This window comes from Opisthorchis viverrini (genome assembly GCF_000715545.1).
Source record: "Opisthorchis viverrini unplaced genomic scaffold opera_v5_174, whole genome shotgun sequence".
Lineage (NCBI taxonomy): Eukaryota > Metazoa > Platyhelminthes > Trematoda > Opisthorchiida > Opisthorchiidae > Opisthorchis > Opisthorchis viverrini.
The window spans coordinates 946774-1018862 of record NW_008751832.1 but is presented as its reverse complement, the minus strand read 5'-3'; the positions used below and the strand labels follow the sequence as shown (position 1 = coordinate 1018862).

Sequence of the window (72089 nt, the reverse complement as noted above, 5' to 3'; positions counted from 1 at the left end):
CGTTCGGGTAACGTTTTTGGAGATATCTCCTGCGACATGAGACCATGAGATCAACGGGTAGAGTAATAAAAAATGGGTTTCGCAGGAATAGCTCATGTAAACTAAGTAGATTGAACCTTCAGCGCAATCATTGGCGTGTCTAACAGCTCCTAACATTCTTACAACAAGTAGAAAAGTTGCTTGGCTTTTATAGACCTAATGTTCTACTCATAAGGTTACTAAAAATTCTTCGACAGCCCACGACCGGTTTTGCCCTTCTGGAGGCTCATCAGGTGGACGCAGCCCCCGAGTTACCGTAAACCTCATGTTCTACATAAAGTATCATGAACAAGAGATTTAACTAGGTTCCAGGTTTATCTCCCATCAAAACTAAATTGGTGTGCAAATGAGTGTATTTTGATGAGCTTTTCTTTGCACAAGGGATTCAAGATGATGAAAGGACCACCCCGGTTCGAAACAAGTCAACCCAGGATAGAATACCGTGGTCCGAGCATCGTCAAACACCATGGGTTGCAAATTGAGGTGTCGAGCAAATCAGCCACAGCGCTCAAAATCGAACATGTTGGTCTGTTCAGAGGTGATAATTCAGAAACGTCCGACGTGCGCTGGATGAGCAGTGGTAACGCGCACTTATTGCGTTTCAGGTATCCAGAGTTCAAACCACAACACCGTCAAGGATACGCACAATCGACTTGCCCTAATGCGAATGCAGTGCTTCATACTCCTCTACTTGAAGTCACCAAAATAACTGTGCAAGGACAACAGGATGGCTGCTCAAACAGAGTGTTCTGAACGTGAATTTGGGATTAAGTTCGGAGGAATGATGGGCTACCGCCCACTTCCTGTTTTGCCCTTCTTGATGCCCATCAGGTAGGCACAGTCGCTGAGCTTCTGTCTTCCTCTGACCAAGCTTAGACAGAATTCGCCAAATACTCTAATTTGTGCGCCAATTTGGTTGACGTTAGCTTGAAGTCTGCGCCTGCCTGTAAGTTCCAAGATGAACGGAACCTGTCATGGGTTGTCGAAGGTCTTTCAGCAACTTCATGAGTAGTGTTACGTCTGGACAACTCCAAGGGAACTCGATCAGGGTCAGTTATTTTGATGTTCGGTAATTGTTGTAAACTTTGGTTGCTCCACGAATAGAAAACAGTAGTCCAAATAATATTGTACTTAATGCATGCCAAACAGTGTCAAGATACGAACCATCTAGACTTAGATGTACATCATCATTATCTGTTCCCATCTGCCATTATTGGCTGGCTTAAGCGGGGTTTATCCTGTCACTCGTAATGCGCCCATCTCATTTACTACCCGTAGTTTTCTCGGTTCCCATGACAATCGGGTGTCATTGCGTCAGACCTGATGGAGTCGCACTTCATCCACCCAGTCATGGTTGGGTTTTCGTTGCTAACGCTGTTGCATGCCTGAACAGGGGACGGATAATTTTGCATGTGAACGCCTTCACTGGAATTCGTGACAGGTGGTCTCATCTGCGCATGCGCCATGACAACGCCTTCTTATTATTAACCTAGATGTTCTTGTCCAGTGTTCCATATCTATTCGCGGTCCGCCTTCGGTCCACGTCATTCGTCATACCCGCTTGATGAAAATCCATGCCGCGTGTCCACTGACATTATTGCCTGTCACCAAGGTTACTAATTTTTCTTTCTGGCCCTACCTGTCTGAATTTGTTTGGTCTCTTAATTGGTCTTTTGTTGCCTAGCAATGACCAAGGCTTATATAACTATTTATGTACGCATTTTGGTTCCCGTGTCAACATACTCTCTCCTGTAGTGATTCATGTACGCAGTCCGGTCTCTCTTCACGCTTCGTACACAACAGCTCAGCACTGCTACCGACCGTAACAGCTGAACATGAGAAGGCTATTGTCAGCAGATGTTAAACCATGAAGAAAACATACCGCAGATCAGGGTTAAAGCTCATGGAATGAGGAAGGTTGGAAATGACACAACAGAGTCGGAGAGGGACAAGCAGAGATTTGGACTGAGATGTCACCTTCTGCTTCAAAAAAATTAGGGCGAATTTATCGTCGCCTATTAACTGGTTCTCAACTTAAATTTGAACATACAATGCAACCGTACATTGAGGTTAATCTGAATTCATGATAAACTCCAAATTGTATACTTTATAACTTCCACTCTCACAGAACGACCGTTTGTTAACTGGTTTCAGAAGAAATCAGTATAGAGTGGGCTTAGTGGAGAGCAGATGGGACAGAGCAGTCTCATATAAACAATTACCAAAAATTGATGTGGTGTATTTCCTGTGCATATAAGGTCGGGGTTTGTGGTAAATTAGCTTCAGTGTCTAGTCTGATCCATTATCCGTTGCACACAGCCGACATCCTCACCATGTGCACCTCGGGTACGGCAAACGGAATCTGACACCTAAGCGACTTCATGGCATGCACCTGTATGGCCTTCACTCCAATATTGCCTTTAAAACGTTGTAGGTTGATCAAAAGCAATAAGTGATTTCCGCTAGATTTAGTAGGCGATGAAAGTAAGTAAGCTGTCAGTCTACAACAGCTTGAGGCTGGTAGATATCCTATCTCAAATGTGGCCAACTGAGGTCGGGATTCTGTTAGTACTTTTCGTTTAGGCCGAACTTGATCACAGATATCGTTCAGGGCAGGCTTGGACTGGCAGCCTGGTGAGCACTTTTATCATCTTCACTCACCTGCAGTCGGGAAAGCAACCAGTCCCAGCCGGTGACCTATCATCACCACTACCAAGATTAACACCGGCCAGACCACACTTCGAACAGACAGCCTACCGATTCGTGTATAAGCTCAACGACTCACTCAGTCCCCAACACACCTCATCGGTGAACTAGGTTGTGAGTGGTAGTTGAGAATCAGTTTTCATGGTCGAACATGGATTGGCGTCGGAAGCTGAAACAGAGAGGCCGCATGTGGGCGATGGCAAGATGGCCAGGGTACCAAAGCTGGTTTAAATGAAGTCACCATACACCATTCTTCATTCTGGCGGTTAGTTGCTTAGTGCTCAGACACCGTTCAGAACAGTCTGTCGAAATATTGCTAGCTAGTATGTGTTTACCGGTGGTTGATCAGACGGCCATTGGTCTGTTAACTAAGTTTAGCAACAAGATTGCAAACGGTTCGCCCTCAGTAGAGGAGATATCGTCAGTGCGCAGTTGAGTGGGTTAGTTATGAACAGCTGCTTCCATAGAGCAACAAGATAACGGTTCGCCCTCAGTAGAGGAGATATCGTCAGTGCGCAGTTGAGTGGGTTAGTTATGAACAGCTGCTTCCATAGATACGGACATACCAAGTTGGCCTGATGAATAGTCCAGTCTTTCGCTTTTCGGTTCACCGAGGATCACCCTGTAAATGTCTTGTGTGACTCAGTACGGATTTGGGTACTCGTTACATCACAGGGTTTCGTTCATGTGGCCTATCTTCGCAGCTTATGGTTCACTCTGGTGGTCACTGCCTGCTCAGACTCCAGATTAAGGTGCCGCTCCACAGCTCCTGTTATCTGTTCTTTCGTTTGTACAAGTGTTGTAAACTACGCGGTCTTACTATTCAACTGCTATTGTAGAGAATGACAGCAGCTTTCATTGTGTGATGGATCCTGCAAAATCAAACACGTACTGATCGCGATCATTGCTCAGTTAATCGATACGGATTACCATGTCATCCCGATCGGATAGTTCACCGTGATTTATCAAATGCCACCCAGTCGCCCGAAAGTCATCCCTCAAGACTTGATCCCAATGGCCGAAATGATAGCTACTAAATCACGTCAGCCATCCTCGTGTCAACAGAAATGTCCTCTAAAAGCATTGGTAGACCAATCACTCCCCTATAACCAATCTCAACCAAGTGAATTAACTAGGTTCCTATCCCGACACATTCAGAGTGCATTTCCACAATTCACCGTATGTCTCCTCGTATTTTTAACTGCACTTGCTTGTATTTTTCTTATTAATTTGAATCTGCAATTTTTTTTCATCCCCGATACGATAGGACAACATTAAGGGAAAGATCTTCGCCGCTTACATCAACAAATACGGCGTTTGGTATGAACCAAACCCTGCTAAATGAATACTATATTCCATCTTGACATCGTTGCAAATCCTTGGATAAACCTTTGAACCTGTGTTTGTGTTCTTGTGCTCATGCGTTTCATGGCTCAGTCTATGACTTGTCCCACAGTATACATAGAGGTTTGTATGTTCAAGTTTCACTAGCCCTCTCTATTGACTGACTACAATGAGAACACTGGTTTAAATTCATCCAATTTCAAAAGACGCTTCAAACACCACTTTCGTTTCCAGTTCATAATTCCATTATCATACCGTCATTTTTCCCTTACTTCATCCTGCATAACTTTGGTCACATTTTCCGGGCCTGTTTGTTAAATTTCGCAGAGAATATAGTCTCAGATACTTCCACGCCCACCTGATAACAAGAGTAATGGGCATCGTAAAGTTGGTTTTCTCACGAACAAGTCTTTGTTACTTTGATAGCTATCTTGATGTTTTTTAAGATAATATAGTTATCTTAGTGGAAAATAAGAGCAAGAATCAAGCAAACTGAACTTTGTCGCTTAGAAAGTCAACCAATGGTGATGAAGGTTCGATAACGAAGGTGCTTCATCTAGGTTGAGCTGAACAGCATGTTGGGTAACTTATGGGCATTTCTGACAGTAAACCCCCCTGAAACATAATTGTCGAAGTTATGAGACAGCTAACTGAGCCTTAGAAACTGGTTGTGAAATCCTTCTTCATAGTAGTCCTTGAGCTACAGTAATTATCACTTAGTCGGTCCATCCGGTACCATTGGGTAGGGGTTAGTCAAGGTGGTGATGGTGAACGCCTTCTAAAACAGGTGGCTTTCAGTTAAGTGGTAAAATATGTATACGATCTTCTGCCATACGCAGCAGACCGGACCCCAATCTATTCAGATTCAAGCATTATCTTGACTCCCATGCATTTCATATCTTTGTCTGCAGAGAATTTTGGGCTTTTTTTAAACTGAAAATAGTCCTTATCCGTAGACTAAGAATAGTGAATGGAGGAAAGTAGCCGTTCAAATATTATCGGTGAGTCTGAGCATGACAACACATGCGAATAAATTATATTGCCACATTTGCTCACAATTATGTAAGATCGCGCGACTTCGTTGATTTTTAGGTTTACAGTACCGGTTACATGGAATAACTGACCACTTCGGCCTCAGTATCCCCAACAAAGGATTGCTAGGATCAAACGTCAGGCGGACATAGCTTTCTTCTTGCTTTCTCACTAAGTAAACGACCGCGTTGAGAGAGACCTCTGTTTGTTCCAAAGTGTAGATTCTATCGTACCGTAGGTTCTATCGATTAAAACCAACTCCATTAGCATAGTTCCTGGAGGCTGTCTTAGAAAATGCCCGATTCATCGTACTACCGTAGATAATTATTTGGACTATCGTTTAGTTGTGTTTTCACTTGTATTACCTCAAGTCGTGCACTGTGTCAGACATCCGCGGAAGAGTGGTTCGGTCGAGACTGCCCAATGGAGTTTTTTCAATATTTGACACGAGAAATTTTATAGCATATTGTTCTTTTTAGAAATCTCCAAATTTTTTCATGTGTAAGCTATTCTGACACATTCTGCGGTCCAATTAAATGTTTGAAAGGATTCCGTTCCATTCGAAAAAAGGCATCAAACAAAAATGTACTGACTAGGGAAAATAGGTACTTTGTAATGATTCTGATTTTAAAGATGGGATAACATCTTCGGTGTGAAAACATTTACCTTGTTTAAGAGCGAGTATATATATGACGAGAAGTTAGACTGTGAAAAAATCGATTTCTCTACTGGGAATTTGTAGGAAACTTCTTACAGTGCTCCGATTACAACAGTGCCGTCGTTCAGATAATTGTCACCTGGCTCATTCCATGGGCAGTAAAAGAGTACGACGGGACCGTGAGCACAAGGGGATAGCTAACGATGCTTTCTGCTAAAAGATTTCAAGGCCTTTCAGTGTGGAACCTATGGCTTCTCATATGCTTAATTTTGCTTTGGTTTTTCACAAAAAAGATTGAAATAAACAAGGACCATGCAGAAAGGTCCAGCACCGTGAAGTTCAGTTTAAAACTAAGTTCTGAGATGGAAATAAATTAATTTGCACTCTCCTCGGTCCTCCTATCAGTATGAATGTTTCGGCTTACGTCCGTGAATTTTGAGTAGAAGTAAATAAAATTCAGATCTCTGAGTGCTCAATCAGGTTACAGACTTCATACAGGGGAGACAGCTACTGACGTGATACTCCCTGGAACAAAACTGAGCCATTTTTCTAAAAAAAAAGACCGTATGAATTTGTATTTCTTAGTAGCAGAGCAAAGTCAGTTGTTACCTCCGAGTGAAATTTAAAAAAAGTTCGCTTCTAACTTACTTTAAAATGGCGAGAAAAAACTGTACTTTTTTATTTACTAGTCTGAAGTGGAACGGAACTGTTATGCATACATCAATTCCCGACTTAAATGCTCGAAAGAAAAGCTCTACTCAGTTTCATTGAAACAATGAAGATAATGGACTGCATGTGAAACTATAGCAGGTATGGAAAATTTCCGGTGGGAATATGTACACCAAAACACAGATGGCGTAGGAAACTAACAGCGACAAACCGGATCTCGAAAAAAGGAACCTAAGACGTAGGGTTCTTCTCTTAGCTCACATGAACAGCTGGTTTTCTTAGTTCCACAGATGTGAAATAGCAGGAGAGGGCGAACGCTCTTGTGAGCAGCCACTCAGCGAGAATTCTACTCAGAACAGATTTATCATCACAAGCTCGCAATACGGTTGGCATCCTTTATCAACCAGCTCTTAAAGGCGTGACCTGTTCTTCTGGTTGCTTGAAAAGCGACATCAAATGTTGAACCATGTAAAGCTTCTTTGTATCAGGCGGTGGGTGTTAGCGTAAGCCATCGAGCCCAATGGCTCCCAATCTGTTTGTCGTTAGCCTTAGGGGGGAAGAGTTTAATTCCTGAACTACTTTCCGGAGTATCTTCTTGCGAAGTACACAATGCATTCTCGTATCAGCGGACCAACCATTCTATATGTGGTTTGTTTTCTCGAAGTACCATTATGCCCACCAACATCACTGTTCCACATTTGTCTTCAGCCTGCGTTTGTGTATTTGCGTGAGGTGAAATTTTCAGGTGTCAGTAACTTCCTGAACAAAAGTGTGACAGGAAATCATTTAACCCGAGATTTCGAAACTGATATCCAAAATGCATGTAGAATTATAAGAGTAAAACGCAATTATTTGCAAAACGAGTACGCCTTACCATTGCTCGTTGCCACAATCAACTGGGTGATTCGATTTGACGAAATTTGTGGGTTTTGCTGCATTCTTCTATCAAGTTCATCCGTGAGAAAACAGCTCTAAATTATTCGCCAGCCAAAATGGCATTTGTATGCTCAGGTCACACTGCGGTCTTAATTGCTGTCACCGAAATATGCTGATTTGGTCAGTTGGTGGAAACAGTAGTCTTTGTTGGATCGTATCTACTCTAACTCGTTAATCCCGTTCGGTAAAGACAGGACATCACGACCTTCCTGTTAGTAAGTAGTGCACTTGCTGCATAGCAGTTAAGTATCGGTGTCAAGACGGGTGTCGCTGATTCAAAGTGGAGAGATTGCGAGACAAGGTTACTCAACCGAGAACTATTCAGTTTTTTTTCGTTTGTCGGGAAGGCACTGCACTCCCGGCACACACAAGTTATGGGATTCTCTTGGGGTTCCGTGGTCAATCCAACGTCAGTTTGCGGTGCTGGACTACTTTTGATGTGCTTCGTATGTGGAGCCCCAGTGGTGGGCCGTATCAGAATGCACCTTAGAGGAACGAATCCGAACCAGCCGTTGTGCAGTCGTCGGGCATATCCGTGGACTTTGTCAGTCATTGTGCGTCCCTCTTCTCTTACCTAAAGCCGATGGCACCAGTTTGGTTCGTTTGCTTCTTCATTCATGTGGCTGCTACGTACAACATTGATAAGTACTCAGATGGTTGGGAAGGCCAATCATTGATTTTTTGCCTCTGCTATCCGGACCTCATTAAACGGTTAAGTCCGGCTACTGGGAATTACCAGAGGACAAAAAGCTAAAGACGTGAGGGTCTCAACCACTCCGCCACTGGAAATGAGGATCATGATAACCATTTCACAAGATGGTATTGTCAGGAGGTTTCCAGACTCACGCGGCTAACTACGAATTTTTTGAGGAGTTATCATGACCATTACCAGTCATCAGCACTTGCAGTTCCAGACGCTATTTGGCTGCCCCACAACCTTGAGTTGGGCCGAAGAAAAGTCGTTCCCTCATTGCTGTAGCTGGTACTCACATTGTCATCATGTGACAACTCGCAGCATGAAACGATTTGCCTGTTGAGAACTTTCCAGTAAAGTGAATCCTTCAGATTAACTGTTCTTTCTTCCCCTCAACAAGTAGGGCGAATAAAGTCATATATCCGTGTGGATAGGTGATTCTGCTCAAACTGAACAATGTGGTTTGTACTCTCTTACCAGGCTTTTCTATCTTCCCTTTACGACGAATGAGATATATCCTTGCGTGCTCGAACTTGAAGTTCAGTTCTGACCCATTGGAGAAGGTGGAGGACTGAACCTGTTATCTACGGTTTCTTAGAACAATGTGTGAAGACCATGATCACATGATGTCACTTAGTACGGGCGCCTCATTCTACATTATCTTTGTTTTCCATCTTATAGAAGTTCAAAAAAGGCGATCCATTAGGCTTATTCTAATGGTCGTGGTAAAAGTGAAGTGTTTTATACTTTACGTTAGACGGCATCTAGTCGACAAATGATATAATCATCAGTTGGTGCAGAAAAAAGGAAGACCCTGTCCGTTCCCGTCGGCCTATCAAATTGGCGATGTCAAGGAAATTAGGTATTTGTGACTGTAACGTCTATATAAGCGAATCAGAACGAACGTTCTTCAAAGAGGTTGTTACGATGCGTGTACGGCTAACATTGTGATGTTGCAACGTTCCATCAACCATTTAATCATTTGCAGCTTGAAAATGAATCTCTACTACGTCATTCTGTTTTTGGTGTCACCTGAGCTCCGCTCATGTACAGAAGTCCTTAAAGTCGGTAAGTATCGTAGTTGCCCGTAATGTTAAACAATTGTGTATTTTATGCTTATCGGATATGTGAGGATTCAACCAAATTTGTGGAAAACTAAATTTAGGAAAACTAAATTGGTCTGAATTCGTTCATGACCTCCCGGCGAAGTATGATAGCATTTGATAGGACAAACCTCAGTTTTAGAAATAGTCCGACTTCTCCGCTTCAGAGTTTATTCTCATCAACATGGCAGGCTTTGTTTGCAATAAGAACAACTTATTTGTTGTGAGGTCAACTTCGTGACCAAGTCATGCTCCGGTTTGTAAATCTTAGACTTAACGACTATCCTACAAAACTGTCAGTCCCACCGGTCCTTGTGGATCAGCCGCTTCGATGAAAGCGGCTTTGAGCATATCCGCAAACTAAGGTATGTTTCGGGAATCATCTGGCAGGCATGGTTGTACAAGTAAATTGTAGGTATTATATAGAGGAAAATGTTGGTGGCTCAGGTAGCGTAGATGGTTGTTGGTTTGTTTGCTGAGATGGTTAATTTGATTGCAAACTTTTCATCGCCAATCGAAGTGATATCACCAGTGCGTTGTTGGAGGGAGTAGCGTGCGTAGCGATGAGTTGATGGTTGTAATAGCCTACAATGAGAAGGCTAAAGAGTAAACATTTGTGGCGCTTAGAAAACCAGCAGCATTGGTGTGTGTCCAAATGTTAGGTAATTTTCTCAGCAATATACCACACATTTGCGCAATCTGAAAAAATTTGCCTTCTAAAAGTTTCAGAATCACTTATTATATCTCGCTGCATATCCAAATTGAGATTTCACATATCGAGTTTGCTTCATATGAAAAATTTTGGAACCACTCTTGTTTTTAAACAGACATCAAATTCTTATTACGATCCAGAGCGATCTCCAGTCAGTGAATATCAGGTGCGGATAAATTAAACAAGATGGAAAATATCAAAACTCCATATGTAACGGTTGCATTTTGAAATATCTACTTTGCTGCGAGTAAAAACAAAAATTTATTGGTTTTCGCTGTAATAAGGTTGGAAAATAGAAACCATCATATTTTGAAGTCTGTTCTTACTTTTAATTTGCCGAGACCATCTATGAAGTTCAACTCCTGACAAAGATTATTTTTGCAGTAAAATGCAGTAAAATCTAGAACGAAGTGGGTATACATTGGCACTCCGAAACATCTATCACGACAGCACCATGAAAGAGGACCGTTTTGAATGTATTTCTGTCAATTTTAATACGCGTAGGAACGCATTTTTTTCAGAGCAGAAGACGAATTGTCTTTGCAAGTTCTCTTAAATATGGACGTAAATATGGACAAAGTGAAATCAGACGAAGGAGTAAAGTGCATTCAATGGTTTCAATTAAACACTCTTTACCTGAAGGCAGTATACTGACGAAGTAGAACTCTCCGAACATCTTCGTAGTCTGAAGAAATCTTCATACCAACCCTCATCTGTTTTCTTAAATGGTTACTGATATTTTTTTTACTAGAACAGCGAAAGTTCGTACCATTTGGAGAAAGCTGACTGACCGTTCGCTCCCTGCAGGAGTAGGAGCATTGGTCAGTGATGAAAAAACTCAACAGCATCCATGATAAGTTTATTCGGTTGAGACAGCCGTGTTTAGCGGCAAAAGAGAGCTTAATGACGCTGCGTGATTGATTGTGTAAGAGTTTAAAGTAAAACAGGTGAAACAGCACAATAAGTGGCGAGAGGTTTTCGTTCGGCTCTACTTTTTTTCTTAGTTGCGTCCTCCAGAAAAGTACATACAAAAGAATTTTCCGCCAGGACCTTTAGCCCCGTTTTATTTGCACTCCCAAACAGTTACAATTCCTCACTCTAAGAAGAAAGCACCTTCAAGGGTTTCGTCATATCCCAACTATGGCTGGTGCTTGCAGGGGTCTCCATGAATTCAACCACGTAGCACTTGAAATGAACACCACAGGTTCAGTGGTAAGCAAATCATACGAACATCATAAACGAGAGATTCAGGTGAGTTCCAGGTGCATCCCGTGTCAAAACCAAATTGGTAAGCAGATTAGTGTACAAGTCAATGTTCGTGCAATTATGGTTAGTTGCGCCAGAACAGGAACACGACCGTTCAAACGAGAATGGTGTGGCTATGAACAAAAATACCTATCCCGCAAAACCCCAAAATTATGGTTCAATTAGAACAAAAGTATACGGGAAACCTGAGGATCAGGCCTACTTGATGAGTCCCAGGAAGGGCAAAACTGGTCATGGGCTGTAGAGGAGTTTCCGACAACCTTATGAATAGTGTATTGATTTGAAGGGTATTTTGCCAGGTGTTGCTCAAGACACTAGCGTTTCCCAATAAAAAAGAGAGGTTTCATTCACATAAGAATGGTTTTCCTTGGAACAAATGAATATCAAATATCCTCTGTGAGCGGTAGTTTTTTTAAATTCTTTTGTTTTCTATCCAAATAGATACAGTAGTCGTATACAGCTCACGATCGAACCCATGTGTAAGACCATAAAAAGAGTAATTTACCTATTACAAAGGATTTTTTCACTGGGCCCGAGAAGTTAAGTTATTTTTCATCACTGAGCTTGATTTCTAAAAGCTGGCCCTAGCCCCCAGAATGGGCGGACTCGAATTGGGCCCTGGCTCTTGTCTTGAAAACTGTGGACACATATTTCATCAATGGAAATACGTAAAAAAATACGTTTTTCCCAAAGATACCTGAACCAGGCGTGAGTTAGATAAAGAACTTGGAACAAACTTGACGAAATTTGGAGCAGTGCTGTCTTTCATTGAACTTTCATTTTCCTGGGTTCACTATTTCTTGCGGGTATTATCTACGACCCTAGCCTCATCCTCAGTAAATGGAACATTGCAAAAGAACTTGAAGCAATCAAAAGCAAACTAACAGCCACTGTGTATGCCAGCCTGTTTTTTGAAGAATACACAGTCATTCCTAACTATCAGTTCTATACCATGGAGTTTTCTTTGGATGCAAGTAAGTCAGCTTCACTGTAACTATCAGTACTTGATAAAGGGGCTCCCTGCTGCATTCTAGTTACATGTATATGAATATTCGAAGGATTGTGAGTTACCACAAACAGCTGATAGCCAAAGTCAGTATAATCACTTTCAAGCAACCAAAAACTGTCTCATCAGACGGGTGAAAGCTTTGTAGGGCGCTGTCCTTCAGGGTGAGAGATATCCCCCAAAAAGAGGTCGTAGGAGTCTGTAGGGGGACGATAGTGCGTAGAGGGCGGCATCTGTCCGGTTGATGCGGGCAATCTATCCAACGCTGTCATACCCACAAAATTCAGGAAGTGGTCATCCAACAATCGCATTTGACAGCCTTTGTCGCTCAAAGTAATGAATCTGTGGATGTAGACAAACTGGGATGATTAAAACCTGTTGGTTGCTAACGTGCCTTTACTGTAATTAGGATACATCTGTTGTGAAGGCAGCCCTGACCCCCCAAAGGTTTTTGTCAGCTGAGTAGACTTGTGTATAGGCTGTAGGATCTGAGTTGATCACAATAATCTACATGAGTGGCGCCATGCAGCAGCAACTCAGAGATGTATTTATGCCAATAACACCAACAGTGCAGTTTATTCTTGTATGGAATGGTTTGGCCAATATAGATACGGGGACAGTTGTACAACGTGAATTAGCTCAGAACCATCGAGTCATCTTTGATATGATATNCAGAACCATCGAGTCATCTTTGATATATATATATATATATATATATTGCACATAATACAGCAAAGTCTAAAAGTATATACACAAAGGTGTTGCACTAAGTCGGTTGCTCTTCACATGAAGCCTTTGAGATTTAACATATCTGGGAATGTTATCCGCTGGCCTACTCAAGGACGCACGTGAGACGACAACCCGGTTTTATAGCAAGGTTTGAGGAATGCTTGCGCAAGTGTCAGAACATGTTCTGTTCTCACCAACTGACACCACAATGGGTCGACCAGTCTTCGGCTGACCATACTAATAATTTCAGTGCCAGTCGCCTGTTCCTTAATGAAGGCGATTCTTTGTGGCCGAACAATCGTAGGGTCTTACTCAATATATCCACTGTGTAGTCACCAGCATTTTCAACAAAATGTTCGTGGGCAACAATAAAATTGTAGCATAGGGTTGAAGCGACGTGATCAGTGATGGGGATAGTGGGGAAGAACTGAGGCTTACATCATTAGCAGAGGCAAAAGAGCAAGCAATGGTCAACGAGGTATGCTTATACGTATCGATAAAATAACTGTTTGAACTGAGCGAGAAATTCGTACAGAAGGACCGTTTTAGTCCGGAGAAGCGTAATGTACACTTCTGACTGAGAAGATACTACTCAAAAGTAGTTTATGAAAATTCGTGTTTTGCAGCTGCAGCATACGCCGATCCCAGTGTGGATCACAATGATTCCTAATAAGTCCGTTTTAATGGGACAGTGTCAGCAAGAGGAAGGCTAATTAACATTAGCTCTCCTATTTTGTGATGTGCTGGCAACACGTAACCGAAAGAAACAACCAAGTTAGGATTCCTGTTCAAAAATTATTTCGCTTGCAGAAATAGCTATGTGAACGCTATCCCAAGGTACGGAATAAAAGACGATTTTGTTCGCCGTGTCCCCAAGACCGCGTTCAGCGGAGAGACCTTTCAGTGTGACTAATATGTTTTGTCCTATATACTGACACAGAATACATGCTCTTGAACTTGGCTGGCTCTGAATTTCACTGAGTGTTCGTCAGCACGACACTAATAAGTTGGTATACATCCGTTATCGGGAGGGAGTTTTTCACTGAGCTGGGTAATTTAGTTAGACTTTTCGTTGCCAATCGATATGAGATCAGCAGTGCGTTTTTATGAAGCGGAAAGGAACCGTGCACTAGTGGCTGTGCGTTGAGTAGTGTAATGGAGATCACGAAATCACGAATGAACGAGATATGGTTGAACGAGATATATCCTATGCTAAGGCCGTGATCTCTAAGCAAGTATTTGGTTATTTGGTTATTTGGCCTAAACGCACGATCCAGGTATCCTATCTGACAGGTAACGTGTAGTCTAATTCACCGACGTATGGTCAGTAATAATTACGACGAAACCGAATTCTACGAACTTCACCTGCGTCTGTTCAGTAGTCACAATTGGGCGGTGAACAATATATTGAATTGGACGTGGGCAGACAGTATAGATAGGTAGACCGTGGTTCTATAAGAAATTAACAGTAAATCGTGAGGAGAATGAAAGGAAGGCCTACGGATAGATTGAACCCTGGGCAGTTAGCAACACAGTTTGGCACAGAAAGGGTAGTGTGCTATCGGACAAATTAAACGGGAAAAATATTGTTCAGTTCAAAGTGGGACAAATTTTCAACGACAAGCCCAGAAGTCAATGTGAACAAGTCGTCCATAGAAGAACGATTGATGTAGAGTCGACTTTGTATAAAACAGAACAGTTCAGTCTTGAAACTTGAGCAGTCACCGGAAGGGTAATGAATTAGCCTAAGGAATAAGGAAACAGATAATTACGTCACGTAATTAACATGATTAATGGGGGTTTGTTATGGGTGTTTTGTTAGCCTATTGTCCAGTTTTTTTGCAAAAGTGTTTGACGATGCTTTCTGTACTACTGACAGGTCAAATCAAGTCCCATCCATAAAAGATGGTTGTGTAAGTGGGTGAAGTGGAAAGTGCCAGAGACAAGCGCTATTCCTTTGTGACAGTCGAGTTGGGTACCTGGTACATTGTTGCAGTGATATTTTTCCACCGGGAGAATGCTTTCACAAATTCTGGGACCGGTTATTTACTTTGTTTTAAGACGTAATGTTACTCTACGAAAACATAACATTTTACGCAATGAGCTCATATCCGTTCTCGGTGGGTTTCATCCCGATCAAAATCATCTTTTCCATACAATAATCGACTATATTCTCACGTGTTTCTCAAACTTTATCCAACTTGCTCTACAGGAACAGGAGCATACCATCTCGGTTTATCTCATACTTAAACCGTCACACCTAGTGCAGCACTCGCTCTCTGAAAAACACTTGACCTTTTCGGAAAATTTCAAATGGCTGACTTGCGAAATTACATCTATGGATAAGTAAACAAAACAGATAGAAACATCAATTCTTCGCCCAAAAAGGTTACGCTGAGTGGTGCAAGTCCAATAAAACGTAAAAGGTCATAAAAACGCTGCAGAAACAGCAAAGATAAAGAAAAAGTTATTCAATTTGATATGATGGTAGAAGTATGCGCAGAAGCCGGTCAGCAGCCGGTGAGTGGATATGATTCCTCGAAAACTATGGTGTTTTTGGGGCTACCACTTTTTTTAGGTATAAATGTTAAAGCTTAGTGCTTTTCGTTCGGCTTTTTGATGTAAGCAATTTATTTAAATGAGCGATTTTTCAAGTGCAGTGTGTAATGAAATATCTCAACTTATTGGAAAATTAGATCAGCATAAAATAAGAATATGTTGTGCCAAAAAAGGTGTACAACTTGATATGGTATACAATAAAGTCGTCACAAAAGTTGCGGAAAACTTGCTCCTGTAAATAAATTTAGTGATCTTGCTTCTGCCTAAACAGACCGATGCTAAAGCATGTGTCCCTCTAATTCGGAGTAATTATCATTAACATCTGCCAATTTGTACGAAGTGTATGAATTTATCGGCTCCAGAATAAAAGTTTACTCCTAAGATTCCAAATAACTGGCAAGTGATCCGGACGTCGCCATAAATTGTACGTGACCTGATTCCGTAGGTCGAATTTTTTTCGGAAAACTGCTTGATATCGCCATAGAGGCTGTAAGCCTTAGTTCCTTGAAACAATGTCAGCGTTTACAAATGACATTAACCAGTAGGTATTTTCAGGTCAGTACCAAGAAGCTACCGACTGGAATGGTGTTACAGATGTATACAGTGTGCGTTCACTTATGAGGCACACCAGTGAACCCCACCGCGAATCGAGGTTAAATCTCATACTATAATTTCAGATTACTCAAGGTCACCTATGTTAGTTAAGCGCAGCTAGCTTCGATCATGCTATTCAGCTTAACTAATCCGGTTCACCTGCATGACTTATATGCGGTGATCGGCTCTTTGGTGCTCAGTCAACTTGCTCTTCCCACTCAATTAGGAAAGGTTAATAATGTAGCTGAAACAAAATGGGGCGTTTGCATCTTCTTCACGGTGATATAAGTGGATTAAATAGAAGAAGGAAGACAATGACAGTTTATCCGGAAATCACCAGGTGTGGCTGATACCTAACTGACTTCATTGCTTACTTTGCAATACAAGTAAGCATTTTGGGGGTGGGATTCTCATAAGACCGTGCATTTAATGCACTGCCTTGAAGTGGTAGTTCAGTCTCAATATAGTAAAGGACGACTGTGATGATCTTTACTGAGTATTGGGCTCTAAGCACTAGGAGACTCACTCCAAAATTAAAAGCGAAATCATGGCTACAAACTGCTGTACTTCAGACGATGGCGTTTCTCATTTAAAAAGAGCTTTACACGTGTCCCACTTTCCGTTTATCCATCGATTTACGTGCAGTCGGTTGTATAAAAATTTAGTCACTTTGTTGTTGTGAAGGTAGTAAGAGGTAACTGAAAAATAGTCTTAGTGCCTTCAAATGCTAAACCGGACTAGACAACCGGCCCTTCGTGTGTTGTCTATCACGCAGAAGTGCACTCAGCCTACTACTTCCGTCTACATGCATCAGTCTCGCTTGGTTTTGGGAGTAACCTGCGTGCAAAACAGCTATCATTCACATAGTTGTTTAATACCTTGAAGGCTGTGATGGGTGAAATCGCATAGCAACCAATCTCTTTGAAGTTGAAACAAAAGCTTGCTGAGTCATGATGGTAGACAAACAATTTACGATTTAAGTTGCACCAGAAATTAGGAATAAATACCAATTCAAACAAATTTAAACGAAAGTAAGGTAGATTGCGAACCTTTTTGCTTGAGCACGTATACACGAAAGTGCTGCAACACAAAATTTTTCTTCTTCGTACTACTGTTCGGCGGAAACTTCATAGACCCGACTGAGGTCGGCTTCACACGATACATGTTGACTTGGTTAAAAAGCACGCATGATCAATTAAAACATAGCTTATATCCCCGTTGACACCTGAAGCTTTTTTCCTGGAATGTGGTACACACGTCTAAGGGGTGGTGAGCCATATTTATTGGACAATTTAAGATTTTAGGTACGAAAACGTTAACGTGTGAACGAGAAAACTTCCCTTGTAAAGTAAACTGATCTGCACTGCCATTTGATGCACCAATAGCACCACTGACTAGCTGTCCGCAGACAATTGTCGCCCCCGACATACCCTTCTGAAGAAACCAAATCAACTGCCAAAAGCAAGGCTCCCGCTGTTTACCACCTTTGTCCACACCCACTGAAGATGCTTTGTAGCCACATAACGATCTGCTTGAAATTTGTTCGACAGTTTTCGTTGGAAATGTAGCACTTCTTCGTGAGGACGAGCTCACAGCTATTCATCTCCCCTACAACTTTCCGTATGGCGTCAGTGTCCTCAGAAACCATATTTTCTCCTGTCAGTATACTGTTACTGTAACCTTCAATTATGTTGTGGGTCCGCTGGAACTTCTTGTATAAGCTGTTCATGGCCTCTATCGAGCCATCGTCCTCTGATAGTAATATGCTGTCTTCTATAGCTGCCTCAGCCTGTGCAACAATGGGTTGAGTAAAATGGCCGCCGGATGTCATCCCTAACCCTGTTAGTAAATTTAATTCGAGAGCTTTTCATAAACTTTTAAAATTCATGTGAATTCCCGTCTAATTCACATATGTATCACAAAAGATACCCCATTATCTAAGTAGGTATTGTGCACCATTGTCTAAACGACCGTCAGTGCACACGTTCCCATGGTTATCCAACAAACTTGACAAGCGCCGTTCACACACAAACCTGCTTCTGCTCCAGGTGCATCCATACACAAGGAAGGGAAAAATCGCCTTCAACTAGCAGTCATGTGATCCACACTGGCCAGCGACGAATCCACAGTCGTTTTCGTACAACCTCATTGTGGGGTATTCTCACTCCTCTGTTCGTTTTACACTGACCTCGCGCAAACAGAACAGCGAAAGTGTATCAGCATGCTTTTGTGTAGGTGACGAGCGATAATGAACGTTTTTAGTTGTGTTTTGTGATCATGCGAAGTCACTTGACCCTAAGATCTCTATTCCAACTGCTTTCCAGCAAGGCATTACCTTCCGTTAACCTTTGCGCTGCTAGCATAAAAGTTGGTTTTCAAGCAAAGCATTGGATTTATTGGAACTGATGACTTTGTCTACTTGATCAGCCCCAGGAAGGGGAAAACAGGTAGCGAGCTGTTAAGTAGTTATGAACTCCTGTTTTCATACCAAAAACGATGTCACCCAGTTAGGCAAAGTCACTCACTTTTTCATCCCACTCAGTCATCTCTTCTGGCAGTTGACTCAGGCGTTGAAAAGACGAATTTCGCATCACTGTACCCAGAAAAAGGATGCAGAGCGCATCTCTTATTTGATCATGGTTACATTCGTCAACCGGCTTTTGTGAAGATAGCAGCCCAAGTGAACATTTCAGCTGTGTACAGGGACAACTGTGCACTCACTGAATGGCCTATCAAAACCCGCATCGTGCTCTGGCTCTGTCGTACTCTTCGAAAGTTGAGAGTTACTACCGCAAACAGTATTGTCTTAAAAGTTTCTCTTCGTCTATAGACGAACACAAAGTAGCCACTCGATGGGGTAGTCTGATGACCCAACCTAGAAATATTAGGAAATATCGTCTGTTACACAGAATGCGCCAAACGTCAGTCACACTTTTACCAGAGTAACATGCTGTAATCACTAGTGAAATGACATCGTCAAAGTAGACAAACTACCCTGTGTAACCCAGCTTTCCAGGTTAGTAATCTATCGCCCGAATCAGCAGCACCCGTATTCCACTAGCTTATTCTGGTTTTTGGTTTTGATATATTGCAATAGGAGACAGTCACCAAACGGGAAGCGGTAATGTTAAAAATCGTGAAGAAAGTGAACAAGAATACCAAGTGTGAACTTGCTTAGTCTGCATGGTACTGTATTCTCCATTTGCTTTACATAAAGAAACTAAGCCTTTTGTGGGGACTTTGATGTCAGTGAACTGACAAAAACCTGTCTGCCTGTGGTCTAATGTAATAAGCACTATGCATCTAGCTTTTTTCGAACGTGCAAGGTAGTTTAACGTGGCATTTCGGTCACAGGTCAGATGATCCGTACTGCACGTTAGACAAACTCCCATTGTCATACTGAGTTCCTGTGCATAGAAATTATGTATCCGGTCCATGTCCAAGGGCCTACGGATTGAGATCAATTTTGAATTAATGGTAATGTATGCGCTATCCAAATAAGTGCGGACAAATCAAAGTCAGGCTACCAAACAGGTGTGTGCCTCATTGAGACTGACTGTGAACTGAATTCGATTATGTTTGATGGGTCAGTGAAATTTGGAGTAAGAAGGAGAGTTGAGCGACTAACCGAGGCGGCTAGATTCGGATGAATTTTACTGAAGCGTTGAACAAGCTTCCCATATGGTGTCTTATCCTCGGAAATGCCCAGTATATCGTTGACGTAACGTTCCGTTGTAGGGTCACTCACCTGTCTCTCCATAGTGATCACGAACAGGCTTGTCGTCCTTTTCTGTAGGATGAATTCTGGAACTAAAGACTAAAAGCTCACAGAACACAGGATGAGCAGGCTTTTGATAACCTTCACTGGGATGACGTTATTACCAATTTTATAAAATGACAGACTTTTTCAAGTAAATGACTTTGGACTTTCCTAGTGACTGGGACGCATCTGAAAGTCCTGAACCTAATAGTCCTTGATTGAGGGTCCAATTTCTTAACTTGTGCCTGGTCGCCTGGCTCTGATCTAAATACATCAGTCATCCAAATTGTATGGGACCATTCCCACCAAGAGCAGCATCTATCATCCCCGGGTGTAGCTGGCGCAAGCTGAAAACACGTTAGCTGGCTATCATAACTGAGTACAAATGACTCTACCTCCCACTTTTATTGTTGTAATGCACCATTTTCAACGATTGCGCCACGTATCACACTTCTTATTGATATGTTGTTGCATACTCTCCTCTAGCCGACAAACAACTCAACTTGGGCGTCAAATTTATCATCAGCTTAACCGACTGCGTTGCAACCAACTTGATTGCCAAACAGACGGCGAAGTCCCTTGTTTCCTATGTCCCTATCGTCTTCTCCAATTGCCGGATTCAAACTACCTTGTTTGTGGCGCCTATCCATGTCAGTGTGGATCGAATGGCAAAAGCTGTCTATGAAGTGCTTTTGGAGGCCAACGCAGTTTATGCAGGTCTATTGTCCAACGGCCCTACTGGTATGCCAGGTCTTTTTACCTGAAGCAACACTTAACAATATTAAGTTGCATCAAATTTCTAATACTTTGGTTGATGAAAAGATTTACTGTTGATACTTATCGTATGGTGCCCTGCTTTCCTATAAAAACAGATTTGTAGCGCTGTCGCCTGTTTAAGAGTTTTGGTAGAAAACTCTATTCATACATCAAGTTCATAGCGAGTAAATCCATGTAAATAGCCACAGTGCTTGTACTGGCATGGGTGGTATTGTCCTATTTAATTTTTTTGTCGCTTGATGAAGACTTTCAGGTTACGACTATACCAATCGAATGATCAGCCTACCAGGCTTCCAAAACCTTCTCCGTTTGTTTCACCCCATTCAATCCATCGGCTAGCTGTCGGACAGTGACTCCGACCAGCCTCTCATGGTAGTTCATTTTCAATTGATTTTCCATGGCTTTGGTTGTCCCATCTGAAGTCTAGCGTGACTTATGTCTAGCATTTTGCTCGCGTTCTCATCTTTTTGTCATATTGGTGTATGCACAAAACGTGTATCACTCATTCGGGCCACTAGAGCAACTCGTCGCCTCTGCCACTGTTATGTGATGTAGTGTTTATTCCAGATGGACGCCCACCATTTTTCACGAGCTTATCAAACGCTTCGGACACTTTTGCTCCCCACTGCTTCTGTGTTGTCTACAACTTTTTTTAAAATTCTGACGTTGTCAGTCAACCATTCAGAGCCAGGTCTGCATCCCCCTACGGACTCATGAAAGTTTCACAATACCGGTGAAGCACCTAGACAGCAGTTCTTGGCTTTACAGCAGTGGTAGTGGAATGAAACCATCATTGAAGTGCTCCCTGCTTGCATCTAAAACATAAGGAATATCCCCACTCTAAAACATCCCGAACCAGTAAAATATGTTTATTTTTTGAGGCCATTGTTTCTTCACTGGTTTCTTCCTGTAGTAGTAGTAGTGCCTGATGTGCGAGTCTTGACTGTGCTAGCGCACACTGCGCCTTGAAGAGCATTCACCATTGTTTGTCCTTTCTTTGGTTGTTGGTCCTTAGACACGTGTTCCCATACCAAAATCTTTACACACTTTGGGATTCACCTCATCAGACTGGCACTGTCCTTGGCATGATTTCGAATGAGACGTTTCTCTCTTTTCTCCCATATTCTCCTGTTACTCTTTCGCATTCATCGCTTGCACTCACTTTTTATGTTTGTGACCATGCTCTTCAAAAATAAATGATAATAGTAGCAGTAGGATGGACTGGTCGGCTTTCAACGCTCTTTCAAGGTGTATCACGCAAAGCAAATGAAGGAACATGTGCCGGAACGACTTGGGGAAACTGTTTGTCATGATATATTCCACCATTACGATTTACTGGCTCATTAATAGCCTCAACATCTAGTCGTGGTCAAAACTGCAGATCCCAATGCACTCATCTGGCGCGGGCTAGCAGATGCCTTCGCGGAAAATCACGCGACACTTTTGAAACAGGAACCCTCTTCTTCCAAGTAATATAAATTCTAACGAAGCCTTGCGGATAATCGGAACCTGCGAAAAAGCTCTCATAAAACAAACTTTCGCAGTGAAAAAGCACGGAAGTTTGAGTTTTCAGGAATATTAGAGGTGAAAATCAAGTGTTTTTCGTTGTCTGACAGCCCATCAGTTAAAGCGAAACCAATTATCACGTGTTGCCGGAAGAATACGCAACTAATCCCAATTTTCATCTAGCCATTCGTCAATTCTCAATGACTTGGTGCCAAACCGTCTTTGAACCTCCAGTTATTAGTCTAAGTACACTATTTTCTGTGTTTGAGAACGGATATACACTCACCTTATCTAATGACTGATGTGGCTTAGATTATAACCCTGTTCTTTAAGCCTGGTAGCCCTGTTGCAAGCCACTAAATGAAGAAACTACGTTGATGTAGCATCCATATAGATTCGTAGCAGGGGTATACATGGCTTATCAAACTCAGCACTTCTGGCATTCGTGTGAAACTGAGACGTCATCCGTATAACGACAAGCCACTTTGCCACCTCTCTTTGAATTATTGCATTTACGATCTTGCAACTGACAGATTTGGCGACCACATTACAAGACACTGTTCTGCGGGACGCTCGGAACAAACAGAAGCAAATTCATTTCGAGACTTTCCTCTACACATCATCTTCATTTCCTAGCTACGGTGTTCGCCACGAATTTCCCAACCTTCTTGCCTATTTTCGGAAGCGGGGATATACCCTGGATAGGGATCAGTATTATCTATTGTTTCACGATCAACGCAGTCCTTATGAAGAATTGCGTTCCGTAAGTTTTGATCGTTTGTTCCTGTTGATGTTTCTTAGCGAAACTCTCATGTTTCAGGTACTTTTAGGCATTTTTAGGAAAGAATTATGCTTTCAGTTAACTGTCATAACTGATCGAAAACGTGAATAAGATGAACCGAAAATGACTCTAATGCAATCTATTTGAGTAGAAATCGTACTAAGGACATTGGGTTAAGTGTGAAGTACTTTGGTGCAAAAACAGTTGCACCCTGATAGCTATCACCCCTACTGTTGCGTTAGCACCCTGATGGAGGGGCCTGAGGCCGTGTACCAGTAGACAATCGGGTAAAGTTTGGCCAGATCAATCTATTGGCTCGTGAATATTAGTCAACTTACTGTGGCTGCTTGCTCAACTGACAAATTTGACGCATCCAAAGCCTTCTAGCTCTTAAAATGCAACCGAATTTCCCAACCTACATTATTCCACACTGTTTGCGAACCCTGTGAGTCTCGGATGGATCGTTCTAATAGACGCTGAAATCTGCGTCTCATCAACAAGAATGGTATGTATCGGTTGCCGTAAACAAAGCATCCGCAACACCTGGGCATAATATAAGTCGTATTCATTAAACAACCATATCCTGAGGGTCTGGAAATCCGCCATTTTGCTTTCGTATCAGCCACCAGAATGAGCTGGAGTCTTCAAAACTTATGAAAATTGTTCAAAACCCAGTCACTTCCGAAGCACCTGGAAGCCACTGAGGAATTTCCCTACTCTACAACTAACCAATATATTCAGTGGCGCATCACGATGTAGTGCAACTATTCGGTGAAATTACTTCAATTGGTTCTCAGAATTGGTGAGAATGCTAATTAGCACAGAATTTCCTTGAATACGCACATTTTTCGGTTTGGCTTGGTGCTTGAACTTTTTACTCTGAATACTGATCCGTGAGTTAAACAATGAGTCTGTTATTTATCGTCAGGGTTGGAATGCATCAGTGCGTATATACCTCATGAACTTGAAGTGAGGTAAGATGATCTCCCCAAGACTTGTGAGAAACTAAAATAATACTACTAGTGATAAAGTTGTGAGCAATCATCCAAACAACTACTTAGAACCATTCTTCTGGCTAAAAATTCCCGATTTAACCCGACTGGAACTTCAAAGGTACCGACTAATTATTTTGACCGTTAAGCGCATGAACAATATGTACATAACCCCAGAGACGAAAAAACTGTCAAACTAACAAGTAGCCGGTGCGAACATTTTTTGAACAACTATTTTAAATAGATCCCATTCATCTGAAAAATTGCCCCTCAACTTGCCTTCCATGGAATGAGATTTTCAAAGGACCTGGAAAGGTGCATCTATTCCGGTGTTCGCCCTCTAAACACCTTCTAGGATCGGGTAATTTTCTACCCTTTCGGGGTTTTTTAAGGGATGCATGAAGTAAATGTCATTTCACAGAATAACCGATTCTGTTAGGGAAATTCGTGCACAGTTTTTGTTAACAGAAACTGGTGATCAATTAAAAACGGGCAAATAAGGAATGGGAACGCTCAGTAACCAACATACTGCATGTTTTACGGATACCTCATGTTTGGCATTCATTCGCTTCAGAATGTGCCTGTGGGCATCTTCGAAGTCACCGTTGTTGTGGTGTTACCGAGCCTTTCTTACCAGAACTCATTCAAAGAATGCTGGGCATTGGATTCATGTGAATTTAGGTTACCCATGTGCTTTGATATTTGGAAGAGGGACAGGTCTTGCAGTTCAGACATCGTTTGTGAGTCAGTTTATATACTTTTCTCCTTGAAATCGAAACAAATCGTTAGCTACATGTTACTAAACATCAAACGAAACTTCGATAAGTTTGCTGCCTTAGATTACCCTATTAGTGATACCAGTGAAACCTATCTGATATTACACATCAACCTTCGAATTTCAGGGCTGCGATTCTCTTTCAACAGCCTTCGTAGTCGCAATAGCATAAAAATTTTGGGCACATGGATTACGTGCAGACATACAAAGAGGCAGTCATGATGTACTCATGAAGTAATATGCCGCTTTATACGATAAGAAGGGACAAAAAGATGTCCGCACTGGTGGTTTCAAATCACCTGGAAAAAATTCGGGTTTCTGACGGGAATTCGGGGCCCGCGCCACCCGGTGACAGCAAAATACGACATCCGTGTTTTTCTTAAAACACGAATATCAATATTAATTTCATGTTGAAAAAAGGACCTATTAATCCAGACAATCTCAGGATGCGGAATGACCGTGATCCAGATTCTGAAAAAGAGTTCACAGAGTCAGGAAAGTAACAAAACGTTAACCAGAAAGCTGCAGGTAGAGGAGCAACCTACCTGTTTCTTGGTCTCGATTGGCACCACATTTACTAGTGAACTAGTAAAGTCGGAGGCTGTTATTGAGAAGCTTCACACAGTTTTCCTCTAGTACTCTTGCTCTCCCTGTCATTTGAGCTTTCTTCCATAGGATTGTTGGATAATGCTTCAGTAAAACTTAGCAAGTGGTTACTTAAAAGCGATGTACGTGGCTCCAATAGAATCTACCAAACCAGTGTGAAAGGAGTTGCGTACGATCACTATTAGACAGTGCTGCGTGTTAGGCTAACAACGACTTGATCCCATACGTTTACGTGGCATGTCTTCGTTCGCCTTCATCTTGCTCTGTGTGAGACAGCTCTGGTAACAGTTGGATGATGTACCGTGTACTCGAACAGTCAGCTATTCTCTTTGATACCACTGCCTGTCCGATACTATTTCGAGCATTGCTGTGCAGTCGCACTTGCTCACCTTGAATTCATTGTACGTTGCTTTACTGCAACTGGGTTCCGACATCATAGATTACGCTTAAGCTACAATAAAGCCCATATTAGTTCCTCATCAGTTTTTGAAGGATCTTTTAAGACAAGTATTATTGGAAGGTTTTGTTCAGAAACTACTTATAATTGTTGCTCACTTTCACAGCTGTCCCCTGCTTTCCATCACCTGCTTCACGATCCTTGAACCTAAGCATTTTTCAGCGTCAATCAGTCGATCATTTATCCATCACATATGCTACTCATCGAACCATTTCTATTCAGATTTCAGAGGCTAGCCTATTTGAGATGCGGTACTACTGGATCCTGGCTGAGCTGACTGCGTTGGAACCGATATACCTTATCAAACTCTTCAAACAAATGACAAATTCTTCTGCTCTGTGGTTCACATCCGAGCCAAATTTTGGTTTCTTTCGAGTTTTCCCAATATTTCAACCGAAGCACTGTACTTCCACATTTGGGAGTTATTTGATGTTGTTGTTTGCTTCTCAAGTCTACGCGTGTGATTTGACACAAGTACCGGTAAGTCATGATATCTGTATTCTCCTAGCTAGTTTAGCAAGCATAGACGCCTGAGCTACAGCTTATGATGCAAGGGACCATTCTTTTTTTACGGTCAACACTAGGAATGAGTGTCGTAAGTGACCAAGAAAGCTGGATGGGAAAATCTTTACTCGCCAAAGCCGAACGGAAATCGGCTGTTGTACCAAACAAAGTCCGCATTTTTTGCTTCGGGCCACAACTTCAAAATGTGTTTGTTAGTTCATCAAGAAATCCAGTGGTAAACTTCAAGAGAGCGCGAAATAGCAACGTCCTTTGTGGAAACAAATTCGGATGTCACCCTCCGGGTGGTGTCTTTCCGAATTGCCTGTTTCTCTACCCACGGAGATCTCGTTGAAGGGAATTCAGGAATCTGTACTCGGAATGTCATTGAAAATTGATCAGTCATTGCTTTCACTTTTAACAGCACGTGATGACTGTTTACAGGTTTCTGGTGGACAATCACACATGTTTCTCTAGGAGAATCAGGATCAGTTTATCCTTCACAATACAGGCTCTCACTGACTGTGTGTGAGTAGTATCGTTTATTAAAGAAACTTACTTGGATGTAGTTAATATCGGTCCAACATAGCACTAGGGAATCCACCTCACCACACGTGGATTTGGAGAGCCTTGTAAACGAGAGGATTATTCAAATGTTGCTCGTATCCCCCATTTGCACCAACAACGTGTGACCAGAGCAGGACAGGGAATACTATTTCTACCAACTGAAGTAAAGTTACAAGTCCATACTTTCCTTGTACGCGTAAGTTACCGGTTGCTGAGCTCCAAACGGCTTCTCAGAACGCACGCATTGTAGGCACTGTGTGTAATCGTGTCAAAGTTTACTAGAACCTCTCGTGGCGCAGACAAAATCGAACGTCCTAATCCCAAACCGGGCAAATTCGGTTAGGTCAGGAACGGTGAGCCTCATACTGTCTTCGATTGTCAGTGTTACTGGGATCCAGCTGTGCAAAGTAGCACAAGTTCTCTTGTCAGAAGCTATCTTGCTTCCCCTACCTGGTTTGACTTTGAAGGCAACTGTTCTAACCTGTGACTGGTTGACCTGTGAATCCTCTTGCAGTTGTACCATTGAATGTATACAATCATTCACGTGGTTTCTGCCCGACATCCTCTAAATATACTAACCGAACAAACAACTATAGAAAATAGGGTCTGTTTGCCAACTGTGTTCTACTGCTCATTTCGTATTGGTTCTTCGGTACGGAATAAGGGATATACACTCGGTGTTAACGGAGGACTAGGGTAAGAAATAAAACTAGAGCACACTGCAGTTCTGTGGGTGAACAAACCGCATTTGCTGAGTGTGCAACAGGGATTTCGACCGGCTGGGTGCAACAGTCCGGTGGTGTGTAAGAACATGTTTTAGTTGTTCGGTAGAATAATATATGTCGTCGTACTTATCATATGTGTCGACTACTAACAAATTTGGTAGAATTCCATTCCATGGGGTTGTGCGTGAATCTGTTCCCTAGTCTGAACGATGCTCCTTGACCGAATCAAGTATCTACTCCTTTGTTTCAGCTAGGTTACACCCACTGCCCCCTCCGATGTAACTTCTTCTGCAGTGAAATTTCTAGAGGCAAACATTAAATAACATGGTGCCATTAGGCAGATTTGGTTTATTCAAGGGTACAGGTGGTCAATATATGGTCTTTGTGGCGTTCTGCGTTGTTTTACGTGCGCAGTTTGGTCGCTAATCAGATAAAAACGACCAGTGTGCGAAAAGAAGCGGCGCGATGAATGTGTTGTCACATTGCTGGCCGACTGTTCAAAGCAATCAAATGGTTAACCACCCGACAATCTATTTTTCTGACTAATTTACTGTAAATTCGCTACCTGGAATGAGTCATCAATCAACGCGACGCTTTGAGTTTTCAGGAGTCGATTGTCCTGATCTCCTACATCCTATTTCTGGCCGGTCGTGCAGCTTCGATCAAGAGACAGGAATACTGTACCGAATGTTTGTCGGCACCGAACAACTACTATTCCAGACATTTGAATAGAACTGTCTGGCTGCAGCGACGAAATTTTCACTACTCGCTATCTCGAGTAAGTGCATCACAATACATTATCAGTTTCTAACCAAGTCTTTCAACAGATTACGCCTTACTGTGACATGACCGAGGCATGTGTTTCCATTTCTTCCGTTTCAGCACATCTCCGATTCCAAACTGGATAGCGTCTTATGGTTTTTTTCGGTCCAAACCTTCCACAAATCAGCACAAGTTGAGTTTGTTCCAACTGTGAAAATTCCCACGAATAGATCTGCCACTCTGACTGCTATTGGATCTTTCATCTACCGAGCAAGTGGAGTCTCCGGAGTATTCGCGAATCAGTTTTACAGTTTTCATGGAGCTCTACTGAGAGTTGGAGTGATCAAGGTAAGCTAAAACCAACTACACATCTTGGTTGGATTCCGAGAAACTGTGGACATTGTAGTTCACGTCAGATTCAATTTTTCTATTTTCTCTATGGTGACGAAAATATTGGGCTTTGATTAGTCGGAAAATACTGATAGTGGGGTTTGCCCTGCAGAATTTCTGCGATGTTCGATCGATCGCATCCCCACCAGGAGAAGGATAGTAGATCGAACGTTCGCATTCTATTTCAAGTCTTGAGTATATCTAGGGCTGAACCAGACTCCACTAATAAAAAATGAATAGTTTAACTAATCTTCTAACTGTACCGACTTCCACGACATCCCACTTAATCTGTCTTTTAACTCACGGCTGGAATTCCCCTTGAGAACTTCAGGTCTTCAAAGCGAACTCCGCAAGGTCATTGCCGGCAAATGAGTCAAATAACTGTTTCATTTCAGTCCGGAGGACAACATCGTGGGAATTACACTGAGATACTCCATTCCAGAACATCCCTATCTATATACATTACTTGCTTATTATAATAATTGTGTTTTCCTCAGCTCAGTTACCGTTCTGAGCCTCCCAAGCAAGATTTTTCGTAAAAACAATCACCAACGATGCACGTACATTCACGCTCAAAACCGTATCAAAAACACATGTGCAGTGCGTCGCACATGCAGTGTAAGCAGCGACAACCTACTGAAAATTCTGACACCTTGTGGATGCGGCCTTGGAAACCAGCATTCGGCCATTACTGAGTCATGATTGGCTGTTGGGTCCAGACCCCCCCCCCGGCCGAACCCCCAAGCGGCCCGAACTTATGCCCATTCTTTTGCGGGGCCGTAGCATTACCTAACTGCGAGAGGTAGAGCGGTGTTGCTGTGGAATTCCGCCTGACTGGCATCTTGAGTATGTAAGAAAATTATGCGCGCACAGTCTTCCGCCTGTGCGAGTGTGCAGAAAATCACGAATCATTGCTTGCAAAATTACAAAGTCATTTCGTTCGCCCTGAAATTGAATACCTGCAATTTCAATCGTGATAACTGCCTGAAATTTCGTGATATGCCCTCACTATTTGGTCGCCTCCACTCCAAGTTTCGTTCCAGTATTGGTTAATTATTTCACTAATGGAGAGGAAGCTTTATCACAAAACGATCCGTATCCCAGTGCGATATCGATGATCTTAGGGCATTTGTGAATGCATAATTGGCTTTGGAGTAACCGAGCGGCGATGCATAAAAATTTGCTCTTTATAAGCTGTGTGGTGATCTGGGGCGATGTAATGTTGGAATGTTGCTATCCCAGAAGGGTACAAGCACTGTTGTATCCTTATTGGGAACTAACAGTAGTCAGCGCGCATCTCACGATTATCCAGAGTGTCTAGGACTCGTGACCATAAGCAGCTGATCAGCTATGTGATTAGCTCACAGGATATGGCGCACCTCATTCTGCGGTCATGAAATCCGCATCACTTAATCACATGTATTGACTGGCTCCCAAGCTGAATACTTTTCAGAAATTTCACTCGTCGGAGCTCTCACTCAGAGCTACATATTTTATTGATGGTGCCAGGAGGTTTTGGAAAATTGATGGGTATTTCATTTTGTCTAAGCCCACGATAATCACACTACTCACCAACCGCTCGTGGGTGAACGGTTAATTGTTCAAAGTACTATTTGTGGAGGTCGTGGTTTCGAGGCTCTCTACGGTCCCTTGAGGTGTGCACGGCTGATGAATTCAATAAGTATAGAACAGGTGCACAGTGCTTCTTCACTTTTTGACATGGATTAGCTCCACTGACAAGACTAAATGTTCATTAGAAAACCCCAAGTCTCNTATATATATATATATATATATATATATATACGTCTATAGCGGCCGCACTTCCATAATGAACGCTCCTAATTAGTCTGGTTGCAATCCCCCTATACTAACATCACTTATGTCGCAAATTATGTCTAGTCTCTTACCACTGGTGAATATTTTGGAGACAATGTTCCTGCGATTCCTGTGTCACTGACTGAGATAATTCGTACTTATGTTAACTGGTCCATTGGGCCACACTGATCCTACCATGCCTCCCCAAGACTGAAGTGAGATGTGTGGTCTAGGACTCCCGATTCTAACATGTTAGATCATTGAAAAATTCTTACATTTTGTACTTAAACTGTTCCTCTGTTGGTAAGATGCCTGAGTATTTTTCGGAGATTGATCACCGATGTGTTGCTGGACTCGTGGAAAGCCATTAGGTCTTTTTACTCAGGTACTGTGTTTTTTTTGTGGTAAACAAAATCGAAGTGAATTTTGTTGGTGGTTCTTTCCCTTAGTGTCCAAATAATAAAACAAATTCCAACATCTATACTGCGCAAAGTTTTTCCGTAGAATGGCGGCTACATTGGCTGTTATGAATGAAATAAAGAGAGCAAGAGAGTAATATTACATACTCCTTCATGAATTACTGATCTCGATCTTTGCACGACAATTTAAAGTGGCTTGAAGTTATCAGTATTCCCCATAAAGATGCCACTTTTAATACGCACTACCAAGTTTGCATTTTCATGGAGAACGAATCATTTGCTATGTCAATACAGCATTATCCGCTTTACTCTGGCCACTTTTCAAACGAATTTCAGGATGGACTGTTTGTGACCCATGCCATCAAAGGAGCGAATTGTGAACTGACTAATGTGTCCGGTTTGGGTGTTGAAATACTTGATGCCATGGCAGCAAGGTTCAACTTCACGTGAGTCCACACTGATTATTATCGGTTCAACGCATTTTCGCTCTCGTGAGACAATGAAAGTGAACGCCTCCTTATTCAAGTATACGTACGGTGATCTTTTCCACTAGTGACCGCAGAAGGGTTTCAGTGTATACGTCGCGCATAGAACCGAGTCAAGTAAAATGCCCTAACTGCCCTCAGTTATCGGCAACCAGTCAAGACCGCCAATCATCTTTGATAAAACTCGGCTTCTTTTCGAAAAATGGGTTTTACTATGACTGGAGTGAACTGGCTGCGTTTGACGAAAGGAGCGCCGGAAAAGTTGGATCCATACAGAGGGTGACATGCAAAGACATTTACTTGTAGGTGAAGCCACTCCAATGGATACGAGTTAATGGATAATAGATATTATGGAAGCCCCAGTGTTTTATAAATCATGCCAAACTCTGCACATGTAAACGTCAGTGCTTCCGGATTATGGAGACGCCTCATCGAAGCTGCTATCTTGATGGCAGCCATTTGTATAGCTCTGAAAAGTCCCCATTATTGGTCCATTTTTCGAGGTATTGATTCAAATCATACTTCGTGAATCAGTCTACAACAACGAACCACTTTATGCTTACTGATCTGCTTAAATAGACTACACAATTGTTGGAGCTTGTGTATAGGTATTTTCTCTGGACAATATCGGACAGCAACCTTGGTTAGTCAGTTTACTCACTTGCATATGATACAACATGCCATCGTTTTGCTCGTCAGCCCCCAAGGATCTTTCACTCAAAACGGAACATCTAATTCCTTGCGGAGCCAGCAATTGCACCATTCATTTATTGACACTATGGCTATGCTTCACCTACAGTAGCCTCCTGGTTGTGGCCTTACCTAATTGTTGTAGTTGCAAGAATCGGTTCTCTTGCCTTGCCAATTAATCTGATAAGCCTATTTGTGCATCCTCTCCTGACTCTACATGTTGAAACATGTACTCCGTCGTACCCCTACTGGTGTGGAAGATGATATCACATTGTGGTCACTTGACGATATAGGAACAAAAGATGTGAGCGTACTGGCAACAACCTACCCTATTTTATTACCAGTAACAATGATGCGGGCCTCGTCTACCGTCACCGGCATTTTCTGAGATCAACGTAGATCGGACAATGCCTATTCATCCTCTTGGCTGCGCTGACTGACTCACAAGTACCAGTTGGCGAGAAAAACCTGAGTCGGTGCTCCACTATGACCAGGATCAGTTAGTCCGCTATTGATGGCACAGACAAACAGAGAAGGATATCTTCATCATCCTCCATAATTCACAACTGCGTGTCACTTGGTCACTCATAACGTTAAAGAACACGTCAGAAAGTTTTAGTGTTGCTCAGGCTGTTTGATGCTCTCTAACAATGTTTGAGATAAAGGTTACAGGTCTACTGAGGTAGTTTGAATACGCTGAACACAATGCGGTAGTGAGAAATGTAGTTGTGAAGAAAACCTCACCAGTTTGGTGTAGACTGGACCAAATAAGAAAATGCCGCGAGGCAAACAACCACAACGAAGGTAGGTGAAATAAGTCACATTTTATGAAAGTCTTGAATACAGCAACCTAGAGGATATAAATCTAGATCCAGGTTTGGCTTGAAGGGTACAAGCTGTCAGAAGTAAGTAAGTACATTAAGTAGACTGCTTCGAAATTATTATGGTAGGTGAAAATTTGTGGAATACTACAAGGAGACTAGCGAAATACACTCATTTGCAAACCAATTTGGTTTTGCCGGAAACTCACCTGAAACGTAGACGAAATTTCACGACACATGTATAGAAATAATAAACTACTCATAGGGTTGCTGGAGATTTATCAACACTGGTCGTGAGTTGTCGAAGAGTTTTCAACAACCTTATGAGTATTATACTACGTTTACGCATGTCTCGCGATATTTCGAACATCATATCATCTGAAACATGAGGCGGCCCGGTACAGCACATTCAGTTGCTTGAAATCAACATAAGCGAGAGATTCAGCTGGGTTTTAGGTGAGTCTCCCACAAATTTAAATTTGTTTTCAAATGAGTGTATTTCGCTAATTTCGTGTAATTTGGGCTCAAGTAAAACATAAGGTTGACGAAAACTCGGGGACTATGCCTAACCGATGAGCCCCAAGAAAGGGGAAACTGGTCGTAGGCTGTGGAAGAATTGTTGGCAACCTTACGATTAGTGTCTAGAATACAGCAATATCCTAAAACCATTTAGTTTTCTAACAATATTCATAAGTTTACTTGAGGAAGAAACCCGTTTCCGTATGGACCCCAGAATCATAACCTTTTCATTGAACATCAGGTGTAAATTCAAGTAATTGAATGTGTCACATCCAAACCAAAATTTCATAAGCTGATCTGGGGACGTGGGCACAATAACATTCAATCATGTTCCTATTCCCGAGATAACGATACTTGAAGCCTGACGTGTATCTTTCAACGCTATATCTTGACTTCCCCATTTTGAAGACAACAAATGCACGCATTATCTTGACTATCAAGGGTGCTCAAACTGAGTTTTTCTGTAGAACCAGTCCAGTTCCCCGCAGCAGTGATTATCTATCCTATCCGATTGGTCACCCAGGTCAATCCACTAACCTAGGACAACTACACTAAAAATGCGTCCTGACAATCTAGGTCACCAACCTGCAGAGTGTCAGGTGTGTCAGGTACCGCCAAATAAGTAAATACGGTTCAGTCGTTCTGTCTATGATTACTGGATGGATCCAACTATTCAATTAAAGAAATAAGGACGATTCAAAAATCTATTCATATCCAACTGAAGGGCCACCTCTACATGTTTTACATTTATTAATTTTCCAGTGCTCTGGGAAACTCTCATTGTATCCGTTCACATTAACTGACACCATGACTAACTCCACGGGCTAAGAACTATTCAGGATAATTTTATTTCTGTCTTGCGTTGCAAACTTTATTTTCGTTCCATGTAAAATAGATTATCCTGACATAAGAAGCTACTGCAGTGAACACTTGGACGAGTATTGGAGAGATGTGGGGTGGTGGGATCATACTGTTCGTTAAATTCATCTCCACGTTCAGACTGTATTCACGAAAGTCCAATTACTCTCCTTCTTTGTTCTCAGGATGGCAGCTCATCTTTTCCCCCACATGCTGTTCACTTAGTTCTCCTCACCAGACCGGCTATACCCTTGACAGTCTTGGACTTTACTTTTAAAAATATTGCCGTATTATAGATAGGTTATTGAAACACGTCCCCGGAACCAGACAACCCTGTTGGGTGTATCAGTCAGCTTTAAAGTCGGCGGGTAATTTGGCTTGACTTCATAATTTTGTCGTGTAGTCACTAGCTTCTGCACCCCGTTTTATCTTAGGCCACGTCCTTCGCGTACCAGGTAAAAGAACTAAATTTTATCCATAAGAATCACAACATACCTATACATACTACACGTTACACTGCATTATTTGCATCTCTACTCACCTTAACCTAGCTGATTATAATATATATATATATATATGCAGTAGTAGATATACCACATTTTCCTTACAGTGTGATATCATTTTAAACCAGAGACCAGTTTTGTCGTATTTCTTTACCACACTTCCGGTTTAGTTTGATTCATCTAGACTGTGTTTTTGCCATTTCAAGGAAAACATACCGATATTTTTATGCTAGCATATATCTATGCGATAGAAAATACCTAACACGGTTCACACAATAGTTAATGAACTGACTTGTTTTGAGGTCAGAAAACTTTTTCTGGTAGTCTGAGGTTTGAGATTTCTCTATAGACATTCCTCCAAGCTGGTGAGGTCTATCTGTGGTGAAAAGCTAAGAGGCATTGTTAAGTTGTTCTATCCCTGTTTGGAATCACCATCAGTGCATATCTCACAAAACTCAGAGTTTCTAACCCGCGACCTTCCAGCCTAAAAATTTGGCTGGCCGTGACAGGCTAGCAGTGCCATTAACTTACACTTGAACCGCTGTACAATGCCTCTCGACTTTTCAGCATAAATTTACTTTACTTATGGGACGAAATCTCCATAGAGAAACTCCCGAATCCCGTCACACAACCAACAGAAAAAAAACTTTGACTTGAGCCTCGGTAATACGTATACCTGATGTGACTCAAACCGGGCCCAACCAGTAGTGAGACCTTCCAGCCTAAAAATTTGGCCACGAGTGACAGGCTAGCAGTGCCATTAACTTACACTTGAACCGCTGTACAATGCCTCTCGACTTTTCAGCATAAATTTACTTTACTTATGGGACGAAATCTCCATAGAGAAACTCCCGAATCCCGTCACACAACCAACAGAAAAAAAACTTTGACTTGAGCCTCGGTAATACGTATACCTGATGTGACTCAAACCGGGCCCAACCAGTAGTGAGCGGTCTTAGGGAATCTTCTCATTTTTGTATAAAAAATAATTTGAGTTGTGAACTAAATTTCTGTAACGTAAACGAAAGAATGGTTTCTGAATGTTATCAAAGCACAACCTCCCATCCAAGCAAATCGTTCTTGTTTCCTGAATGGGTTCATTCTTACCAAGAATAAAGGCTTTATTGCACTTGCCATCCAATAGGCTATCAAATTCCTTCTGGAGTAAAAACCCATATCTTTGAGCAAGTGATAACATGTATAAAATGATATTTTTGAGGTTTCGGCAAGTCTTTGTTCATCTGGTGACACTCGATTATTCACGGACAATAGTTTGCAGGTGTACCTCAGAAGTAAATCGAATAATTACGTAAATACACGGGGATTTTTCCTTCTTTCTCGAAGGTATGTACTCATGGAGCCCTTCGACTCCCACTATGGAGTTTCTATGGACGGTGGCAACTGGACCGGTCTCATTGGTGACTTGCTGAACAACGTGAGTAGTAAATACTATGTTACCTGAAGTTATAGACAACCTGTAGGGATTCCGTGATTTCACTTAAGATGGAACCCCTCAAAAGCAGACATGATTTCTTCTGGTCCCAATATTCCCATTTACAAATCTCCTGTGAAAGGAACACTCCATATGAGATGTCGTTCAACTGACCACCGAAGCATGTGGAAGATTTTCTCTGCCCAAATTATCTATAGATTAAACGTTAGAGTTTTGATACATTTAAATTTAAGCTGAGCAGTTCAGTAGAGAACACGGGCATCTGATTTAGTTTCGTTGACTTGCTCTAAGTTATTTCTGAAGGACAGCAAGTTGTATTCATCACTCTGCTACATCGGATTCTGTGTGGATAAACTTCGTAGAACTGTGTTGATATTTGATGTGCATGACGTTTGCATGCGAGTTCTGGATGAAACCGACTGGACTACAAATCTGCCTTGATTTCACCAACCAACCCAAAGATAATGCAAATTCGATTAGGAAGCTCTTCCATTAAAGCAACTGATGTCGAGCCCTCGGTTAAGGGTGCCGTGATGAACAACTATCGCTTCACACTTGAATATGGTGTTCGTTTATGCCACCTCGAACTACCTGCAAGCTGAAATGCAGCGTTTTCTACGTTTGCGGATAAAATGATTTTGTGAACTGAATGCTATTTGATAACTTATGACGAGTTTTAAAGTTAGTGACACTAAAACGATACTGAAACTAAACACTGTCAAACGGGAATAGGAGGCAGATCAGCCCAGAGTAATTTGGGAACTACCACCGACGGGGGTTTACAGATTTAAACCAAGGTGTATCTTGGAGATTAGCTCAATGAACTATTGTGTTTAAAAGCGTGCCCATCATTCCAGCAATCGACGGACTTAAGCCGTGAAAGTGAACTGTAAAGAACTAGTGGCACATCCAGTAATCACGTTCACGCCCAGTTTTCCGATTGCTTGTTGGAGTAACTGACCATTAGTGAAGGGGTGATGTTTCTTTAGCGGAACACTGGTCGATGAGGTTATTTAAAAGCACTTATCTTGGTTTATTGAGACTATCGCACGCCCAAACCTGTAAACAGTGATCCGAGTTATTTTCGATGACCACTATCATGGAGACTCAAGTAAACCACAACGTGGTCGGTCATATTATGGTACACCGTGATCCGGGTCTGGCTCACCGATCTATGTGAAGTGGGGACTGTTGAGTCCCATTGACCTGTTGACACTTGTCACTCTAGACAGCTCAGCATATAAATCAGGTGGGGTACCGAAAATGGATTTACGTGAGAACCACATGGGCCAAATCAAATGAGCCCATGGCCCACTGTGAAATACTATGTGTGGGTTCCTTCTTGTTAGTAAAACTGTTCTTCAGGCTGCCCAAAGCATGCATCAGTGAGCTCCAGTGTCTAGCTGTTGATTTAGGTCTGAAAATAGCCTGCCTAACCAGACCCGACACCCGATATAGTTAAGCTCGCAAGATTGCTAGAGGTGGCAGTCTGCGACCGTTCAACGCATGAGTGAGCAGATCGGACTACACCAGCTGGCTAAATGAGTGTCCGTAGACCCATCCTAAGATTAGTAAGAGACAGTGTCTACAATTGTCTCATTCCTGTCTTACCTGTCCGATTTGAAAGCTACTGGTTTCCAATTGGGTTTATTAACGGTTTTGTAGCTATCCTAATCTATCAAACCTTATTCTTCCAACTTCATATTGGGTTACAGGATGCGCTAGACGATTTCACGTCTGGCTCACCACAACCCGCTTACATATGCACCAAATTCAGACCAGGTGCATCGGTATATCTCGACTACGGAGCAAATCCGGAAGCTGAGACCAGCTCAGTGTGTATTGGTTTATGCCTATGGCCGCGATTCGCATTCAGCCAGCTTAATATTCAAACAGGATACAGTCTATTCAGGATAGCAAGTGGTTTCTAAGCTCTGTTACCCTCAAATCAAATTTACATTAGCCAGCAAGGCGCCAGTGGACGATTTCAGTCTGGCTCACCACAACCCGCTTACATATGCACCAAATTCAGACCAGGTGCATCGGTATATCTCGACTACGGAGCAAATCCGGAAGCTGAGACCAGCTCAGTGTGTATTGGTTTATGCCTATGGCCGCGATTCGCATTCAGCCAGCTTAATATTCAAACAGGATACAGTCTATTCAGGATAGCAAGTGGTTTCTAAGCTCTGTTACCCTCAAATCAAATTTACATTAGCCAGCAAGGCGCCAGTGGTAGTTTAGATTACACAGGTCTTCCAAAGGAAGTAATTTTTGTAGTTCATTATAGCAATTTAAACCGAACCGAAAGGAATGAGCCCAAAAGTACCGAAGTCGTTGAGTGAAATGCAACTGCTTTACTCTATTTACCTATGCTAATGAAACAAGTCGGATATACAGTCATCCCACCTATGAGAACCAGCGTTGAGGAAATTCAAAAATGTTCATTGTCCTAGAATGATCTGCACACGGCAAGGAACAGATTCCCCAATGAGCCGACCGTTCAGGGAATTCCGCTTCGTCTCATCCTTTCCTGTTCAGCCGCTCATTTCGTTAGAGGTTTTAGAAAACGGCTGTTTGGAGCACGTGTTGAACAACTGGTTTACCAGTTGGAGGATTTTAATTTGGATGTTAATTCGAGCTCCCTACATTCCCGCTCGATGAGCTCTATCAAATAGCCTATTCTAGTTAAGTTTTTCGGTCTCCGGCCACATCATTAATACCCCCAAATGTTCCGAAATCATGACTGTCGTCTCCTTGAGGCAACTGATGGCATTCTGACTATTCTCTAAAAAAACAGCTTGTCTAAACAAGTCAACAACTAACAAAAATTCCATTCTCTCAACCATTTTCACACTTGTAGATATTAGATCCGTTCTATATGGTGCATATCAAACCTCAGTTTGCAAAACAAAAGTGTCATAACTTTTTCCACTCCCATTCCTCCGTAAGCGAATCGATATGGCGGTCGGCTTGCTCACACTGACGGAACAACGTGCCGCGGTCGTACAATTTTTGGGACCTTTTATGAAGACTCACGTAGTCACGGCCATTGCACAACCGCTGGATAACCTCAGATTGTTTCAAATGTACAAACCTTTCCGGTTTCATGTTTGGTTCACGACCGGTGTGGTTATGTTACTTTGGGCCCAGATAACAGTTCTGTTCAACCGCTACAGCTCGGATAGTGCATGGAGTCGTTACGATGGTGAAATAGCATCTCAAGAGGTGTCTTATCTGGCCAACCTATGGGCACAAATCAAAGCAATGGTAGGACAACGTAAGTTGATGTTTACTTAGGACCAGTATGAGTGTGTTTTCGACCACACTTTTCACCTTACAGATGCCATACAAAAGATTGTAACGTAGGTGACAGGTACGTGTGAAGATACACTAGGTTATGCACGGTTCACTGACTGGTAAGCTAGTTTGTAAATGAGATTAGATTCATTATATCAAATCAGCAGTCGCGTTTAATCTTGTTTTGTTGACTCTAATAGCAGATCTTCATCGGCGACATTGGTTTTGGCTTCAGTTCGCTGAGCACCCATCGTTGTTTTCAGACAGTCAAGGTAACAATTTAAAATTAGACGTATTTTGATATGAAGGTCGCCATATCTGGGGGAGGGTGTAATCTTTAGTTAGGCGCCTGCTAGTTCTTTTGGGCAGAATTCAACACTATAGCGACATACCGTTTGTCAGTAAATCATCCTAAGGCTAAAAACTATACGAACATGGCAGAAATCGATATCTAGGTGGGAGGTGAATCAGTACATAGAACCGATCAATTATTGGGCTACTTTGTGATCCCAGACATAATGCCATTAACAGCGGTGCGTGTGCAACAGAAAAGGTGAATATATACACAAGCAAATGGACCAGAGGGATGTCACGACAAAAGTCCATCTTAATCATATCCACTTCAAACTGAAATCCTCTACAAAAATAAAACGCTTGTCTGTGAAACCATTATGATATGAGGCTCTCATGCAACCCGAAGGATAGCTGAGGGCACGTTACTCATGCCGAGACAATAGTAATAGAAAAGCAAGGGTTGGATTCAGGGAAAAGAACTCTTGGTTGGCCAGAATGTGCCTTAGCCACCGGGCTTAATATAAAAAGGCGTAAGCCGTAGTTGATTTCATCTTGACAAGTTGGTTTCACTTTGCTCGATTTGAACAAATATGAGGGATACAAAATAGGTCCAGCTCGCCCCAAGCTAAGCAAGCTACGGTTACTGTACATCAAACAAACCAAGTAAGGCAAACGCCATCTACTTTGAAAACCTTACTGTTTGCGGCATGAAAGGTCTATGGGTGCAAAAGGGATAATTAAATAGATGAAATTTCAATAGCCCTCAAAATACGTAAGTTGGGGGCGTTTGAGCTCTAAGGAAAATAGGTTGTCTTCATGCGGAAAGATAAAGTAAGCCTATAAATCATCAAGTCTCCTCACCACATAAACAATCAATAAGTGACCCGGAGTAATCCAAAACGAATGAAACTTCCATATGAGAGGTTTTCGCTCGAGAAGTCAGTCAATACGTGACCATGTGATATGGTTTCTGTGAATGGAAGAAGTCCAGAGCTTTATCCTGTCAAAGTGAGCTAACCACACTGCTGATCAGTAGCTCGTGGTCCGAATGGTTAAATGTTTAACCGCTAGCCTGGAAACCTAGCCTTACGAAACACTGGGTTTCGTAAGATGCGCAACGTTAATGGGTCCAAATGAGGACACTATAGATTGGTTTCACTGACAAGACGAAATCTCAGTTGGGCGTTACCAACTCTCGCTCGAGAAGCAGTCAATACGTGACCATGTGATATGGTTTCTGTGAATGGAAGAAGTCCAGAGCTTTATCCTGTCAAAGTGAGCTAACCACACTGCTGATCAGTAGCTCGTGGTCCGAATGGTTAAATGTTTAACCGCTAGCCTGGAAACCTAGCCTTACGAAACACTGGGTTTCGTAAGATGCGCAACGTTAATGGGTCCAAATGAGGACACTATAGATTGGTTTCACTGACAAGACGAAATCTCAGTTGGGCGTTACCAACTCTCCTGACCCTTTCATCAGTTCTACTATGCTTTTTCCAATTAAAATTCAACGAATGTACTCGTGCCCCACCTGATCGAATTTTTCAGTAGTCCTCCAGAACTATTTTTCTCGACAGTTTTCCACATTTTGTCCAAACACGATGTGAAAGACCAACTAATTCCAAAATTTCATTTGTTCTTTACTTCGACTTGCGCGTACAGCTAACCATACGTTTTCTACGGCCTGTTCAACTCGGATCTTGATTCTAAGTTTCTGGTTCACGGTCGTTGTCTGGCAAACTAGTTGGCAAGCTACAATGACTGCGCAATTCAGCAAGGAAGAATTCATCCTTCCGGTGAAAAACTTGAAGGACATTACCAAGCAGTCGTACATTAGACCTATTTTCCTCAGCGGAACAAGTGTTCAATCGTTGTTTGAGGTAAGTTCTCCAAGATTATGACGTAACTCAGCATCGGAAGGCAGGACCGGTATGAAAATTTTGTTTTAAACTACTGGACAAGATTTACATGAATAGCGAATCACTTACCTTTTGTGGGCTTTGACTTGAACTAACCCAGAACTCTTTAATCAGTTAGACGACGCCCAAGAGTGGGGTTGGTGAACGATAAGGTACAGGGCTTGGAAACCTGAGCGATAAGCAACAAGCCCTGTTCTACTGTAGTAATTTCATGTATGGTGAAGCCACTAGTTTAGCTGTCCGTTGTGCTCACCGAGCTTAGCGACTGACCATACCCCGCGTATTCACTAGAACTGAGATAAGGGTGTTGTAGCATATGTCATGAATACTGTGACCCGAAAATTCGGAACAATATCGCCTTATGCGAGTGAGGGAACCCCGAACGACTGGTTGACCTATCAACGTCGGTCCATCCACCATCCTTACATGTGCTCCATTTTTCAGCAAGGTTCACCTTTGTTCACCTTTGACCCAACAGGTCTTGATATACCCAAATAATAAGCGCAGGGAAACGCCTGCGTCGTTTGACGTAAACGCCATTGGTATTTCACTTTCAAACAAGCTTCAATCATATGTTGTGCTCATTCGGTACCTGACTTTGGTTCATTTACATATACCACCATGTTATACACCAACCCCAGGTGGGCTACGTGGCGAAAATCATTGACAACTTTGACAAAAACCATGTGTTTGGAGCGCCGTGAACACAACTGAACACGTGTGGCAAAAGTTCATGATGGAATTTATTGTCTATAAGGAGGATTTTTTAATCTTTCTCCGGGAATTCGCGTCTTAGCTACTTAGACACTGTACCGCTGTATTTCAAGTCAATTTACCGCCTAAATGAGGAGTTCAAAATATGTAAACCATCTTGATTTAGAGTATCCAGTCAGATTTTGCTCAAAAACGGTCCATAGAGCAATCTGCTATCCAAACGAACTGGAAACGTATTGAGAGGTTTCGTGGGTTATTGCGGGATCTGTGGACTTCACAGTGTTCTCCTTTGAACACTGTCCTCCTCCTGCCACTACAGTTACATGATGGTTGTTTGAGGAGTCGAGCAAACCAGTTATACCGCTCAAGTTCACCATGATAATTCAGGTGATGGAGTGATGGTGCTTCACATGTTTGATGTCCGTGGTTCACATCACCGGCACGGTCCAGGATATGCACTGCTCAATCTTTCCCCCTTGGAATGTGGAATCACAAGAATAATTGTGCCAGGACAAGAGGACGGCTGTTCAAGCGAGAGTGACGAGGATTTGAATGTTGAGATTCCCCAGCCAGATAGATAGATTCTGCATTACAAATTTACATGTATCGCGCTATCTCGAATATCGTAGCGACCGAAACATGAGGCGGCGTGGTGCCTGGAAACATCGAAACCCGAGAGATTCAGCTGGGTTCCAGGTGAGTCTCTCGCAAAACCAAATTTGTCTGTAAGTGAGTCTGTTCCGCGCAGTTTGGTTTCAAGTAGAACATAAGTTTGAAGAAAACTCGGGGTCTGAGCCTACCTGATGAGCCCCAAGAAGGGCAAAACCGGTCATGGGCTGTCGAAGAGTTTTTTGTAACCTCATGAGTAGTGCATTGGAAATAGATAACCTATCAGTTTTAGAACAAAATTTGTTAAAATCTAAAGGCAGGGTAACATTTGTAGAATTTTCCCCGTATTACACTCTGAATGGTGTTTCCATTAACCAAATAGCTCACAACCCATACCTGGTCGCAACCTGTCCCTCGAAATATTAGCATCAGCTTGAGCAGATTTACCCAATCCATCCAAAATTACACAAAGCAGGTCTGACTGGAAATCTTGCTGCAATTTTGTTCTACGTCATTTGGCACACCTCAGTCTGCACTGTCTGACTCAAGTGTGCCACTGCCTGCTATTGTGACACCGGACGCTAAAATGCCTAAAACTTGAAACGAATGTACAGTGCTTCAAAAAATGACAGAGCACATGATGGAACTGGCAATTTTTCTTTTCTTGACCCAGTGTGCCAGCTGTTGGCTTCTTAACACCATCTTCCAACTAAATCACCTCTGCCATGCGCACTAGAACGAGGTCAGCGGTCCTCTGGGGCTGACGTTAAGAGCACAAGACATGAAACCGAGATTGGGCAACGGAATCTTAGTAGATCCGCTCAATGTGACGCAAAAAAGACGAGGCCCTCGGACAGTTTTTCAAGGACCGGCCACTTCTAATTCGACTTTTTTACTGCTTGTTACCCATCAGATCATCCATTCGATTTGAAAAGTTAGATTCAGCTGCCAGTTTGCTCACAAGTTGTCAGGTTTTTAATGTTATCCACTTATGCGATAAACCTAACCACGTATGACTGAAGCATATAAGTAAGCCTGCGCCCAGCCTGTCCGATTGAAACAAGTGCTTCTTCCCCGACCAAAGTTTCCGTATCGACAAACATGAACATGTTTCCCCACGCAGATTTCGTCTCTTGTGCCAGACGATTGGAGTCCAGCTAACAGTATTCGCTGATAAGCTCCAAAAAGGGCAAATATCTAGTTTGGTTGTTCCATCTCTGATCAAGGCTAATTGGGTTAAATTCTCGAGATCAGTGAGTTTCAAATAGATGAATTCATTTGCGGGGCACGTCGAAGTTGCCGGTACTTGTGTCTAGGTTGACCATGCCTCAAAATCATCAATACTCACTAAAATGTAGCCTTCTTTATGAAGGGTGTATTCCTCTAGTCATCATCACCACAAGTATGCCCAACCTCTTTCACTTAACACGCCTCAAGCCAAATAGAACGGAGAGTCGCGGGTTTTCGCTTCAAACAACAATTTCTGTTTACCACACCGGTTAGGTCGTAACACTACCACAGATGACTGCACACGTCACTAAATTGTGTGAGACACCAGAACACGGCCCAACACATTTAATTACGGAGACCATGTCTACCAAAGTGACTTTCTATATACAACTTTATGGATATCCTTGTTTGGTCTAGTATCCAAGACATAATTCAGGTCCACGCTGCAAGCTACTATGCTATCAATCAATAATGATGATACATACACAAATTTTGAAGGACATGACTCTGAAGAATGTAGTTCACTTTAAACCAACCCAATGATGAACATCGCCGCAGGAAAGATTACCCAGGGTGGAAGAAAAATTCACCCTTAAGCCTCCGGGTATCTCCAGAAATAACGGAATCATACCCTTTTGCAAAGTATCTACAACTTCCAGGGAGTGGCTCAAGTTGCAGAAGGTGCTCTTCAGCAAGGCTACGGGATCCTCATAATTATATGTTAGCAGGAATCACCTTCCTGAGTAAAAAACCTATTGGTGGTCACTCATTGACTGATGATGACAAGCTGCGGTCAACGTCAACCGTGTACTTACAAACCAGTTTGACCTCTTTCACAAGTTGAGGAGGGCTTATTACGTAATATTCCGGATTGTGCTTCCCATCAATGTGTTATCCTGAATGCATCTCGCTTCTGTCTAACTAGCTTGGAAGTCTGGTAAAAAACGGATCCTAACCAGGGCAAATGCTAACCCAACCATCCCAATCTTGTTTCAACACCTACTTTTGGTCAGTAATAAGACTGTCCTGTCCAGCTGAAGTTGAATACAGTTTAAAGTTTTGAATATACTTCCCGGCGTACTCAGTGTCCACGAGCAAATCCACCTCAGGCCACTGTTCCGATAGAGCTTATCAATCAATACTGAGTTTGTAGCTGTATGTGCTTTTGATGTATTCACGAAACTCATCAAGGCCTCAATTCTTTACGCCTTTCAGCTTTCACGAAACAACGATGTCTACAAAAAGATCTATGAAATGGCGATGGAGGATGGCATTCGTGTGAATGACACATGTGAAGGACTCCAACTGGTTCACCGGTACAGACATTACGCGTTTATAAACGATCGTTATTTGCTGCAAACTGAAATGCCCATGTGTGGTGATGATTTTATTGTTCTGGACGAAAAAATTGACGAATCACCGGCGAGTTTTGCTGTCCAAAAGCATGCACCATACGCAGATATCTTCACTCTCTAGTAAGTTTATATTAAATCATCAGTATTTTCGTCACGGAAAACCTATCGTAACTTTTCCGTTCGATCTTCGCAAGTGTTTTGCTATTTTGAACCAATTCAGTTTTCATACTTCTAGTTGATTTCCCATCTTTGTGGTACAGGTCTTGTTCGCACTATCTTCACCCGCCGACTAATTACCTGCGAAATTCATTCACATGGATGAAATGGATGCCGTAAATCGATTACTGATACTTGTACATTAATTTACCTTCAGGTAGGCCCGACCCCACTACTGAGAAAAACTGGTATTGACCTCACTGCTACCGGAGGCCAAAATTTCTGGTCTTGCTCTCTCAATAACTCTTGTCCATACAAAATTCTACGGTTTTTGTGTCGTTTTGATGACCATGTGCTGATTATTCTCGCAGGTTTCGACTAAGGGTTGCAACGTTTATCAAAATTACTCATCTCTTACTCTGTGAACTCTCAAAATACGATAGCTCTTTGGGAGAGGGAAATGCTCGAGAAGAAGGGCTTTTTTTATATCCCTCCTGGAGATGGTCCAAATTCCAGATTTCGCACTGAATCTGGACAAATTTGAAGAGCTGTTGTGGCCATCTGCGACCATCAGCTTTTAAAAGATGGCCTAATCATTAAAAGGTAGGTAAATTGTCTATAATATTGTTCGAATGGATGCATCCACACGTGTTTATGCTCATAACGCAACATCAGAGGAGTAACTCATATGTCTTGATTGGAACGCCTGTATCCAACAGGTTTTATGCATTGATTTGGGTCTTTTTAATCGGACAGCAACTATGGTGTTCACTAAAAACTGATAGGGAGTTATTACTTGGTTACTCATCGTTTTTTTTCTGGAGCCATTCTTACAAGATGAAATCTCTCTCAAAGATGAAGCTTTGGGAACGATGAGGCATACTAGTAGCTCAGGTGAAGTTGGCCGGTCTGTTCGATATGCTTGACCTGAGGAAGAGGAAATATCATCAGTGTTCCAACAAAAGGACACCAAGAAAACCAAATGTCCGCGGAAACTTTTGCGAAGCGCAAGTTAAGGAAGGCCGTAGCCAAAAAGAGGACCACTGCTGAGCAGACCTTATATGTGAGCGTCGTAAGTGACCAGAAAATGCTCTGAGGTCGGAGTGAGAGCGGTCCGTTGCTGCACAGAGCTCACAAGACGAAGTGGGTGTAAGGTTAAAGCTTTGAAATCATTGAGTCGCAAATATTCTCCCAGACATTAGGTTGCAGATGGTTCTTGGCAAAGATAAAGACACAAACCCGTACAACTCATCTAAGGTGCAACCACGGTGCCCCTGGATGGTTGAGATAGGTCTTTTTGAGCATCGGACGGATGGATGAAAATCGAACTTGAGCACTGTTTAATAAAGACATTATGTAAACGCCATCCTGTAGTGCTCAACCAGAAAAGGTTTCTTTATTTTAGCACGTAGTTGTCTCTGATCTCAGCACGTTTCCTACCCTTTCGGCACAAAAAATAATGTTTTGGGACTAGTAGCAAACATCGGCGGGTGGCCGTATTAGCGCTTCACGCTTCATATATCTCCTGGATCTATTGCGGGAGTCTTGGACGCACTTTATAACTGCCACAGCACCAGAAAAAGTAGTTAATCAGTACAGGTGGCGGCCCTAAACCTGCAGTTTTATCGTGTCATTCAGATCTAATCGAAGATTCAGATGTTCTGAGCCTTATATATCTGAACTCATTTTATAAAGTTTCATCATATCACTGTAGTACACGGGCGTTCATTCCTTGTCTACTTCCCGGACAATTTTACTCAGTTGACGAGCATTTCAAGCTTACATAACAAAGAAGTGCATCAGTGAGAAGAGTTACTCTGACCCATTATCAACACACCATCTCACCGAAGTTTGACTGGATGATCTATCGACAGAGTCAGCACATCCTGATGGTCCCAACCGCTCACCATTCACTCTTGGCTTGTTCACCCAGTGACTTGATTTCCTAGCGCTGGTGCACCAGAGTACACAAAAAATACTGAAAAATCCCTGCTAAATACAGGCTGATGAATCCATTCGGTTCTTAGAACTGTTTTCTCGTTTCTACTTGCCCACATCTGCATTATCGTCACAATATTCTCCCACTCCTTCATCATCTCAAAGTTTTTGGGATCTATACCAGAGAGGAATAATCGAACACTGGATTGAAAAATGGTTACCAAAAACGGAAGATCGAGTAACAAACGGAGCAGCGTATCGTCCCCTGAACGTGGAAGCAGTAAGTGGAGGCTTCGTACCGCTCGTTTGTGCTATGACATTAAGTCTACTCGCACTAACGCTTGAAATGATGTGGCATTACCACCGTTCTCACACTCATGTTGCGCCATTGAATACAAAATCAGCAAACGTGGACGATTCGGGTTCAAATGCAGTCAACAAGACCACTCACTGATTAGTTAAATATCTGAATTGCAATTTCGCTTCCCCACTTGACCCGTCAATATTTTTGATTCATCCATTGTCTATTCTTCATCACCAAGTTTTCCGCCTGTTTCTTCACTCAGTAAACAATATAAAACAAAACTGAAAAAGAAAACACCCCATAATAATTTTTAGAAAATAACGAATTGGCTCCAATGGGTGGACATTTCCACAGTGTTAACTTGGAATGCAAACAGTCACAGCTTCCTGAGCATAGTAGAACCGTTGTAAAGAGAGCACTGAAGGCGTCAACTGAACGTGAAATTTTTTTCTCAAGGAGTTTGCATTGAAAGAGTTAAGAATAGAAAAGTCTGGGAGCGCTCGGGAATTCCTCGTCCCAAAAGGCTGACCAAAGTCGGGAGTTATTTTCACATTTTGAGCCGTGAAACAATCTTCTTAGCTATGGAGAAATCAATTGGCTTGGATATCTCGCCAGGTGTCTGATACTTCAGGTAAGTTACTCAACAATTCTTAGACAACCGGCCGTCGGGTCACATCGGGTCGATAGATGATGGCCATCTGCTCTGTCTGTTATCTATCATTCATCATCCGGTTGACAGATAATCTAGTTCACGTCTACTTCGTGTTTGCCTGTTGTAATTTTGGAAGAATTGGGCTGCTTGACAGGCTGACAGGCTGTTATTCTGTTAAGTGTGTAAGGTATCGACAGCTACAACACAGAACAACTGATCCCGTCATTGTACAATCACTCATCGGGCAAGAAAACAAGCAGATGGGGCTACTTAAACCTTTGGTATAAAACTTGTTTGGCCTTTTTACAAAGAACATCTTTCTTGATTTGCTGTCATCAAAACATGCCTAAAAGACAAACCGCTCAATTATGATATTCACTTGGTGCTACACTAGCAGCAAGAAGCATGAGGCACTGCCGTTTCGTCGGAGCTCGCTGATGAGTGATTGATAATGGATGATAGTTCATAAATGATGCATTTATGAGAGAATGCTCACTGGCTTGTTTCATCGACGTTGGAAACTGAGCCAAAGACAATAGACCATGGTACGCGCGTCCAACGTAACAGCGCGATAAACATTCCATCATAGAGATCACTCGATAACAGAATAGAGCACCAGTTTACGACAAACGCTAACCTTGCTACATTGCACAGGCCATTAAGCATCAGATGATAGCCTGTTGACTTCCCAAAGTTGTCCCATGCAGGGTCTGTATATGGAGCTAATCCGGAACAGCTTTTTCCTACCCTTGTGATTGTATGACAGTATGTATATGGAATGCTCGATATGAGTCTGATTGGGCTGCCTCTGCGAATCGCCTCAAGCTACAGGATGCTAAACAACTTCCCTCTAGCGGTAGGATAACAGCAAGTTTGTTAAATCAGGTTCAGTTACTAGGATCTTCGTACACCAACTGGGATGAGTTCGCGTTTACGTTGATTTAGCCATCTCAAATATGCAAAATTGGCACTACTGACTGGTCAAATGTTACCGTAACAGTATCTGGGATGCTACATCAAGGCACTGTACCAAGATCAAAATGACCGGTCTTTCAACAATCAGTGACCTGCAGGATTCACTATCACCGATTCCGAAATAGACGGTTTCTTTGGCCTTCCACTGACTTCTTAGCAGGCTGCACGAATAGTGTGCGACATTGCAACTGGATGGAGATTCAACCTAATTCCAGGGTAAGCCGTTTCATTGGCTACCGGGGCATGTGCGTATATGCTGAAGTCGACACCTTAAGTTGTAGTGTGATCTAAAGGGCGTATAGCCCAAGAAAATGGTCACCGGTCCTCAGTACATTGCGGACTTAGTGAGCTTTGCCCAGTCATACTACGGGTGAGACTTCTCAGGTACCGGTTCTAACTAGAGTTTTTTTAACCCGGCAGTTTACTCCAACTAGCAAGTCAAATGGTATCTCGCCCTGAAACAATTCTCGGGCACATCCATTACCATCCATTACCATGAGCTCAAGTACTTTTCTTACACAATCTTCACTACCTCCAGCGAGTAAGCGATGACCACAAAACCGCATCTACTAAGAATCTACATACCGACTCTTTGTTTATTCAGAAATAGTACTGCATTCATGAAGCCATCTAGATCCCACGAAAAATGTGTAACTTCTCGTGATGTTTCCAGCCAGTTCTGTCCCGAGAAGAAAACCCCAATAGTTCTGTTTAGATTCACACTGTAACTTTACTAGCATACAACCTTTCAGTACAAAAGTACAAGCTCTATCAAAGAGGGTCTTTCGTTTTTTCAATAATTGTCCACTTTTAAGTTCCACCGGTATCGAGTGCCTCCATCCTGTCTCCGAAGAGCCACAAATTGACATATTTCCCTCCTGTAATAAACAGTATACTGGTCCATTGTTTATTAAATCCCCCAGAGGTTTTAAAAAAATTTAAAAAAATCAAACGAACCAAAGGGGAACAAATGAGTAATTCACGAAAAGATGTCTATGCCCATCATATAAACCAAGCGGGAAATTCGCGCTCTTCTTATGACTGAAATTTAGTCCAGCAGAAGTCCGAACGACTGCTCTGCTCTTTCTTCTGCTCGTTCCATTGTTCCAAGTCCCAAGTAAGTGAAAGAACTACAAAAGGATGGTCTCCGCATCACAATCCTCCAGGATGATCCCAACAGCTACGCTATAAAACGGGATTTTCTTTTGCAGCTTTGATTCGTGAGAACATAAGTCAGCGTCCGTAGAAAAGATTCCTGTAGTGTTTCCTACCACCGAGAGGATCTGGGATTAATGCGTTAAGGACTAACGCATCATATATAAACTATGTGGGAGCAATGTATTCTCCCGCAAACAACAACCTCAAACGACCTTTCTGATCCGGTCCAATCTCAGTGATTTACTGGCAGAATCACAGTTATTGAGGCTTACCTGACATGAGAGGTAACTGGCCCACCACAATCTAGTGATTTCGCCTCTCCCTTAAATTCGACTTCCTATTTTTGGATTTAATCTCTAGTAAATTTCACACGATTCTACTCAGCGTAGACATAGCAGTGTTGTCAGTCCATAGCTCATGCTGTAGACAACATATTCAAAAGCTTCCTAACAGAACTAGTAGACTGTACCATGGTTGTCCTTATCTCAAGTAGTTGAGTAAACCACTATTGTTTGTAACAAGATGATACAAGCATCTGTAGATCACCCAACCGAGACATTACGCACAAGAAGACCTAATAGACTAACTGACAATGGACTCGGATACGACCAGATCCAATCAAGACCAATATAAAGGCATCAAAGTTGTTAAGCTATGAGGCCAGCATCAAACTGCGGGCACAATTTGTGCAAATCACCAAGGATTGGAAAGAAGCGAGTTCACCACTGTAGCATGTATCACAGAAATAACGATCGTTTGTTCTGATCACTAAGGTAGGGAACTTCGTTTAACCCGACGAAAACTTTTTTTGCTATTTGATTTCAACAATGAAGACAATCATTCAGGATGGCATGTATAGCAAACGTTGTGCGCGAGCAGTCAAAATTACCGCATCGATTATTTCTGGTCACGTAAGATGCTCTGTTTTGGAGAAACCCGCTAACAAACCTATTTTCGTTCTGCAAGTTTGCCTACCTTCTTGGAGTTCCTTTTTGTCACCACTCGAAGATTGATCGTCGGTGTCCAGATGAGTTGGTTTTTGAGGATGGAAAAACGCTGAACCACAGTTCGATGAATTGAACTGAATCAACTGAGGCCTAAATCTGCATGATTTCATACCCGCACTTTGATACACTTTGATCAACAGACCCGTTTGAAACTTCGAAACAGTGAACATCAGTATACTTTTATGGAGATGGAATCTGGATAGCGTAAGCCGCATCAACTGTTCTTTTGTACGCATTCTGAAAAATTTAGATACCAAAGATTTAGCTGGTGTTGATTGAGCCTATGATGGATCAGTCAGTTTCTATCTCGGTAAGTGGGCCAAACTGTGCAATAAGATCTTTTGAAATGAAGAAGCATGTACTCTTCTTGAAACCACTATTTATGGTCCGTTAGTCCCGCTGTGAACTGGAACAAGAAGTTGCTAACAGTTACATAAGCTTCTCAGAAGCAATGGTCATCATTAAAATAGGAGCCTTAATGTTCTTTCAGCGCGCATTTGAGCACTCCTCACGAGCAGTCTGGCTGGCTTGGAAAGAAGCGGGTCCGTTTTCAGGGGAACATGTGTATTAAATCACTAGCCCAAGTAAGGCTTTGAACAACCGTCGTCAAGTTCTAAACGACCGAACAACCCTATCCACAACGATGGGACGGGGTCTCGAAGTTGCAAATTACTTTGTGCAACTTCTCTTCCACACAAAAGTCAGTCTGATAAAATACGGCATACAGTGGATCCTCTCAAAATTCGAGACTGCTGACTGTTTCTATACTCATGCCTTACAGACAATATCATTGTGTGGAAGTAGAACAAGGTCAATCCGCGCCGGAAGCCTCTGAAAGAACAGTCTTAGATAATCAGTGTCTGCGCTGAGACGCTGATCCTTGGTGGAAACATTGGATAGCAAAGTATCCTATGGGGCCCTCTGTCTAAAAAAATCCACGTTAGATTGTCTTTCCTGGTATTAACAAGAGATTTGGAAATTGTGACCAAGATTTCGTCCTGCAAGTGGAGTCAGCCTATGCCAAAAAGCCGAGAAACACCGTAGAGCTGTTACATCCTTATTGAAAACAATGAGCAGCTCGCATCTCACGAATCTCGCAGAGAATTCGAACCTGTAGCCTTGAGGCCAATAGGCGAAGACTAAGCCATTCAGCAACGGGCAGCTGATCAGGAGCTAATCGCTAATAGGGTCACACATCTTTCACTCACGAAACTCACATCAGTGGTCACTGGCTACGTGAGTGAAGGATGCCCGGATCTCACTATTGAACGAGTGACGTAATAACATGTTTAGACACGAAGTCCTCACAATATGGATCAGCCGGTCGTGGTGGGGAGATTACAAGTTCCATTTGTGAGATGCGCACCGCCGATGATTCCCAATTAGGATGGAACAACTGTACAGTGCTTCTCGGCTTTTTGATATCGACTAGTCTCACTTGGACGACTAGATTTCGATTGCAGACAGAGTTTTCTCACATTTGCATCTGAGTCACGTGCTGTGGACACAAAGCTATACCGGACTTCGTTCCAACTCAACAAAACAGCGCAGAAGATTTGTCTTGCGCGTTAGAAGTCGGAAAATGTCCAAACGGAATGAAACGAGTATGTGTGAACAATAATGAAAGACACCCCATCATTCTGTAGCCTTTCCCTGCTGAAAAAACAGCATAGTGTCCCCCGCAAGCATGCATAGGACAAATTGTTTTCTCAAGTTACCAGTAAACTTGTCTAAATTTCGATAGATTGGCTGGACGGGCTGACCAAAACTGGTCTCTACTGAGCGGTGATCCTTTAAAACAGGAAAACTTTTTCTACCTTCATTTACCGTAATTTGTCGGGTACACCGCGTCACAATTGAGATTCAATTCAGTAATCTCCTGAAAAAAGCCGTCATGGGAAAAGATCATTTGATCTCGTTTGGAGAACAGGTGATCTGTCTTGGTCGCGCGTGTGTGTACGCAAATAATGTTCGATCCAAAATTAGTGTGTCAGGTAACCTGAAAGCATATAGAAAATTGAATATTATTCGGCAGCATTGTGACTGCATTTCCCCACACACCAGTAGCTCATAACTCGAGATAAATTCCTAAAACCTTCAACTAAATTCAAAGCTGCTGCTTCACAGCGAACACGTTAATAACTAGATGACCTAGATAGATTCTGTTCACGTTATTTCACGTGATCTCTCAAGGCCGACCTTTAGTCGCATTCGAAGTCCCCTTGGTAAAACCGATTTAGTATTGTTAACCTACTAATATCGAGTGGTGCAGGATCCCACAAAGTCGCCCGAATCACAGGAGCAGTGGAATCAAATTAATCCTGCGAAGGAATTTTAATGTTGATCACTGTGACTTGGAGCAGAATTCAACGTCTAGGCAGTAGTAAAAATCCTGATTTTGGAATGCATATATCTTATAGCCAGGTTCCCTAAACTTAATAGTGTTCAACCGGTTTTAATCAATCCGTTCTTTAACGAACTCATAACTCTTAGAATTGCCATGCGTTACGCTGAGACATGTACCTTTCGATGAACGGTGGGTAATATGGTTTCTTGGAGAGCAAATTAGGATTCTTGTGGGACGAAGCCATCTATCTAGGGGAGGTTGGAGGTAGCTCCATAAGTCCTATGTAAATCGTGCGGTGAATGCTCATCACGGACCCTATTGAAGGGGCTGCTCGCTGGTAAAGTGCTTCTCCGAAAACAACATGCTCTCAAGAACGGGGCCAGGCTAGACTATTTTGCACTATGAGATATAGACTACCTCCCAAATGAACTACTTCCAAGGAGAAAGTAGCCTGGTCACAAGGCTGAAAAGCATTTTTTGTACAAACTCTGAGGACTTCCAGAAGGGTATCCGTGAATGATATCCTTGGATGCTAATGACACAAGGAACGCCAGTGAATGGATACAGAGGCGCATTTTACAACAAGACATTCACAACAACACTACTCGTGACGGGAATGACCAAGCCCACTAAAGTAACAGTGTGAAATTTATGTACGCACATGAATACATACTCGATGGAAAATCGCTCACCTCATGGTTCATAGCCGCAAACCTAAACTGAAGCATATCAGACGCACCTTCTACCTAAGCCGGAAGGGACGCCGTCCACCTCAACACCATGTGGTATTACTTTGAGTAAAACCGGACCATACAAAGATATCGATGATAAGTCCGTGTCTGACTTTGAACTGCACACATGTTTCATTCGTTTCGAATACACTAACCGGTCCGCGTGGCCATTAATGGACTAGACAATTTCGCAAAAGCGAAACCACAGCCAGTCAAACAAAATCGAATGCTGAGAGCGTTCTGTTTTGCACTATGTTCTCTGACAAACATTGAAGCACCGCTACGCCCAACTGAGCCCCTACCAACGCACTGATGATGTCACATCAATTGGTGATGAAGCATTTGCCATGAAACGGTTACACCTGAGCTACCGAAATTCTCCTCAATAGCCAGTGTTCCTTGAATGTTTTCTCATAGCTGAAAGGATCTAATTCTTACCTTTATGTCAGATCCGCTCGCAAAACGACTGAAGACGATAACATCTGTTTGTTTTTCCTGTTTTGTGTTCTCTAGGAGACAATATCAGTCCTATTTCCGGTAAACTGGGGTATCAACTTACAGTCAACATCAGTTAACTTCTACTTTGATCGTACACAAAAATGCTACAAAGGTACAGCTTAAAGCCTGTCCTCCTAGAGACACACGGAGATTTTAAGCCTTCCCGAGATTCGGCGTTTTTCAGGAGGAACACTTTATACGTAGACCTAATCTTATGAGACAAAAGGTGGCGTATTCTGCCTTTTTCCTCTCACACAGTGACCAGATCAGTACGCACTCCCAACTGGAGCTAAAATCACAAAGGCTGAATATAGAGTAACAATCGCTTAAATTTTGGAAAGCAATCAAATAAAATTTCGAATCAATACACCAGGAAGAAGGAACTGTAATGCTTCGAAACACATTATTACAAAGCTTGCAAGTTCAGTAGACAAAAAGATGTTGTTATTGTTGTTGTTTGTAATGAACACTCATGAATTTTCGGCACAAAAAACAACGAAAACCATTGTAGTGTGATAAAGTCAGTAGAACAGGGTCACAAATAGCACAAGCATTGGACGAAAAGCATAAAATAGGCTATCAAATAATGAGTGCGGGTACATGTGCAACAATGTTGGATAGACATGTACGTGGTAGAAGAGAAACCAAAAAATAAAAGCAACCAGCAGCAAGCTTTACAATCGAAAAACAAAACCAAAAATCCTTGAAAATCAAAACAAATATTGGAAAATCGTCGGTGTTTTGGTTGATTAAAACGTGTGGCAAATAACAATAATTGTACCAAGAAGCAGCGGGAAATATACGGGAGAAAGGGAACAGGAAAACTGATGGATAAATAAACCAGTGGATGATGTGGTGCATTCTCGTAAAAGTAGCTAGCTCGAACAATAACAACATCGTCGAAATTGAAATACCTATTCGAGGTCATCGAAATTTGAACGACATGCCGACATCGTGGAGTCAAAAATTTGTAACGTTATGAAAGCTGTATCGAAATTCGCGTCCAAAAGCGCCGCTAGTGTCTAAAGGTGAAATGAAATCAGTTCCAAACTTTCAACACATGTCAGAAAAAGTTTCAGGATGGGCGCGTTGATTACTTGCTTATCGGATGAAACCAGGTGAATACGAAAATCGTGGGTATTGACAACATTCTGCGCCGACTAGATTCTGCTGAAGAAAAGTGTTTAGGTCTAAGCGAAACAAGGAGATTGTGGATAACAAGAATGATCCAGAATCCGACAAACTTAGGCTTCGCTAACCGATACATCCAGATCCTCGTTCGCCGGATGTTCGATCGAATATTTCAAGGTCAGTTCTTTTGTTTCACCTGTGGGGAGGAAGTCAATGAGGGGTTAATCGATACAAAGGGTAGAAAATAGAAAATAAAGATATATGAGAAACGTTGTTTTGTTGGGTAATTACTTCCTAAAACCTACTGTTCGAAAGTGGCCCAAACTGCGTCAACAAAGTTCCACTTGTTACGAACGAGCTTATTGAGCATCCAGTTTTTTGTCAGGTCAGGATTTATCAAAAACGGAACTGACCGAAACTGCGATGCACTCTGATGAAACTTTGACCAGATGGAATGCTCCGTTCACTAGTGATTTCCATTAGCGTGTTACCAGCCCAAATCAGAGCATCTTTCAGACATCAACTAACGGAAGACAGGGTTACCAGTTTGTCTGATTCTTAGCGCCGTCTAGGCTTACCGGTCCACTCTGGATGGAATCCACCAGGAACTTCAGTTTTTTCACATCAGTTAACTGAATCACTAATCCACCGACGATGTCTCCTCGATTGCTGGTGGAGTGTTTGAAATTTATTCGTCAAGTTCCGGGAATAGATGGACAATCAAGCAGCACACTCGGGTCATTCATAGCCACAACACCGGTAGCATCATCTGACTGCTAGGAGAAGTTCGAATACCCTAATAAATACTTTGAAAGGGCGTGAGCACAGTTTATAGCCATCCGACGAAATCCACGTCAAAATTGGACGTTAAAAGTAGGGGTAGCCAACAGGTCACCTTTGTAAGTACACCACTTTGCCTAACACAGTCGTATACGCATAGCAAACAATAGCGTCGGTGGCTCGTCAGGTGAGCGACGCCGGTGATTCTAATAAAGATGGGACAGCTGTACAGTGCTTCTCGGCTTTTCGGCAATAATTTGGTTTCATTTACAGGACAAAATCTCGACTGAATTTCCCAGATCTCCTCATAAAACCAATTAACTTTAAGTAACTCAGAAGAAGGGAAAATTCACGAGCTGCATGAGAAGTCGTCACTCAATAATCTAGTCCTCAAGTGACCACGTGATACGAATTCCGTGAGTGAAAGATCAGTAGCGCTTTAACCTAATTACGATTTAATCACACCACTAATCAGCCGCTCGTGTTCAACTACTAGTTGGAAGGTGGCGGGCTCGAATCTTCCCCTGACAATTAGTGAGATGCAAACTGCTGCTAATTCTCAATAAGGACAAAACAGCTCTACGGCGCTTCTCGGATCTTCGGCATGGATTGGCTTCACTCCCAGGACGAAATCCCGATTAAATATTGTATTTCACTGTCTCGTCCAAATATTGCAGCTGAAGACAATGCTCAGTTTCTCTCACGCTATGTCGTGTACCACGAAACGAAAACTGTTTACGCCTGAGCATTTTTTAAGGCGACAGGGAGTGGACAATAGTTACCTGCTCAGATTTCTGTCAAGCAAAAGCGCAACGTCGTGCCATATTTGACATTGATCTATAAAAAATGCACAGTTGGAAATGTGCCAGGATATTGGTGGCTCGGGTGCGTTCAATCGTGGTTGGTCAGGTGGCCGTTGATCTTTTTGTAGAGCTGAACAGATAGTTCGAAAAGGTCTCGTCAAGGTGACATCATCATTTCGCAATCCGGTGGCTGATTCCTACTTAACTGCTTGAATTATTACGTTTTTGAAGACTAGGTGGTATCTGTGGCTGCGTTTGGATGACTGAAACAACGTTTCTCAGAAGCCCACTGGCCCGTTTCGAATTTTGTTTCACTGTGGTCTGCATTCCTTGCATCCGATTGGTGGGCTGAGTAGCTTCTGCCGAGGACTTTTTTCCTTCGAAGAACGAAAACACACCACGTTCTGCGGTCATAAGTTTGTGCAGTCAGTCCGACTCACATTTAGTCACCCCCACCCATACATATTACACCCAGCCTTACTGGTAGTGGTGTACCGTGGTGACCATGGCCTCCAGCTGCGATAGTTTGACATACCAATGGGATTCAGAAACTTCGTGGTTCCATTTTGTTTTCCGTGTACAATTGTATTAACAAAACTGGAGGACTGTGGAAAATAGAATATTCACATATCTGTCTTTCCCCGAACTGTGTTAACCCCATGGACCGAAGCTCGTCTTTCGAACGTAGTATGATCAGCTCTGTGATCACAGGACGGCAAAAACCAACACCGCCCATGCTTGGGTTCTTAAAACCAAAGATCGCTCCTTTATTAGGTTTGTTAAGTGATAAGGCTGAGTAATACAGACCTTGAACTTTGAATCTTAGCCTCGGGCTTCTCACACGCCTGAAAGGTCTCAGCTACGGTGGTGTGGGTTGCGCTTTTGCAGCCAGGAAACATCACAAACCAGAGATTCAGGTGGGTTCCAGGTGAGTTCCCCGCAAAACCAAATTAGATTGCAGATGAGTGTAGTTCACAGGTCACACCTACTTTGTGGTTATTACTTGTAAGTTCCGAATTCAGCCCTACTGGAGTGTCCACGAAGATGCTGAAGAAATGGGAGACATCATACTGGCCGTTCGCAAACAGTCAGAGTCAATTATTCCAAACAACCCATCACACCTATCACACCAGTTGCAAAGAATTTGGATGAAAAGAAAAGCTGCTTTTCGTTTTGCCACACCGGTTCAACTGCGAAATGTCGCTGAATTCGCCAAAGTATAAAGCATTTGAGTTATTAAATAGAAATGAGCGAAAAATTATGAGGCGAACTGATCTGAATACAGGGGGGAGAATAATCGAATGCAATTTCAATTTACCAGGACCCAGGTCGAGATCCCATTCAACATTGTTCGATTTGTTCATCCGAATTGGCTTGTTCCTGTCGTATTTCTCTGGATGTTTGATGACTGGCTCCAACAGATTAATCTGCAATGCAAAAGTTCGTTGCGACTAACAGACTATTATTAGGGATAATCACTTCCATGACCAAAAATCAAAGCGAGAATCAATAGACAGGTAATCAAAAACACATCAGCGACCTACTGCCTACGATAGACATCAAATAAGCCTGGCTGTTTTTCCCTCACGCTTTGTGGCGCCTTGATTAGTGAATTAGCTGGAGTGAAGAATGACACCTTTGGACTATCTGCCTCCTATAACGAAAAAAGTTGGTCGTTAACCAATGAGCTGTGTAGAAAGAAATTAGAGCTATGCTGTTATATTACATACAACCCTCTGAGGAGAGGTCATATCTCAGTACACAGTAAGTATGGGTATACCCATACTGGCTTAATGATTCGAGTGGTTTATGAAATAATGGATTAATTTGTCCTGGTCTCGGAACGACTCCTGTAGGTAGTCCAACCAAATAACATTTAGTTAGGACTACTTCCTGATTCTCATTTATAATTACAAAAATGGTAAGTTACTAAATAGCAAATAGAAACGGACAGAAACTTCAAATTCGATTATTTATTCGTTTGTTAAAGTCATTCCATGGTACCTTGATTTTATCTTCGCAACTCAGTGGGACTTGATCCATGACCATCAGGCGGATGGGGCGGTCGAACGTGTTGCGTACTTCAATCAGTTGTTTGAACGTCAATGTTGCGTGTTTGCTGTTTGACCCAGCAGATTCGCGGTATTTGAACAGAGGTCGGTAACAAACTTTGATTCCCTGCTCTGCTCCCAAATTGCAGCTGAATTCTTCACCTTGCGCGACCGCCGGAATTTCGGACTGGGTGGAGAATAAGATTTGATTTATTGCGTGTGTTAGGAAGAAGGCCGCAGTACGGTTTGGGTCTTAGCTAATCAATTTATCAAAAGATATTCCTTCAAAGCCATGTTTAAGAAGTCCAGTGAAAGCCGCCGAGATATTGTATCATGCAAAACCGTTTGGTCCCCTGTCGGCATATGGCTGTCACACAACCCACAGAAAGTGTGTGCTTGAGAACGGGTGGTCTGAGCTAACATGAGCAATCAAACAGTAACAAGTGAACTTCGGAGCAGATCCTGTGGTCAGTAATTTGCAGCTAGTCATATAAATCCCACTAGTTCGCATTCAGTTGAAAACTAGGACTTTCCTGAGCACCCATTTTCAGGTTGGTGGTCGAATACAAAGGGAGACCCATGAAATTTTCAATGTGATAGGACTAAACAATGACGAAGTAGTTACATCCGCTCAACCCTGCGTAACAACAACCATGCTTTCCTGTTCTGACCTATTTGGTGTTGCTCGTGCGGCTTCTCAAAAAAGTGTTTAAAGGGTAGCGTGTGTAGATGTTCCACATCACCAAAGACCCGTGTATTTTCACGCCTAGTTTTCGATTTTCTGAGTTGCAAACCAGCAAAACAATTTTATCTCCAAATGGTTTTCTATTTTTTTAAGATCCTAACAATTTCGCTCACTTGAGAAACCGCGCTTTCCATGCTCTTTCATACCGATTAATATCGAATTATGATAACTGTGCTGGAATCCGTATAAAACCTATACTCCGCACGCTGTCACATAAACGGTAGTGTTAATTCTGGTTGCGACTAGAGTTCGGCTGACTACTGGACCATTTTATCAGCTGGTAAAGTGTCCGTGCGGGGAGTATGTACTACTGTGTGTACGATAAGAGAGGTCACTGGACTGTCCATTTGCAAATCGCGGTGCCCACGGAGCATGCTGGCTCCCAAAGTTATGGACTTTAGCTCATTGTTTTAGTTTTACATACACAGCAAACGGAAAACCACTTGCCAGTTTTCTCCAAACCCGTCGCAAGAAACACTAGTTCGCATGTAACCGCTACAGGACAATTTGTTTTATGGTATCGAACGACATATTCACCGCGGAAAGCTGCGTAAGATTGACTGAGAAATTATAATGAACCGGGGAATCCCAGTGCTACTATTTTATAGTTATTATCCAAGAAGCACCACAATCGTATATCAGACAAGGCTCAAGCACATTGGCACGCGAGCACAAGAGGTCATATGTTCGAATAAACAGTTGGATAATCGGACTGGGTTAATAGGCGAGCTCACTGAGGCTGACAGACCCACATGTAAAGGAGGGCTCAAGGATTCTGTTAGATCACCACCATTTAGCTACATTTGCCTCGTGTCTGACGAAAAGTTAGACAGCCACAAATTGGCTGGAAAAACAGGTCGAAATGCGGGGTGTTTCGATTTTTTTTCCGGAAAACTTCGTGTTTTACCCTGAGAAAGTACATTTTTGAGAAGTTCTGCTAAAACTTCGGTGGCGTGACAAACGCAGTTCCTTCCAAGGCAACGTGTAGACGGTTGATACAAGTCGGTGACGTCAGAGTTCACTAGACACGCAAAAATGAACGATGAGTTCTGATTACTACTACTGATCAGTGGCCTTTGTGCCACACAGGCAGTTCACTGCTACTTCGATAAAGGTAATTCTGTCTCGTTCCTCTGGATATGGACTATGTGTAAGCTGAACAACTCACAACAGAAAACGAAAAATGTTAGTCTATCCGACAAATCGAAAAACACTCAAGCAGTAAGAATACACTGAAAGTGTAATGTGACAAGCAGGGACACCGAAGCACTACTCACTTTCCCGATAAATGTATTATCCGCATAAATGTTTGTCTCGCCGGCCAAAATGGAGAAGTCACTTCTGTTGACAGCTGTGGCCTTCAAAAAGGCGTGTAGAGAACGCTTCGGCACAGTCACGTACTCATACCGTGGCTGTAAATCGAGTAGGCCAACGGTGACGCGAACTGGTTGATTGTCACAACGAACCAATCCTGGAGGACGTGGCACCTCCAGATGCACCGTAGGAATATTGGCTGAATTGCTTAGCTGTGTTGGGTTACTGGATTGCACAGCATTTGATCCAGTTCCCCGAGGTGGACAAAGCGGCGTTGGTGAGCTTGGAGCATGAAACAGCATGCTAGTACCAAGAGCTCGACGGGAATGCATTCGGCTTACTGAGCTTCGTGATGCTGACGACGATGGAGCGACTTCAGTACTGTGTCCACGTTGAAGTGTACCAGCTGGCGTTGGTGCATCGCGCTGATTTCAGAAAGGGGGTAAAACAAAACACATTACTTACAAATTTCACAGAAAACATGGTAAACACTCAGACAGGACGTAGTGATAACGCCAGAATTATCTTAACCGAGACCCATGCACTGAATAACTCAAGTGTGCGAGGCTGCAAACACTGTTAACTGATATGTTTTGTCAGTTCACTGATGATACCCTGGAAAGATGTGGACGGATGGTATTGACTGGAAGCTCTGGAAGCGCTTCTTTGGAGCCAAGAACAATGGAGACTGTTTAGGGACTCTTACATGAGTTCAAAAAATCCAATTAGAGTTTGACAGGGAGTGATGCGCTTAAGCGTTGTTTTGCTCATGACCTAAGGGAACCAAGGAGCCTATGTTCATTAATTCCCTTGTGAGTTGACATTCAGTTTTGCCGTTTCGAGATGTCCCATCTGGGTGAAAATGCCGGTGCTTGCAAAGGAACATATTGAATGGCACAGTCAGATGTCCTAACACCGAGGGGCGTTATATTCCATTCAAATCATCCTACTAAAATTTTGACAGTAGTGTAGTTGGGCTGTCACACTGACAGCCCATTTGCTGCAAATTGCTAGATCTGAACAAGTCGTGGGTGTGATGAGGTTCAATGGGTGATTCTACTCCTCCAGCTGTCTGTTGTAAATATGAACCAATAAAACACATGACGAAAAAACATGGCATTAGCAACCTTGAGTTCCCCATCTATCGTAAAAGTCCACTGATGTTTTGGTCGACAACTGTCTTGTTTCAGAGGCGAACGTTGGTCAAAACAGTGGTTTCTTGTTCTTTATCTACTTACTGTTCAACACGCTGGGAAGTTTCAAGAACAGACCGTCGAACATGCCGTCCAAACCCAGGAGTTTCCGCACTGACTTTCATCTATTGCCTCACCAACTACCTGAGAGCGATTCCAGATTTGTGATGTGTCTGCAAATCTTGATCTACAGACATATCAGTTTCCGCACAATATGGAATCTGTTCATTATGAATACGAGGAAAACGCCATATGACCGAAAGTTTTTGGCTTTTCCGGGTAAAGCAGCCTCTTGTCGGAAGATTTAACACACTGTGTGTTGCTTGTTGTAACTACGATTGATTCAATTATCCCATCTGCTGTATCAGCATTCAATACGACGCGAGGAACTGTGCTATCGATCAGACGAGTTTGCCAGCACAGACTATGCCTAGACTTAGGAAATTGTCACAGACCTAGTGTGGATCACAACCCGAAAGAATACGGATACTTTGTTTTTTATTCTAACCCAGCTTACTCGACGCAGCCGTACTCACCTCAATATCACTGAGGATACGATCTGCTTCGTGGAAACTGGTGGTTGTCTGACGTGCGGACTTCCTGAATCCACTCACCTTTGAAGTACTTCGAGGTCGAGTTGTCATTGTGCCATAGCTAACAGAGGGTGGTGGTAGCTGTGCAACCGTGTTCGTCAATGGCGGTTTAGTGGGTGTGGCCGGAGAAGGACTATACAAGGTAAGAGGCGAGAACCAACGGAGAAGCATTGTAGCACGGCTGAGGAAAAAATTAACAACAGCAATGAAAATTGCTTAGGTTTCAGAAATCTAAATTTGCTCAACTATATGTTGCTGCCTTGATTGATGATTTTGGGACTGGATGGAAAGACAAGGAGAGGGATGCAGTCCAACGCCACGTCACCAATAGTGGGCTGATTTCTTGTGCGAAGATACTAGAAGCCTCATTAGGGACCTCAAAGACAATAAAGCTTGGACTTCAGTTGCCATCATATCTGTCAGCTATGGTACAACTAGAACAGCTGTGAGCAGAGAGCGGTGTTTCACATGCCTATTTGGCCATTTGGCTATTTGGCGTAAAATATGAGCGATCAGATTAACTGAGCTGTCTCAAACTTGATAATCTTGTCTCAGATTCGTACGCTTGTTCATCGAGGCTCATGCACAGCACAGTATACAAGATTTTGATCGATGTGTAAACAGCGATGCCGTCCATATCGATATGGTCGTGTGCACACCCAATTGTGTTATGCGAGTTCATGTCAAAAAATCTGTTTTATTCGATTGCGTCGTGTGTAAAAACAAAACATTCCTTATGAAGTTCTCCATGTCGACGTGTGGTGCTAATGTCAACGTGATGTTTCGACAATTTTCAGATGGTCTGAGTGGAATCATGAAACACCCGTACAGTTACGTAGAAAACCGAATTCACTAGGGGTATCTATATTATGGCATGAAGCATGAGGTGTTGTGGAAACGTGTGTTGGCACCCTAAACTGTCAGCAAGTCAGATTACTGTTAGAAAACTTTGAAGTTTCCGTACGAATGAATTTACCTCACATTATTACTGCCTTGAAATGCAGATGGTTCGGTTCAGGGTCCTCCAATACTGTAGATCTAGGTAGACGCACACACGCACACTCTTCTACATGCTCAGTGGTTAGTAGTTAGCCTGCTGCAGTTGTGTCCAGCGCTGGTCCTCTCTGTGTCTCGTCACTTTCGTGCTCCCACCAGCTTTGCGATCCTGTCACACATTTCTATGATCTTAAATGCATGCTGTGGGTGTACTGAAGTGTTAGTTACTAGTCTACATCACCCAGAATAAATTTTGATTACAGGAGACCTGACAGAAAAACTTTTTCCCGCCAGGAGAGATGTATGACTTAGGTTTAAGAATTTAATCCGGATACATTGAGAAATGTATCGGAACTTCTTAACAAGGAAAACACATAGTGCATTGTTATCTGTAGTCAAAAAAAACGGCAGGCAGTTAATTTGGACATTATGTGCCATAATGTTATCGTTTGGTCTAACTACAAAAAAGGAATCCGGGCCAATAAAAAGGATCGATCGACTTCGTACAATGTGGGTTCCACATTCTGAAATAAGTGTTACGAGTGGACTGTTCAAAATTCGCAGACACTTCATTACAGGTTCCGCCCTGTTTGAAACTCATCAGGTAGGTCGAGAGAAGCTGAGAGAAACAGTACCTGACTTAGAAAACAGTTTGATCGAATGTTTACTTCCGATGCCAAAAGCACGATGAAACTGCTGAATCTGGGGACTCGATGTGGTCTCTTGTAGTGAATGATGGGTGAATATTTTTTCGCATACTGTGTAGCACACAGGCTATCTCAAATTTCCACTATGAAGATATCCAATGAACTAGTATGGAACAACTGTCCCACTTTCTCTCGCATTGTCATAGGTGAACAAAGTCATCTGAACCGTCTACGTCCCACCTTTGTCATCACATGCATGATCCCATAACGCACGCCCTTTTGCCAAAGATCCTGAATTTCAAGAGCGTTCAAGTCAACCAGGCCCAGCTTGTACGTTTCAAGCGCGGATGACTTCGTGACATGGCGCTTCTCGAGTGAAGCTCGATAGGACTTCAGTATCGTTTCACACCCCCATCAGCACGTAACACGAAGTCCTAGGAGTACTGCACGCACAAAAACAGAATTAATCGTGGACGAGAGCGAAGAAAACCCTAGCAGCGGTAAAACAATGCCGGCTGTCTTGCTATGACGAGGACGTTGGTTTTATGCTACACCACATTCATTCATTATCGAATGTTTGGGTTAGTGGACCGGAAAGAAGGTCTGACAGAAGTTTTATGGTTGATAAATGCAGAGTAGACGCTTTACCGAATTAGACATCAAAGAGAGAACAGTTTGATTCCAGTCACCAATGGGATCACAGAGATATCACCGTGAGAGACAGTGGTGAGGGTTTGCTGGTCGGTGTAAGGTTTTGATCGATAACAACGAGCCAACGGTGTGGTAAAACGATGCAGCTATCACACTGTATTAGTTCGTACGCTCGATTGGTGATGCAGCTACAAAACTTCATGATTAGCTTTTTTCTGTATTCAGTATTCCTTGCTTTTTTCTACACAAAATTGAGAAAAATCATAAAAGGCTGAAAAAGCGCCAGGTGTATCACGTGTAACCAACAGAATGGGATGTAACAGTTCAAATAATCGAAGCGCCAGATTATCAAAAGTCGATTCGAACGAAGTTCGTTTTTCGGGTTACCAGTACACGTCCACTAATCCCAGCCTATTGCACATGCAACTATCTTCCGTCCTTACTGTGATCGTCTTGTGTTTACACTCACCATTCTCCTAACCCACTCAAGTTTCGCACTGATCTGATGACCTGATGAGCTGAGGGTCAATAAGCTCCCGGACTGACTTCGAGAAATACACTCATTTGCAAATCAATTTGGTTTTCACGAGAGACTCAACTGAATCTCTCGTTTATGATATGTGAGTTGTTTCCTTTATGAGAATATACTGCGATGTCTCGAATATCGTGAAAACTGAATCATGGGGCGGCCTGTGTGCAGCACTTTCAGTTGTAGAATATCATAAACGAGAGATTCACTTGGGTCTCTCACGAAAAACAAATTGACTTGCAAATGAGTGTATTTCTCGAAAACAGTGCAACTTGGGTTAAAGTAGATCATAAGGTTGACGGAAACTCGGGGACTGCGCCTACCTGATGAGCCCCAAGAAGGGCGAAACCGGTCGTGGGCTGTCGAAGAGTTTTCAGCAACCTTGTGAGTAGTCTCCTTTATGAAAATAGTCACTGACTTGTTTACAAAGCCTTTTTGGAAGTTACCAGTACCAACGAATACCGGTAAGACTCTGCCTAAATTTGTATCCCTGTCACTAAATTCGGATATCTTCCATGGATTTATGCGTAGGATACAGAACAGAGTTGTCGACATGGGATCAACCTATAATGCTGCTGTGTCGGTGGTTTGTTAGTTACGCTGTCGACTGCTTTGATTAGGCCTGGTCCAAGCAGGATAAGAGTAGGCATTGTCTGTCATGTTAGAAGAATTCTTTGGTCCTAAAAAAGCACACAAGTGACAAATTCTATGTTTGAGCTACAAGAGCCTGTAGTACGTATTGCGTTCTACAAAAAAGAGAAGAGAGATAGCAGTGGATATCCCCTGCGAATGAGACAAAAATGATACAATTTGACATGAGCGCGTGACTTTCGTGGATAGTGACCTGAGAATTGATAACATTTAAAAACTAAACTTACTCTTTTTTAAAATGTACTCTTTGTAATCCCAATGGAGGGACAGTTCCACCAGTGCCAGGCAAGGTAGTAGATAAGGCCATGGATCGCGTTTCCCAGTTTTCACCAGTGGCTTGCTGAACCATGCCGTAGTAGACAATCTGAAGTTTCGGATGCGTTTGTTGTTTAATACAAGGCGAAACTGTCGAGATAAATTCAGGGACAGCAAGATGTCTAACGCGGTCGCTTACTCAGTAAACCAGAGTAACTGGAATAGCACATCGATTCGTGTTTTATCGGCATGACATACTGCTCTCCGATAGCCTACTGCGGGTTTCGCCCTTCTTTAGGCTCATCAGGTAGGACACAAGAAGAAAACTGGTAGTGAGTCGTCGGAACCCTCAACAGCCTTATGAGAGTTTCGCCCTCTTTAGGCTCATCAGGTAGGACACAAGAAGAAAACTGGTAGTGAGTCGTCGGAACCCTCAACAGCCTTATGAGAATTGTGTCATGCCGAGTCTCGAGTGCATTGCCAGTTAAAACAAGAGGCGGATTTTTATGCAGGACATTCGCTTGAACATAAAAAACGAGAGACTCAGATGATTCTTGTCTTGACAGTCAGTTACCTGCAGGTTGAGTTCGAGTAGAACATAAATGTGAAGGAAATTCGGGAATTGTGCATAAATAAAAAGTCCCAAGAAGAGCGAAACCGATAGTAGCCTGTCAATCAGTAACGGTACGTTGTGTCCAGACAGTACACTTCGATATCTCGAATATCATGCCAGTTAAAACATGAGGCTACTTTTGTTTGGTACATTCATTTGAGAAATGCCCCGGACGATGCTTTCATTTGAGTCTTCGGTTAGCACAAATACAACCTGAAACTGAGAGCACATCGCCAAAATCGGGATATGGTTTGATGTTGTTGTTGTGTCCTCAGCTAAGGAAAAATATTTAAAGGATCAAGTGGGTACTAAGTAAGATATGATGAGAATGAATTCCATCTGTACTTCAGCATTTCATTAACCCGTAGGGGAGGATGGACAATTGCACTCCCGATTCCGTGGTCCGGTTGACTGATAAACACAGTCGCGATATCCAACGGTCAGTGGGTATAAAAGTGGCTACAAAGTTTGCTGGGACTCACTCATTTCAATTACCATGAGACTAAAAGTTAGGTTGCTATATTTTCATTGCATGTCCAGTTGTCTTATTCATCAGAGGTGGCGTACTCACTCTGTGATTCCTGAGTCACTGGTCATCTTTATGCCGTAGCATCAGTAGGTCTCAAAACGAATGCCCTATTTGTGTTTTTCTAATAGGCTGGCGCTCACGTGCGTCTTCAGGCCGAATCCGGAGTAACTTCGCAAAGATCAGCCCTAAGCTGAGACTAACTTCCTCCTGGTCGAACTAACACTTCTGTGATGGACCATTTGTTCAAGGGATTAAACTGACACACCACATATATTAATGCAGATGGACTGTGATTAGCACTGTGTCAAAAATAACACTACGACCACAGCAAGGTATGCCCTGGGGAAAGCTAGTCCAAGCTTCGAGAATATGGTAGATGCATACATTACTTTATTTTACTGAAAGACGAGATAAAGAAAGAGGGTTATCAGGCCACACTAACCCCACAATAGAAACTAGCACTGATGAAGTAACTTACCCCCTATTCAGAGGGTGGGGGTTGTGAACTCAGTGCGAGTGGTCCGTCTGTGGAGGGGTACCCATGCATAAATAGTGATATACTTTGCAGGTCAGGCTACATGCCTTCGTGTATCAACGTACAAGTTCAGTGAAGCTCACTGCTTCTCCTGTTAAGACACCCCGGAATTTTTTTGAAAAAATTCTACTGGCCTGGCAATAGTCTTGGTGCTTCGACGGGATGGCATGGATGTGGTCGGATTGCGAGAAAAACAGCCACAAGAGCGGGACTGATCAGATCGATGGAGAAGTCACCTTAGTTAACAATTTCGGGGTCACGGCTTGCACCACAGCTGGCAAATCTGCTAAACGAGACACTTAGACCGGAGCAACTACTGGTTTAGTCAAGCAACCAACCAGTGAACCGTGATGACCTGGAATGCTCCATCTGATCCTCCACCGCAACATTTCCACGGGAAATACCGGATCATCTTAACATGTGGGTTGGAGTAACAAAATCATCATCATCATCATAATTAACGGAGGCAGTAGCATTTGTTGACACTCATGCTCCACTCCCATAAGGTTACTTTAATTATATTTAAAGCTGTAAAGTGGAAAGAAGAGGAGAGTAGATGACGGAGGGGTCTACGGCAGCGAAGCATCAGTGTTGACAACATGCTGTCAACGACGATGATGATATGATGATGATTATGGCGCAGAGATCTGGTGTTAGTCCACAACAAACACTCTGAGGTGCTCACATCTCCAAACGCACAGTTAGACAATCTGGAAGGAAACTGACAGCCCAAGTGCTACTGACATCGGTCAGCCACCATTTCTTGCGATGTCTTCAGTTAGACACAGAGGGGGTCACGAGGATTCTATTGTGAAAAGTGGACCTTACCTAAACTTTTCGTAATGTTCCCCATACCCTTCTTCAAAGTCACACGTTGTCCAGTTCGTGGTTTTCACTATTCTGAAAGAGGCACGGAGAACAACACTAGTCCAGGTAGACGGTGTTTCGGTATGCGTAGAACATAGCCAAACCACCGCATTCGATGTGCTGGATGCTTTCCGCGATTCATAAAACCGCTGCACAATCAAATACCCGCTTGCTAACTACCTCGTTACTAACCCGTTGACACCACCCAAAAGTAGCAACGCTTATGAGGCATCAGTGGTCAAGAACCTGAAGAGGTCTCACATCATCTGCCCGCAAAGACCACATCTCGGAGCCATACGACAACACAGCTCCTACTGTAGCCTGGTGAACGCGACAAGCAAAACCCAGTAAAACGCACTTCTAACACCACGAGTGACGCAACTTAGCAAACGCGATTCTGTCGTGGATATTCTTGTACTGACTTCATCAGACACATTTCCGTCAGAGCTAATACAATTACCGAGGCACGTAAGATTTTCCACAACCTCCAGTGATTCTCCTTGAATTGTAAGCAGCACGCTCAAGGACCGTATGTCCTGAAGCATGACTCTGTACCATGAAGGTGCGATCCACATGCCAAAACGTGGTATGGTGGTGGTCAGACTAATCAACAGAGATTGTGCGACGCCTTCGTCTTCACAGACGAGAATCATGTCGTCCGCTTACTTCAGATCGACAAGGTTCTCACCAGCAATGATTTGAAAACCGGAGTTTTGAATACCTTCAATCGTTCACCTCATTACTATATCGGTGACGAAGATGAACAAGAAAGGGGAATGCGAACAAACTTTCCGGACAACGCTTTTTGTAAGGAAGATTCTAGAAAGTTCACCATACGCTCACACGCCCGAAGGTACATAATTACAAGGACCGGATTATGCTCAATATCTTCTGGGGCGTCTGCTGTTGCGCAAGTGTATTAAAGAGCATTGACTGATCGACAGAATCTAACGCACTCTTGAACTGAAGGAACATGAATACTGTGAGTAGTCTGTACATATGGCATCGCTCTAACATGATATGGCGATGGAACCAGCGATATAGTATATTGCAGCCATTCGCTAAGAAAACTTCAATTCTCCTTCGACGGCAAAAAACGGATGACAGTGAACTGCTGAAATTCCTACCTTCATTGTTCCGTCACTGTTGAATATACGAATATCATAAGCTGGCCTCCAAGAACACTTCCCGACAACGTAAGAAATCAACATTTCAACCTGTCCCGTCTCCCTGGGTTCGACCAGCACGCTCAGTTCCCTGCAAGAGTAAAAGAAAAATACACACACGGACTTGATATGAGGTCAAAGGAAGGGAACTAGAATGCACCAGTTCTTCAGCCTGCCAGTTGCATTTGATCAAAAGATGGATCCTTGAAACAAATCCGTTTAGTTAGCAACTTAGTCACTCCAGTTTATACGGTTGATTGTTAGATGGCAAATACACCACCTGAACTTCGACAAATACTCTCACGTGACTTTGGTTCTGACAGGAGACTGAACTGAATCCAGGTCAAACTCTCGTTAGGATGATCCGCTTGACAGAGGACACCAGCATGAATAGACGATAACCGTCTAAGGACTCCATGAACGGCCGACCCGTAGAATGTTAGGAAAAGCAAGTTTAAGCAAACGAATTTATTTTTGAGGGAGACTGACCTGGAAACCAGCTAAATCGGTCATGAGACAAATGGGACCAATTCAGCACTTTGATAAAACTAGTAGGAATGTGAACCTCATGCGCCAGCTATCAGACTTCAGGTAATTTGGGTAAAACGGGTTAAACACTACATCTCATTCAAAATCTAAGCAGA

General features: G+C 42.7%; 3 protein-coding genes across 3 annotated transcripts in view; 2 read left to right on the top strand and 1 right to left on the bottom strand.

Moving 5' to 3' along the window:
- Positions 1 to 9073: 9073 nt before the first annotated feature.
- On the top strand, positions 9074 to 12132 carry T265_14324 (hypothetical protein; the record flags this gene model as incomplete). The annotated part of the gene is made up of 2 exons (XM_009173120.1): positions 9074 to 9150; positions 11997 to 12132. Coding segments are annotated over 2 exons (213 nt in total), but the record flags the coding sequence as incomplete, so codon positions are not given.
- An 8163-nt stretch (positions 12133 to 20295) lies between these two features.
- T265_14323 (hypothetical protein) lies at positions 20296 to 48001 on the top strand (the record flags this gene model as incomplete). The annotated part of the gene is made up of 9 exons (XM_009173119.1): positions 20296 to 20548; positions 26078 to 26181; positions 28102 to 28272; positions 28377 to 28604; positions 31217 to 31326; positions 36101 to 36191; positions 39162 to 39489; positions 45429 to 45750; positions 47890 to 48001. Coding segments are annotated over 9 exons (1719 nt in total), but the record flags the coding sequence as incomplete, so codon positions are not given.
- Positions 48002 to 55645: 7644 nt separating this feature from the next.
- Positions 55646 to 72089, bottom strand: part of T265_14322 (hypothetical protein) — a gene marked incomplete at both ends in the record, with an annotated part of 35135 nt that continues 18691 nt past the window's right edge. Inside the window, 7 exons of the mRNA XM_009173118.1 lie at positions 55646 to 56723; positions 59429 to 59537; positions 60115 to 60348; positions 62184 to 62645; positions 63950 to 64187; positions 67708 to 67844; positions 71407 to 71536. Of these exons, the coding sequence (XP_009171382.1) occupies positions 56641 to 56723; positions 59429 to 59537; positions 60115 to 60348; positions 62184 to 62645; positions 63950 to 64187; positions 67708 to 67844; positions 71407 to 71536 (1393 nt within the window). The remainder of the gene's footprint in view (positions 56724 to 59428; positions 59538 to 60114; positions 60349 to 62183; positions 62646 to 63949; positions 64188 to 67707; positions 67845 to 71406; positions 71537 to 72089) is intronic.